The sequence below is a fragment of the Chiloscyllium plagiosum genome, unplaced genomic scaffold (assembly GCF_037043375.1).
Source record: "Chiloscyllium plagiosum isolate Xiang-an unplaced genomic scaffold, Cpla_swu_hap1 HiC_scaffold_12, whole genome shotgun sequence".
In the NCBI taxonomy this organism is placed as follows: Eukaryota; Metazoa; Chordata; class Chondrichthyes; order Orectolobiformes; family Hemiscylliidae; genus Chiloscyllium; species Chiloscyllium plagiosum.
The window spans coordinates 47639920-47712008 of record NW_028270150.1 but is presented as its reverse complement, the minus strand read 5'-3'; the positions used below and the strand labels follow the sequence as shown (position 1 = coordinate 47712008).

At 40.9% G+C, this 72089-nt stretch overlaps 1 protein-coding gene across 10 annotated transcripts; it reads right to left on the bottom strand.

Moving 5' to 3' along the window:
- Positions 1–21097: 21097 nt before the first annotated feature.
- tent5c (terminal nucleotidyltransferase 5C) lies at positions 21098–53498 on the bottom strand. 10 transcript variants are annotated; one of them, XM_087992782.1, is made up of 4 exons: positions 53312–53465; positions 40722–40817; positions 36731–36853; positions 21098–25860 (listed from the first exon to the last, which is right to left on the bottom strand). In XM_087992782.1, the coding sequence occupies exons 3-4, from the start codon at positions 36770–36772 to the stop codon at positions 24682–24684; spliced, it is 1221 nt and encodes a 406-aa protein (XP_087848908.1). In that variant the 5' UTR covers positions 36773–36853; positions 40722–40817; positions 53312–53465; the 3' UTR covers positions 21098–24681. The 10 variants fall into 10 exon arrangements, with proteins under 10 accessions (XP_087848908.1, XP_043556878.2, XP_043556880.2 ...); XM_043700943.2 differs by lacking the exon at positions 36731–36853; XM_043700945.2 differs by lacking the exons at positions 36731–36853; positions 40722–40817 and having other exon boundaries at positions 53312–53498.
- Between the last annotated feature and the right edge of the window lie 18591 nt (positions 53499–72089).

The window sequence follows — 72089 nt, the reverse complement described above, 5'->3', positions numbered from 1 at the left end:
ACACAAATACAAGTGGTTGTCATTCATCCATCCTGAAGTGCACATACATTCATATTCTGTCTTTAACTAAATGGGTGGGAATCCTGACTGTTTTTCTTCCTCTCTATTCAAGAAATACCCATTCTAAATGTAGAGACTCTCAACATTTCCATTTGATTTCAATTGTTTAACTTGGGAATTATGTTCTACAGTCCCATTTATTCCAAAAGCTAATATGGAATTTGTAAATGGAATTTTGATCATACTGAACCTGAATTCAGATCCATTAACTATTATTCATATGTCCTTTTACATAATCATTCCAATCTCTGATACGCTGTTTTAAATAGATCATTAATAGCATCAAAAGGTAACTTTTGTATTGCACTTGTATTATTTTTAAAAATCCTTATTAAGAAGATGTATCTTTTCTCTGCCATTTTAGAAAAATGTCATTGAAGTAATAACAATAAGCTCCCATTTGAGTAATTGAACATTTCAGACAGTAGGATTAAAACTGTTCAGTTCTGATACTACGTTGTCAACTCCAAACATTAGCCCAGTTTCTCTCTCTGTATAACCTGCTGAGCAGGTCCACTATCTTTAGAAGGCTGAAGGTTATTTTCATCTTTTCATGGGAATTGGGTACCATTGGATACACCAGCATTTATTGCACATCCCTCATTGCCCTTGAGAAGCTGGTAATTAGCTGCTAACTTGAACTGCTGGGGTCCATGTGGGGAGGTCCACCCACAGTGCTGTTAAAGATAGCATTCCAGGAATGTGACTAGTGACACTGAAGAAATTTTCCAAGTCTTCCAAGGGGAGGGTTTGGCCTAGACTTTTATCACGACTTTAATTCAGAGACCCAAGTGATGTTCTGGTGACTCAGGTTTGAATCCTGCCATGGCAAATGATGGAATTTTAACTCAATTAAAAACATCTGGAATTAGGAGTGTAATGATGACCATGGGATCCATTGACGTTGTCAGGAAAAGTTAATCTGTTTTACTAATGTGCCTATAGGGAAGGAAACTGACATCCTTACCTGGTCTTGCCTGGCCTACATGTAATTCATAATTTCTCCCTGGCAGCATTTATTGCCCCTCTGGGCAATTATAGATGAACAATCACTGCTGGCCTCGTCTATGATGTCCTCATTCTGTGAATGAATTAACAAAAAGTCAAGCTGATGAATGGCTTGGAGGGAAAGTTGGAGGTAATGGTGCTTCCATGTATGTGCCGCCCTCGTTATTTCTGAGTGGTGGAGGTTATGACCTTGAAAGATCCTGTTGAAGGAGCCTGGTGAGTTACTGTAGTACATCTTTTAGATGGTGCACACTGCAGTCACTATGTGTCAGTGATAAAGGAAACAAATGTTGAGCTGGTGGATAGGGTGACAATCAGACAGGCCACTTTGAATCTGGATGCTGTCAATGTGTTCTTGTGTGGTGTTGTTCAGACAAGTGGAGAGTATTCCATCGCATTCCTGACTGTTCCCTGCATTATTGGTGAGACAGGAGGTGAGTTACTCGCTGCAGATTTGTGACCCACATTTGGAGCCATAGTAATTATGACTGATTCAATTAAGATTCTGGTCAATTATTTGATCAACTTTGAGGAGAAAGTGAGGTCTGCAGATGCTGGAGATCAGAGATGGAAATGTGTTGCTGGAAAAGCGCAGCAGGTCAGGCAGCATCTAGGGAACAGGAGAATCGACGTTTCGGGCATTAGCCCTTCTTCAGGAATGAAGAAGGGCTAATGCCCGAAACGTCGATTCTCCTGTTCCCTAGATGCTGCCTGACCTGCTGCGCTTTTCCAGCAACACATTTCCATATTTGATCAACTTATCAACCCAAGCTCAGATGTTGTCCAAGTCTTTCTGCATGTGGACACTGACTGCTTCAGTCTCTGAGGAACAGCTGAATATCCAACAGTGAGCGTCCAACATCTGATCTTCTGAATAATGAAGCAGCTGAAGATGGTTGGATTGAGAACACAACTTGGACAAACCCCTGCACTAAGGTGATTCATTGCAGGGTCCTGACCCAAATATCCCAATTTATGCCAACCTCTCCAAAGCAAAAACTGGAAAATTCATAACTATTCACAAGGACCGTGAGATACTCCTCTTCACACTAGACCTCCAGTGGACAGAACTTTGATCAGCGCTGACCCATTATCCATATTTATGGTGGGTTCCCAATAGAATTACCAATAGTAAGGAGGGGCTCAGCAATATGAGAAGAAGGAAAAGATTAGAGGAAGAAAATCTAGTTGGATTGGTAAATATCATGTACCCATCTGCCTGCTATTTCAGTTTTACAGTCTTTAAGTAAAGAAACATGTCCTGTAAGTAACTCCTGGTCTCCTTCTGCCAGAACTATACAAATTAATTAGTACTGTGATTTTGTATAATGTCAGCCTCCATGAATTTTAACAGATAGATGTCCAATCCACTTTTGCCAATGCATCAAAGCTCCAGGAATTGTGGGGCTGCATTTTATTGGTTCTTTCCACTGACCATCTTATAAGTGACTAAAAAGATGGTAGAAACAGGTTAAGTATCAAAAACCATAAGCCAAATCTTTTATTGTTGTCAGGGAATGCCTTCAACTCGCACAGATACTTGCATTTTTAAATTACCATTAATCAAGTTTAAAACCATTATGAAGAACCTCTAAAGGTTACTAGGCAACAGAATTTGCATTAATTGATACTGAGTTTACACATCCTGTTTGCTGAGAGTATCAGAAGTAATTCAAAGCCCATTTCTGATGCCTAAGCTATTACCCCATATCATTTTATGATATGGGCTCTCTGCACTCAATTAAAATATAACTGATGAAGTTGATATGACTTAATGATATTGTTAATGTACATATGAGTCAAAGGTTGCACAGCAGAAAGACACAAGGTATTTACAAGTGTTTTCAGTTTGCAAAGATAATTTCTGTGTTTTTTTTGTGTTCCAGGTAATGCAATTCACTGCTGAGAAAGCCATCAGTCCTTACTAAAGAATAGAATGCAAACAAATATGATTATCATGAGATGAGTTCCCATTCTCTGGTCTGACTTTTAATATGAAAAATCAGTGTAAATTGAAAACAGTGCACAGCTTGGTAAACTCTGCAAATGTGCATTTGAATGACCATTTCTGTACTGTTTTGTCTCACTGTACTAATTCCTAATCACAATGTGAATTCCCCCCCTCCCCCTCAGGTTTACAATGTAATCTGCTTTTTGCTGTCTCTCACAGTTTTATTGCCAACATCATTCATTCAGCAAATAGTATCGCAGTTCCAGAAACCTGTCATTGTCGACATCCGTTTCAGATATGACTGGCTCAAGAATGTTCTGTCTGATACTGCTTTTTATTTTCTTTTAAAATTTTTTTTACGGAGGCCCTTAAAGGTTCACTGCTATTTTTTCAGAGGATAGTTCTGGTGCAAAGAGAACAAGTGCACACAAAATTGCAGGAAAATACCAAGTGGTCCACAGAGCCTGACCAACATCATTATGCAATTTAAAATTTTTCATGGGATGTGGGCATCCTAGATAGGCCAGCACTTATCACCCATCCCTAACAGTTCTTGATGGTGAGCCACCTTCTTGAGGTCTATATACAGTCACAGCAACCTGAGAAAGGGATGTCCAGAATTTTGACCCAGCCCTGTAATGGAATGGAAATATAGTTTCATGTCAGGATGGCATACAACTTCAAGGGCAATTTGGAGGTGGTGATATTAGGGGTCATTGTGGTTTTGGAGACATTGTTAGAGTCTTGATGAGTTGCTACAGTACATCTGGGACATGGTACAGACCACTGGCATTGTTCACCTGTGGTAGATGGATTGATGGTTTGTGATGGTATTTAGATATCCAATCAGGAGAATGTTGAGATTCTTATGTCCTTGGCATTGCACCCATCCATGAAACACTCCTGACTTGTGTATTGTGGAAGGCTTTGCATAGTCAGAAGGTGAGTTACACACCATAGCATTCACAGCCTCTGACCCGTTCAGAAGTTTTTATATAGCTGATCCAGTTGTTTCTGGACAATGATAACACTAGAATGTTGATGGTTGGGGGCGCGGGGAGGGGGGAGGGAGGTATCAGTTGTGGCAATGTTGTTAAATGTCAAGGGGAGATGGTTGTCTTATCTCTTATTGGGTTTGGTCATTGCTTGGCACTCAGGAGACACAACTGTTGCTTATCTTTGTCAATCTAAGACTGAATATTTCCTATGTTTTTCTGCACACTGGAATGAGGTGCTTCATTAGTTGAAGAGTTGCAAATGATACTGAGCATGGAAATCTCCCACAATCTTCATTGAACATTGCCACTTAAGACCTTACAATAACGGAATGGTTTATCAGGTGGTTAGGTCTAGACCTACCCTTTGCAGAAATATACAGGGAATGACTAGATTAAATTCGATCAACCAAAACCACCTTCCTTCCGATCAGAGGAAAGTGTTTCCCTGATTCCCATTTACTTCCATTTTGTTAGGGGTCTTCCTTGCCACAGTTGGTCAAATACTGAAATCAAGAGCCATGATGTATACTTTAACACCGGAAATCAGCTCATTAGCTCATGTTTTTTGATGGCTGCAATGATGTTTGGACCGGAGCTGCCATAGAGCCTATTGGCATTATAAAGACATGTGGAGGAGTCCAGCCTTTTCAAAGGCATTAGAACTTAAAACCCAAGTAACCAGCATGAAAATGTTGGCGAACAGCAATGACAGTTCTTGTGAACCCATCCAATAAATAGCAAGTAGTAGCCAGTATCTTTGGCAGCACAAGTAGATGTCCCCCAGTGTCTCAGTTCTGCAGGAGAGCTCAGACTGACATTATGAGAACCTTTCCAGTTGCTTATAACGAACTGGCCCCACCCTCGCTTCACTTAGAATTGCAGGAAATCAATTCTTCCAGTTAGCCAGTCAGTTCTGATACCATCGAGAGTGTGGTGCTGGAAAAGCACAGCAGGTCAGGCAGCATCTAAGGAGCAGGAAAATCAATGTTTCAGGCATAAACCCTTCATCAGGAATGAGGCTTGTGGGTCGGGGCTGAGAGATAAATGGGAGGGGTGTGTGGGGTTGGGGGAAGGTAGCTGGGAAAGCGATAGATGGTTGAAGGTGAGGGAGAAGATGATAGGTAAGAGGGGGCAGTGATGGCTGGGTCCTAAGGGAGGTGCCAAGTTGGAGGCTTGTGATTGGGATAATGTTGGGGGGGGGGGGGGGGAGAAAATGAGGAAGCTGTTGAAATCCACATTTATCCCGTGTGGTTGTAGGGTTCCAAGGCAGAACGTGAGGCATTCCTCCTCCAAGTGTCAGGTGGTAACGTTATTATTACCTGCAACTTCTTCCCTCAATCGCTGAAACCTACCGCACTCTCTGACACTACTAACCCTACATCCCTCTCCACTGTCTACTCATTCGCATGGGACAAACGCAGCATTTGGATCAGCACTAACAGCTGCATCTCCTGCTTTCTTTCTTAATACCTCTCTCTTTTTTTTAATTCAGCAAGAAAAAAACCCACAATTGGGCAGAAACAGTTAAGGTAGGGGGAGGTGGACTGTTTGACAATTGACTCTTCTCCATTATGTATCTAAGTCCATGGACTGGTAACAAATCTGCCCTTGACTTACTGTACTGGGACCCTCTGAGCAAAGGCTTTGACTCGACTAAGGACTGCTGACAAACTTGACGAGATTCCTAGCTTAGTGTCTGCACTAATGGGCATAGCAGTATAGCAGTAATATGAGCCTGGTACCGCTTACTGAGGAGAAAATGAGGACTGCAGATGCTGGAGATCAGAGCTGAAAATGTGTTGCTGGAAAAGCGCAGCAGGTCAGGCAGCATCCAAGGAACTGGATTCCTGAAGAAGGGCTTATGCCCGAAACATCGATTCTCCTGTTTCTTGGATGCTGCCTGACCTGCTGCGCTTTTCCAGCAACACATTTTCACCTCTTACTGAGGGGCAAGGTGGTAAAAAGCAAGGCAAATCAAGACAAGGAAAGATAGAGATGTTGTAACAATAGGCTCAAAGTTCTCAAAGCTCTAAGCGAACAGCCTGAAGAGACAGTGTACTTTAATCTATTAGCTGAATGCAAATCCCTGGGCGCACACTATCCTTGCTGCACCATTGTAATGTGGGTTGCCATTTTGTCCCAAGGTGCAGCATTACAATGCAGAAGGGTACTGTAAGTGGATCAGAGGAGTGCCATGCAGGTTTCTAGAGGGTGCACATGCTGAATGTCAAAGCTCTGTAATCCACAAGGAGAGGTGTCTCCTTCCGAATGTCTTCATCCTCCACCTCCCTGACTGCTTCTGCTTCTCGGCTCCTCAACAGCCAATACACCGCCTCATTAAACCTGACTTGCTGCAGTTCTATCATCTCCCCCACTAAGGCTGCAGCCTTTGCACCAATCAGGTGAAGGTGCCACACAGACTAAGTGAACAATGCAGCTGCCAAAAAGGTAATGCCCACTGCACTCTGACCGCAAGCGTAAAATCTGAATACCTGCTGAGTGGCAAGGTGCTGTGGGATTAGATATGATTTGGAGATGCGGGTGTTGGACTGGGGTGTACAAAGTTAAAAATCACACAACACCAGGTTATAGTCCAACAGTTTTAGTTGGAATCACTAGCTTTTGGAGCACTGCTCCTTCATCAAGTGGTAGAAGGAGCCTGATGAAGGAGCGTCGCTCCGAAAGCTAGTGTGTTTCCAATTAGACCTGTTTGACTATAACCTGGTGTTGTGTGATTTTTAACTTTGTGATTAGGTAGGGAGACATTAGAAGTGAGAGATGCCATTGAGGCATGGTAGAGAATTAAAGGGGTATGTTTAGCAAGATACGGTGAGAGAATATGCGAGGCCTTATTCCATAAATTTCTCCATAAAACCCAATGCAACTCAACCTTAGTCAAAAACAAGTGAATTTCAGCCCACTAATACTTCCTCTCTTCCAAATATTAGCAATGTTCATGCTCTCTTGATGCCATCTGATGTAAGTTACGCATGAGTAAAGAAAAGATCAAAAAGCAGGCATATGGATTTTACATTCTAAAGCAAGTCTTTTTTGAATGGCTATTAATAATAAAAATGCTGCTTATGATTAACATTTCAGGTTGATCAATAAATCAAACTGTAACATAATTAATGGGTAGATACTGAAATTTATATTGATTGGCTGGGTCATTTTTTTATAAAGTATTTCTGGGAGAAATGCAAACGGTTCAAAGAAAAATTGCCAATAGTTATACAGCATAGAAACAGGACATTCGTTCCAAAAGTTTCAACCCAACTTTTAGGTTCCATTTGAGCTCTCATCTTCCCTCATTTGCCTGCATCAGCTTAATTTCTTTCTCCCTCATATGCTTATTTAGTCTCCTCTTGAATGTACTTATATTGTTTGCCATTTAGAATTTAAAGACCTTGATTAGATCTTACCTCAGCCTTCTTTTTTGCAAGAGAAAAGAAATTCAACCGGTTGTTCCTCTCCAGTTAAGTATGCTTCCACATTTCCGGCACGTGTACCATTTTTAATCCTCTTGAATACAACTGCATCTTCTTTTATTATGTGTCGAAAGTGTGGTGTAACCAAAGAACTGTACAGATTTAGCACCAATTCTTGCCACTTCAATTCTATCTGTCTCAAAATAAACCCGAGTGCTTGGTTTACTTTGTTTTTATGGTTTGTTAAACCATTGTTACGATTGAGTGATTTATGTATTATACTTCCAGGTCCTTTTGGTTTTCTCCTCACTTAGAGTCAGAGATGTACAGCATGGAAACAAGCCCTTCAGTCCAACTCATCCATGCTGACCAGTTATCCCAACCCAATCTAGTCCCACCTGCCAGCACCCGGCCCATATCCCTCCAAACCCTTCCTATTCACATACAACATTTAAGAGGCATTTGGATGGGTAATTGTACCAGCCTCCACCACTTCCTCTGGCAGCTCATTCCATACACTTACCACCCTCTGTGGAAAAAGTTGCCCCGTAGGTCTCTTTTATATCTTTCCCCTCCCACCCTAAACCCATGCCCTCTAGTTCTGGACCCCCAACCCCAGGGAAAAGACTTTGCCTATTTATCCTATCCATGCTCCTCATAATTTTGCAAACCTCTAAGGCCACCCCTCATCCTCCAACGCTCTAGAGAAAACAGCCCCAGCCTGTTCAGCCTCTCCCTATAGCTCAAATCCTCCAACCCTGGCATCATCCTTATAAATCTTTTCTGACCCTTTCAAGTTTCACACATCTTTCTGAGAGGAAGGAGACCAGAATTGCACACAATATTTCAACAGTGGCCTAACCAATGTCCTGTACAGCCGCAATATGACCTCCCAACTCCTGTACTCAGTACTCTGACCAATAAAGGAAAGCATACCAAACGCCTTCTTCACTATCCTATCTACCTGTGACTCCACTTTCAAGGAGCTATGAAACTGCATTGCAAGGTCTCTTTGTTCAGCAACACTCCCTAGGACCTTACCATTAAGTGTATAAGCCCTGCAAAGATTTGCTTTCCCAAAATGCCACTTCTCAACCCATTGGCCCAGCTGGTCAAGATCCTGTTGTAATCTGAGGTAACCCTCTTCGCTGTCCATGACACCTCCAATTTTGGTGTCATCCGCAAACTAACTGTACCTCTTATGTTCACATCCAAATCATTTATGTAAATGACAAAACGTAGAGGACCCAGCACCGATCCTTGTGGCACTCCACTGGTCACAGGCCTCCAGTCTGAAAAACAACCCTCCACTACCACCCTCTGTCTTCTACCTTTGAGACAGTTCTGTATCCAAATGGCTAGTCGTCCCTGAATTCCTTGAGATCTAACCTTGCTAATTAGTCTCCCATGAGGAACCTTGTCGAACGCCTTACTGAAGTCCAGATAGATTACATCTACCGCTCTGGCCTCATCAATCCTCCTTGTTACTTCCTAAAAAAACTCAATCAAGTTTGTGAGACATGATATCCCACGCACAAAGCCATGTTGACTATCCCAAATCAGTCCTTGCCTTTCCAAATTCATGTACATCCTGTCCCTCAGGATTCCCACCAACAAATTGCCCACCACCGACATCAGGCTCACTGGTCTATAGTTCCCTGGCTTATCCTTACTGCACTTCTTAAGCAGTGGTACCACGATTGTCAACCCCCGATCTTCTGGCACCTCACCTGTGACTATCAAATGATACAAATATCTCAACAAGAGGCCCAGCAATCACTTCTCTAGCTTCCCAGAGTTCTGGAGTACACCTCAGAGTCATAGAGACGTACAGCATGGAAACAGACCCTTATGTCCAACCTGTCCATGCCGACCAGATATCCCAACCCAATCTAATCCCACCTGCCAGCACCCGGCCCATTTCCCTCCAAACCCTTCCTATTCATATACCCATCCAAATGCCTCTTAAATGTTGCAATTGTACCAGCCTCCACCATATCCTCTGGCAACTCCTTCCGTACACGTACACCCTCTGCGTGAAAAAGTTGCCCTGTAGGTCTCTTTTATATCTTTCCCCTCTCATCCTAACGCTATGCCCTCTAGTTCTGGACTCCCCAACCCCAGGGAAAAGACTTTGCCTAGTTACCCTATCCATGCCCCTCATAATTTTGTAAACCTCTATAAAGGTCACCCCTCAGCTTCCGACGCTCCAGGGAAAACAGCTCCAGCCTGTTCAGCCTCTCCCTAGAGCTCAGATCCTCCAACCCTGGCAACATCCTTGTAAATCTTTTCTAAACTCTTTCAAGTTTCACAATATCTTTCTGAAAGGAAGATCAGAATTGCATGCAATATTCCAACAGTGGCCTAACCAATGTCCTGTACAGCCGCAACATGATCTCCAAACTCCTGTACTCAATACTCTGACCAATAAAGAAAAGCATACCAAACGCCTTCTTCATTATCCTACCGACCTGCGACTCCACTTTCAAGGAGCTAAAACCTGCACTCCAAGGTCTCTTTGTTCAGCAACACTCCCTAGGACCTTACCATTAAGTGTAGAAGTCCTACTAAGATTTACTTTCCCAAAATGCAGCACCTCGCATTTATCTGAATTAAACTCCATCTGCCACTTCTCAGCCCATTGGCTCATCTGGTCCAGATCCTGTTATAATCTGAGGTAATCTTCTTTGCTGTCCACTACACCTCCAATTTTGGTGTCATCTGCAAACTTACTAACTGTACCTCTTATGCTCACATCCAAATCATTTTTATAAATGACAAAAAGTAGAGGACCCAGCACTGATCCTTGTGGCACTCCACTGGTCACAGGCCTCCAGTCTGAAAAACAACCCTCCACCACCACCCTCTGAGCCAGTTCTGTATCCAAATGGCTAGTTCTCCCTGTATTCCATGAGATCTAACCTTGCTAATCAGTCTCCCATGAGGAACCTTGTCGAACGCCTTACTAAAGTCCATATAGATCACATCTACTGCTCTGCCCTTATCAATCTTCTTTGTTACTTCTTCAAAAAACTCAATCAAGTTTGTGAGACATGATTTCCCACACACAAAGCCATGTTGACTATCCTAAATCAGTCCTTGCCTTTCCAAAATACGTGTACATCCTGTCCCTCAGGATTCCCTCCAACAACTTGCCCACCGAGGTCAGGCTCACCAGTCTATAGTTCCCGGGTTTGTCTTTACCACCCTTCTTAAACAGTGGCACCACGTTTGCCAACCTCCAGTCTTCCGTCACCTCACCTGTGACTATCGATGATACAAATATCTCAGCAAGAGGCCCAGCAATCACTTCTCTAGCTTCCCACAGAGTTCTCGGGTACACCTGATCAGGTCCTGGGGATTTATCCACCTTTAACCGTTAAGACATCCAGCACTTCCTCCTCTGTAATCTGGACATTTTGCAAGATGTCACCATCTATTTCCCTACAGTCTATATCTTCCATATCCTTTTCCACAGTAAATACTGATGCAAAATATTCATTTAGTATCTCCCCCATTTTCAGTGGCTCCACACAAAGGCCTCCTTGCTGATCCTTGAGGGGCCCTATTCTCTCCCTAGTTGCCCTTTTGTCCTTAATATATTTGTAAAAACCCTTTGGATTCTCCTTAATTCTATTTGCCAAAGCTATCTCATGTACTCTTTTTGCCCTCCTGATTTCCCTCTTAAGTATACTCCTACTTCCTTTATACTCTAAGGATTCACTCGATCCATCCTATCTATACCTTACATAGGCTTCCTTCTTTTTCTTAAACAAACCCTCAAATTTCTTTAGTCATCCAGCATTCCCTACACCTACCAGCTTTCCTTTCACCCTAACAGGAATATACTTTCTCTGTATTCTCGTTAGCTCATTTCTGAAGGCTTCCCATTTTCCAGCCGTCCCTTTACCTGCAAACATCTGCCCCCAATCAGCTTTCAAAAGTTCTTGCCTGATAAATTAAACTGCATTTATTTCTATGCAAGGGGCCTAACAGGGAAGGCAGATGAACTCAGGGCATGGTTTATGAACATGGGACTGGAATATCATAGCAATTACAGAAACATGGCTTTACCACCCTTAAACAGTGGCACCACATTTGCCAACCTCCAGTCTTCCAGCACCTCACCTGTGACTATTGATGATACATATATCTCAAAATTGGCCTTTCTCCAATTTAGAACTTCAACTTTTAGATCTGGTCTATCCTTTTCCATCATTATTTTAAATCTAATAGAATTATGGTCGCTGACCCCAAAGTGCTCCCCCACTGACATCTCAGTCACCCGCCCTGCCTTATTTCCCAAGAGTAGGTCAAGTTTTGCACATTTTCTAGTAGGTACGTCCACATACTGAATCAGAAAATTGTCTTGTACGCACGTAACATGATGGCAGTCCCAGTCTATGTTTGAAAGTTAAACTCCCCTACCATAACCACCCTATTATTCTTACAGATAACTGAGATCTCCTTACAAGTTTGTTTCTCAATTTCCCTCTCTGACTATTAGGGGGTCTATAATACAATCCCAATAATGTTGTGGTTCTGTTCGCCGAGCTGGGAATTTGTGTTGCAGACGTTTTGTCCCCTGTCTAGGTGACATCCTCAGTGCTTGGGCGCCTCCTGTGAAGCACTTCTGTGATGTTTCCTCCAGCATTTATATTAGTGATTTGTATCTGCTACTTCCGGTTGTCAGTTCCAGCTGTCCCACTGTATGGTAGTGTGGCTAGCCCTTTGGGTTGTGGCATGTCCACAACCAACTCCCATCCCTAGATGAGATGGTACAGAGAACACCAAACAGAGAATTCACCACAAGGGTATACAGGAAAACCACACACACAGACCAAGTCCTAAACTACGAAAGCAACCACCCCAATACACACAAAAGAAGTTGCATCAAGACACTGTTCAAAAAGGGCCACAATACACTGCAGTACACCAGAACTGCAAAAAGAGGAAGAAGAACACCTATACAATGTATTCGCCAAAAACGGATACCCGCGCAATTTCATCAACAGATGCCTAAGGGAAAGGCAACGGAACGAGGACATGCCACAACCCAAAGGACTAGCCGCACTACCATACATCAAAAACATTTCTGAACTGGCAGCCAGACTACTGCGACCACTAGGACTCGTAACAGCACACAAACCAACAGCCACTCTCAGACAACAACTCACTAGGACGAAGGACCCGATACCCAGCATGAGCAAAACCAATGTAGTGTACAAATTCCCATGCAAGGACTGCACAAAACACTACATAGGACAAACAGGAAGACAGCTAACGATCCTCATCCATGAACACCATCTAGTCACGAAACGACACGACCAGCTATCCTTAGTAGCCACACACTCAGATGACAAGCAACATGAGTTTGACTGGGACAACACTACTATTATAGGACAAGCCAAACACAGAACAGCCAGGGAATTCCTAGAGGTATGGCATTCATCCACAGATTCAATCAATCAATAAGCACATCGACCTGGACCCAATATACCAACCACTACAGCGGACAGCTGGAACTGACAACCGGAAGCGGCAGATACAAATCACTACAAATGCCAGAGGAAACATCACAGAAGCGCTTCACAGGAGGCTCCCAAGCACTGAGGATGTCACCTAGACAGGGGACGAAACGTCTGCAACACAAATTCCCAGCTCGGCGAACAGAACCACAACAATGAGCACCCGAGCTACAAATCTCCCAAACTTTGAACAATCCCAATAAGGTGATCATCCCTTTCTTATTTCTCAATTCCACCCAAATAACTTCCCTGGATGTATTTCTAGGAATATCCTCCCTCTGCACAGCTGTAATGCTATCCATTATCAAAAATGCTACTCCCCTCCTCTCTTGCCTCCCTTTCTATCCTTCCTGTAGCATTTGTATCCTGGAACATTAAGCTACCAGTCCTGTCCATCCCTGAGATAAAAACAAGGACTGCAGATGCTGGAAACCAGAGTCTAGATTAGAGTGGTGCTGGAAAAGCACAGCAGGTCAGGCAGCATCCGAGGAACAGGAGCCCATCCCTGAGCCATGTTTCTGTAATTGCTATGATATCCCAGTCCCATGTTCCTAACCATGCCCTGAGTTCATCTGCCTTCCTTGTTAGGCCTCTTGCAAAGAAATAAATGCAGTTTAATTTATTTGTCCTACCTCGTCCCTGCCTGCCCTGACTGTTTGACTCGCTTCTGTTCTCAACTGTACCAGCCTCAGATTGATCTCTATCTCCCTGGGTCCCACCCCCCCCACCTTACTATTTTAAATCTTCCCGAGCAGCTCTAGCAAATTTCCGTGCCAGTATATTAGTCCCCTTCCAATTTAGGTACAATCCGTCCTTCTTGTACAGGTCACTTCTACCCCAAAAGAGATTCCAATGATCCAAAATGTGATTCCTTCTCCCATACACCTGCTCCTCAGCTATGCATTCATCTTCTCTATCCTCCTATTCCTGCCCTCACTAGCTCGTAGCACTGGAAGTAATCCAGATATTACTACTCGAGGACCTCCTTTTTAAATTTCTGCCTGACTCTCTAATCTCCCTTCAGAATTTTAGCCTTTTCCCTTCCTATGTTGTTGGTTCCAATGTGGACAATGACCTCCTGCTGGCCCCTCTCCCCTGTGAGGATATTGTGCACCCTCTCGGAGACTTCCTTGATCCTGGCACAGGGGAAGTAACACCATTCTGCTTTTTCGCTGCTGGCCACAGAAACGTCTGTCTATACCTCAGACTAGAGAATCCCCTAACACAATTGATCTCTTGGAACCAGACATACCTCTCGTTGCATTAGAGCCAGTCTCAATACCAGAAACTTGGCTGTTCGTGCTACGTTCCCCTGAGAATCCATTACCCCCTACATTTTCCAAAACAACATACCTGTTTGAAATGGGTAGATCCACAAAAGACTCCTGCACTAGCTGCCTGCCTCTCCTACCTTTCCTGGAGTTAACCCATCTATGTGACTGTATCTGAGACTTCTTCCCCCTTACTATAACTGCCAACCATCACACACTGTTGCTGTCGCAAATTCCTCATTGCTTCTAACTGTCTCTCCAACCATTCAATCTGATAAGATTCGCAGCCAGCAGCATTTATGGCAGGTATAATCCGCAGTAACCCTTAAATTCTCTTTAAACTCGCACATCTGACAAGTAGTACATATCACTCTATTAAAGGCCATTTTTGCACCTTCACAAACTACAGACCCAGAAAATAACACAGTCTTATTCCTCTACAAACACTGCCCCAGGTTAAGTTAATGGTTATGGCTTATATTTGAGAATATAAATTGAACTTAAAAGTAATTTACAATCTTCTAATTTCTCTTGCCAAAGTGCCATCCCTCATATTTATCCATGTTGAAATATGCCAGGCAGCAAGGGGGCACTACAGTGGCTCAATGGATACCACTGCTGTCTCACAGCTCCAGGGACTGTGAAGTTTGCACATTGTGTTGGTACAGGTTTCCACCACGTGCTCTAATTTCCTACCACAGTCCAAGAACATGCAGATTAGGTGGACTGGTCATGCTAAATTGCCCATAGTTGTGCAGGCTAGGTGGATTAGCCATGGTAAATGTGGGATATAGTTGGGGTGGGGAGGGGGGAGAGAAAAAAAAGAGAGGTGGTGTGGACAGGTTTTACACCTCTTGCAGTGGCAAGGGAAGATGCCAGGAGTGGAGGGTGGGCTAGTGGGGGGTGCAAGGACCTAGCAAGGGAGTTGCGGAGGGAATGGTCTCTGCGGAACGCAGATAGGGGTGGGAAGAAAAAATATATTTCTGGTGGCGAGGTAAGTTTGTAGGTGGTGGAAATGGTAGAGGATGATGTATTGGATCCAGAGGTTGGTGGGGTGGAAGGTGAGGACTGGGGGGGTTCTGTCCTTGTTGAGATTGGAGGGGTGGAGGTGTGGGAAGTGGAGGGAATGCACTGGAGGGCATTGTTGACCATGTGGGAGGGGAAATTGGGTTCCTTGAGAAACGAGGCTACTTGGGAGGCTCTGGAGTGGAATTGGTCCTCCTGGGAGCAGATCCAGTGGAGGTGGAGGAATTGGGAGTAAAGGGATAGCATTTTTACAGGGGTGGGGGGTAGGGATGAGAGTCAGTGGGTTTGAAGTAGATGCCTGTGTTGAGTTGGTTGCAGGAAATGGAGATGGAGGGGTTCAGGAAGGGGAGGGACATATCCAAGGTCAGGGTGGAAGGTGATCACAAGGTGGCACCAATACAGTCATTGATGTAGCGAAGGAAAAGGTGGGGAGTGGTGGTGGTGTAGCTGTGGAAGATGGACTGTCCCACATACCCAAAGAGACAGGCATAGCTGGGCCCGTATGTGTGCCCACAGCTACCCTTTTGATCTGAAGGAATTGGGAGGATTCGGAGGGGAAATTGTCAAGGGTGAAGACGGGTTCTGCCAAACAAATGAGTGTGTCAGTGGAGGGGTACTGTTTGGGTCAGCAGGAAAGGGAAAAATGGAAGGCTTGGAGGCCTTCTCCATGGTGGATTGATGTGTACAGGGACTGGATGTCCATGGTGAAGCTGAGGCTTTGAGAGCGGGGGAACTGAAAGTCATGGAGGAGGAGTCCCGAATGTATGTGGGGAGTTTCTGTACCAATGAGGACAGTCCATGGCATCAAAAGGTAAAATGATGGATTAAATCCAAAACTGGCCGAGTGGTAGGAAGCAGAGGGTGAAAGCATGTTTCTATGATTGAAAGTCTATCTCTAGTAGAGTTCTGCAGGGCTCAGTGCTGGGGCTCTTGCTTTGTGGTGTACATTAATAATTTGGTATGATCAAGAAGTTAATAGAAAATACAAAATTGATAGAGTGGTGAATAATGAGGAAGAGACCCAAAAAAATGTGGGAGGATACCAGTGGACTGGTTAGGTGAACAGAGCAGTGTGAATGGAATTCAAATCAGAAAGACTGGAGGTGATGTAATTGGAGAAAGCTAACAAGGCAAGGGAATACACAATGAAGTGTCGAGTCCAGGGAAGTCTTTAAGATCATTGGGATCTTATTTGTGCATATTCACAGACCCCTAAAGACAGCAGGCAGGTGGATAAAGCGATTAAGAAGGTAAACAAAATACTTGCCAAGGCTCAATACTAGATTCCAGTAGGTTATACCGGAATTGTACAAAATACTGGTTAGGCCATACTGCATGCATCGCTGGCTACCACATTATAGGAAGGATGGGATTACACTAGAGAGGTTACAGAGGAGACTTATCAGGATGCTGTCTAAGCTGATTGGCCTGAGAAATGAAGAACATTTGAATTGTTTTCCTTCGAGCTGTGAAGGTTGAGAGGGAACCTCATAAAAAAGGTGTATAAGATCATGAGGGACATCGATAGAATGGACAGGAAAACACCTCTTCCATGAGTAGAGGAGTCAATACCCAGGCACAGATTAAAAAGTAATAGGCTAAAAGAATTGAAACTTTTTTTAAAACCAAAGAGTGGTGGGAATCTGGAAGTCAATGCCCGAAAGGCTAATTGTCAGAAACTTATCCAACATTTAAATGGCATTTAGATAATCACTGGCATTGCTATTGCCTCAAGGATTATGGCCAAAGAGATGAAAAATGGAACAGTACAATCAGATCTTTATTGACCAGCATGAATATGATGGGCTGAATGCCCTTCTGTTGTGTTGTAAACACCTGTAACTCTACAAGGAAGTCAGGGAGGCAACAAGGAGATCCAGCATGCCCCTTACCCTCTATCTTGGATGGTATGTTCTATGGGCAGTGACTACAATGACTCTCTATCCACTAGCACCTCCAAGTTACTGCCAAGGGGTATTTCATAGCTAACCCATAACTACACTTAATAGATCCAATGCTCCTTTATAAAAAAAGTCTAAACAAACCTCTCATCATTCATCGATAGGACAACCTGCCACTTGTCTGAGCAGCAAATCCATCCTGCCCAATCCTCCATTCATTACTGACTTTCTAACCTACCATATCATTGGGTGCACATCTCAGAAACCATCTTTCTGTCCCATTCACCAATTCTGAAATGTGACCTAGGTGGCAAATCCAGTCTTAAAGTAACATAGGAAGACAGTAACAGGAAAAGGTCACTGAGCTATACAGACTACTTCACCATTACCCCATTAGATCATGTTTCATGATCTGTTTCTAACTTATTGTATTCCATTTCGATTCACGATTTCTGTTGCATAACAGCCTTGCTACTTGATCATCTGTTGAAATCCTCAATTAACCTAATTTGGTGCCACTTTCCAAAATCTGAATTGTCCAAACTACCAGCAGGACCCTCATCACCAGCTTACATATCAAACCTGATCCTGTTCATCAGCAATGTTTTCTTCTTCAATGACTTCATCCTCTTCGATTTTTTTTAAACACCTCTCCATTAAAGATCAATCTGCAACTTAACCAATATGCATTAAAAGAAACAGCACAAGAATTTACAAGCAAGGAATGGCCAGGCTCTACATTCACGCCCAGTGGGCCACTGTTGGCCACCATACCCTTTCCCCTGATGGGCCCTGACATCACCCTCAGTTGCCAGCAACACCTCACTACTGGCCTCCACTTACCAATCTGGTAACTGCTACCCATTCTCCTACTTACCTCTTGGTAATCCGTTAATGAATTACCCACACATCAATGCTGGTAACAGTGGCCTGAACTTCTTCACTTTCTCTGATGGGCTGCCTATTGATTAGCAGTAGGCATCTACACCTTGCTGGATCAATAATAATGAGGCCTGAAGCTCAACAATGCTTGAACTTTGTACCTTGCCACTTAGGGATACTGCAAGCCTTGGACCTATTTATATTTGTGCTCAATTCTCTTGGCCAAACAAACATCAACTTCAGAACATGGGAATTTCCATTTTTACACTTTCGTTCAATGCTCATGTTGAAAGACTCAGGTATGAGAGAGCCCAGCTCCATTTTTTTTTTTTAAATTCAGGCTGAAGGAAATGATTGAAACTCCCTCTTTCTAATGTTGTTATACTCCATTATCTTTGAAATTATCCACTGAACAAATATATTAACTTTGTCATTCGTGCAGGAGAACCCCCAAATCTATGTTGCAGCATTTTGTAGTAATTCTGCATTTGAATAATATTCAACTCATCTCATATGGACAGACATGAATAGGAAAGGTTTAGAGGGATACGGGTTATATGCAGGCATGAGGGAATGGTTTACTTTGGGAAACGTGGTCAGCATGGATGACACTAAGTCTGTCAACCGATCTATGCTAATCCCATTTCCCAGCGCTTGGCCCATTGTCTTGAATATTGATATTTCAAGTGCTCACCCACTTTTTTTTAAAAAAAAGCTTGTGAAGTTTGCCACCTCTACAATTATCCAAGCAGTGCATTCAAAATTCCCACCACCTCCTAGATGGGAAAAGTGTTTTCCTCAAATTCCCCTCTAAGCTTCCTGCCCTACACCTTATTGACTCTTCAAGGGAACTGCTGCTTCCTATCTACCTTGTCCATGTCCCTCATGATCTTAGAAACTTCAATCAGGTTCCTCCCCTCAGTTCTCTCTGCTTGAAAGAAAATAACCTGTGCCTCTCTTCATAGGGGAAATGCCCTATCCCAGGCAACAACCTGTTGAATCTCATCTTCCAATGCATCTTAACCTTACTATATGGAGGTAACCAGAACTGCTCATAGAACTCCACCAGTAGCCTAACCAAATTTTTGTACAGCTCCAACATATATCTTTTATGATAACCTACACCACCGCTGATATGCCTTCTTCACCACCCTATTAACCTGTCCTGATTCCTGATCACAAAAGCAGAAGTTGCCAGAAAAGCTCAGCAGGTCAAGCAACATTGGTGAAATCAGAGATCCTGGCAGAGAGGAATAGAACTTCAAGGTGGGCATGCCTAGAAGAGGAGATGTGGCAGTAAGTTAAATACTAAACTAAAAACTGAAAGAACTGCAAATGCTGTAAATCAAACAAAAACAAGTTGGTGAAAAAAACTCAGCAGTTTTGACAGCATCTGTGAAGAGAAATCAGCATTCTGATTCATATTTAACCTGTCACTCTGTTCACTTGATCCCATGTTTTTACCTTCTTTGTTAACTCCCATGATGATAGCTTGGAAGATCCCAAAACGGAGCATCAACAAACAGACTACTGCTAAGTAGTGCTGCGCTGTTGATCACCTTAGTAATGATTGAGAGTAGACTGATAGGGCAGCAATTAGCTGGATGATATTTACCCTGTGTTGTGTACAGGTCTCAGCAATTTTCTTCATGGCTAAAGGTTGCATCTAGCTCTGGATCAAGTCTTCAGTGTTATTGCTGAAATGTTGTAAGGATCCCTGGCTGAAGGCAGTAGATACTGCGTAGGCTATTTCTCACTCCATTTTGTGCAGTGAATCAAATTGATTGAAGCATCGACAATACTGGTGACCACTCCAAAACCGGATATACCAGAATTGCAGAGTTTAGATCTAATCCATTGGTTGTTGAAATGCTTATCTTTGGTGTTGGTGCTGTTTGACATGCACAGTCCTATACTGTCACTTTATAAGGCTAACATCAGAGTGGACATTTGATTTGCTAATAATGGTAAATTATGGGATAGGCCAAAGCACAAGGACACAAATTGTTTTGTTAAACAACCTGTTGTAGCAATCACTGCAACATCATCAAGTATATCCCTTCACATGAAGATCTAGTTTCATCATGAAGTCCATGCGATGTTCATTTTACCAGTACAGTCATTTACAGCTGCAGGCAGATTGGTGAGGTGGTGGAGGAGTAACGTTTGCCTTTTTGTTTACTCTCAGCAACAGCTAGAGTCGAACTCTAGCTGCTAAGTGCTATGGGATCCAACCATCTCAGTCAGTAAAAGGTGTTGCCAACCACTTGGGCTTGGACTTGGGTCCCTCACTCATTAGCCCAACATTCAAACTATGGACATCACCTCTAACACATTTGCCTGCTGATCTTAATCTTGCCTTCTGTACATCCTGCATGGTTTAACCTGCATGCCTCACTCTGACCAAGTTTTTTCCCACGCTATGTCCATGCCTACTGTAATCTGCCAATATTGCTTGCAAAGAAAGTTTGTCACTGTACTTAAGTACACATGACACTAATCAAATCAAAAGTCTCAAATCCCAATGACTTGGCATTATACCATCATGAATTTTGACTTAATTCATCTATAACCCTTCAGGTTGAAAGTGGAAGTAGAACCTAGGTTGCTGGATTGTTTCACACACAAGCAACTGTAATGCAGGATTATTGCTGCTGGTGTGGACCATACTCCAAGCTGGTGGGTTACAAAAGGATAAGCCTCAACTGAGTCTCTCATTGTATTTAGATATTTGTGCAAACATTGAAAAGGGAATCCATTCAGTTGTTCAAAAGGAAAAGTAGACATTGAAATTTTTCCTAAATATTTTAAGTTAGGAAACACCATAGAGTTGGAAGATTAGTTTTCAGACTTGACAGGGAATGCTGAATTGATCTGTCAAGGCCAACATAATTGATCTCAGTTTGGTATTAGAAGGACCTTATCAGGTTACAATAATCTTAGTTTACTTTAATAATGACCTATATATAGATTGCTCCACACACCAGTAGGTGAAAGAACATAATACTACACTTATTAGAAAAACACCAAGCTTAAAACATAACTTCAAGTTCACTATCCATGTATTAAATGCCAATTTACATTTATACAATGCCTATAAAGTAGTAAAAAAAGTTTATACAGTAATTAGATTTTAAAAAGACACCCCACTAAACAAAGATAGCATAGGATAATCAATCAGAAAGGCAGGCTTTTAAAGTAATGTCAAAGCAGCATGCTGAAGGTTTAGCGATTTAAGACAAAGTCTATGTGGTGTAAAAACTCAGTCTTTTAAAATTACAAAAATTGGAACTAAAGCAAAAAAACAAAAAAGCGATGAAGGTAGAATTCTATACGATGGCTGAAATTTGTAACTGACGTATACAGCAATTCAATGATTCTTTCTACATGTCATGCAGTGGTTTGACCTAGCACAAACATCTAGTTTCTCGATTTGTCAGACAAATGAAAAAAAGGACAATCAGCAAATTTGTTTAAAAAATAAATTCAATTGAGTTGACCTTTTATTGGTTAGTCTTTATTGTCAAATAGGGACCAAAGGTCTACATATTTGTACAAAGCATGTACAGCAGCACAATCTGGAAACTTTAAATACACAAGTATTGCTAGTAATAGCTGAGTTAATCTTAAAATAAAAATACAATTTTAAATTCTCACAGGAATAGAAGTCTCAGCCCCAATCATCTCTATACTTATTATTCAAACCCAACAAAAAAAATTTGAATAAGAATAGTTGTTTCCTCCTTTTGATGCCTGTCCCTAGTTACAGGAAAATAACTGAAATCAGGGTACAAAAATCAAACAAAAACATACACCAGCAAGAGAATTCCAATGCCTCATACACTCACCCAGTATTTACACAATCCTGAACTAAGCATTGAGTATCTGATTTAGCTACATTTTGCAACATTAAGTGTAGTAGCAAGCACTCAAGACTATAGCATGCTTAGATGCCCAAAAAATAATAAACATATCCTTTTCAGACTTTCTTGCTGGGTGGGTAAATTCACCAGGTGATAAGGCAACAAATCATACAGATCAAGATTATCCCAGATTTAATTGACTGTCTGTACTTAGCACCTTTTCCCTCCCCACTGTTTGGGAAATTCCCATTTCGTGTCACTACCTTGTGACTCTCCCAGAAAAATGAATATTTAGGTATCTATTTGAGAACAGAACCAAATGCAACTTTGATGCCCCACGCAATGGCTGAACAGTTTAATATCATCCAGATTAGAAACAAATCTCACCAATTGTGCAACTATGCAGAAATTTGCCACTGTCTATAGAAGACAATCACATTGCAATAGAAATCGACACTAGAGAGAGAGTTCCCTGTGCAATACAAAGGTTTAATGTACATCTTTACAACTTATTTCTCCATTTCCCTTAATGAAATAGCTTCAGGACATACTGGGCAACAGACTTCCTTTCATGCACAATTCTGATCAAAATTCATTGAACTTGACTGAATCTGACTGCGACTGCAGCAAGAATTTGTTCAATTCAGAACTTAGAACCCACCTCACTAACCAGCTTTTAAAAAGTATACCCAAGTTCTAGTCCTCTCAGCCGCTCCCAATATTCTTTATTGAAACTATACACAAGTGTTCAAAAGGACATAAGTGTCAAAAATAAAGCCTTTACATTTGCAAAGTTATACTCTGCTATTTTCTGTTCTATGTAATTCTGAGCTGGTGTTTTGAAATTCAGTATACAATTTATTAAAGTTGCAATTTTCAATTGTCCCCTGCACTTAAGTACAGCAATACTATGTTCACACTGAACTGGAATGTGTGCTGGACCATCCTAGATTGACTGCATTCATTAACACTTTGCATAATTAAATCTCAAACAAAAAAGGCCTCACCAATAGTACACTGTGTTCTTGTTTATTTAATGGCAGGAGTTGCTGCATAATTTTTCCTGGTGTTAGCATTAATTCAAAAATGTTAATGGAAGTAATTTGATGTACTTTGTTACTGTCAGTCCACTGGTTATATTCAATTTAAGCTGTTCCCACCCACTTTCTTTTGAGAGAAAAAGATATTAACAAATCAGCTCACAAATATCAACTTTGACATTTCCAGGCCTGAGGTGTTTCAGGAAATATTCGTTATATTTAAATCGAGGATTCTATTTATTCACAAACTCCATTCAAATTGAAGGACAAAACAATCTGGTCCAGAGCAGAACGTGAATAAAAAGTTTCATGTCACATTACCTCAGTGTGGTTTAGTATCTAACGTCATCTATATTTTAGCTCAAAAGAAAGATCACTCAGTTTACTAAATTCAGGCAAAGCTCAGTGTTACTGCACACTAGTTTCTGCACCTGGAACTTAGCAAAATTTGTACTTCTTTCACACCATGAACCATGCATTTGAAAGCCAGCCTGCCACACATTGGCAGACTTAGAGTTCAGAAAGTTCAAATTACACTTCTCTATCCCTATTCCAGGGCACTTACTGGAGTGGTAAGGACAATTTAAAAATTGACACTTGTTAGATTTGGACTTTCCTCCAACCCAGTAAAGCTGCATTAAGAATACACTAACTTCAGCCCAAACTTCCATTACCTGGGAATGGGATTTAGATTAAAAGGCTGATGCAAGCAGCCATGAAAAAAAGTGTATTTATACACCATGATGCAGAAGCATAGCTATTTTCTGCACCAAAATAATTCAACATTGCAACTCACTCTGCAGAAGGCTTTACTGTATTCATTAACACAGCTAACTTAGGGATAGTGTGCAACTAACCTTTTAAGATCGCTCAGCTCATTTTCCTGAGTAGCAGAGCTTATACAAAAATAACAGGAAAATTTAGTTTGAATTTTATCTTCTAAAATGTTTTTGCAAATGCAAGATTTTATCTTCAAATACCAATTGTCATTTATTCAAGAGGTAGAAATTTCCAGATTACACATTCTCCTTTCTTGGTATGGCGATGGTCCATCATTGTCACCCAAGCCAACTATAATATGGCCTGCTTATCTGTAAACTTGTTTTGCAGTTGTGCAGCGAATCTTTGCAGCTTTATACACAAGCACACCAATTCTTTCTTCACACCCACCACCTTTCCCTACTAAGTCACTACAGGAATGACTTAGAATTCTAACCGAAGTGTGAACTGTAGGTTTCTAACATTGTGCCTCATGTTCAAAAAAAAAAGCAAAATCACTGAAACCCCTACATTTTTATTTGCAAACTTACCTAATGGGTTACTTTAAAAAAAAAAGTGCTGAATTATCGTGAATTCTTATTTGCATTTTTGCCCTAAAATTAACAAATTTGTTGCTAGTACACAGTGTGAGAATAGATAACCCTTTACAGAAATTTACATTGCCAGAACACTATGACACAGTGTACTATCAGGACTCTTGATAGCATAGAGTTATAGTCCTAAAAATTTATGTACCATTGATCAGTGACTTTTTTGGATTTTCCTACAGCAAAAATTAATGTGTGCATATTATCCTTGTATTCTCATTGCAGTTTAATACGTGCAACATATACAACAGCCACAGGGTTTGCTCCCTTCTCAGCTAAGGTGAATGAAAGAAGCCACAATGGTGAGCTGAGCTGCATCAATCTGCACACAAGTCAACTGTGAACATAGCATTACTTATTAGTTGCAGGGAAGCCAGGTAGGATACGATTGTTGGTATGAAGTGGCAGTGTGCGCTACATAGTAGTTGCTAAAGTTTGCATCACTGACATATGGAGCAGGCTGGTAATAACAAGTGACATTGGTGACATTAGGGATGATGTTTTGCTCTGCCAGCACCTTGAGTGCCAAAAGGCTGATTAAGTTGAGAGTTTGGCGTCTTTCGTGTCCCATCAAACAAACAGTGCTCTCATTCACAACATTCCTCAAGATCATCAGGTAATCATATTTGCTTTTCTCCTCCCCGATGAAGTGATTCTGGAGGTAGACTTCTAGCTTTCTCTGTTGTTCAGTGATGTCTGGGAAATCAATAAAGAAACGAGAGCACATGTACCGCTCTAAGGATTTAATTACTTCTTCACTGGCTGGTTTGAATTCTCTTACCAGAAGGTTGCAGTATTTAAGCAGTCCTCCTCCTCTGATTTCCTCTGGCGTTTTGGTTGCAATCAGTGTATTCCTGAGGTGATCTAATGCTTCCTCAAAGTCCCCATATACACTTTCCCCAATTACTGTTGGATGGAAATGCTCACTCATTGGGTTCTCCGAGTAATCATAATAAAATAAGAGAGAATCCAAGATGATCTGGAAGGAATCAACACTAAACTCAAACTGTCGGCGGAGAGAGTCCACAAATTTTAACTCCACGTTTTTTCCATTATTGTTGGAGAGGGAGATCAAGCTCCAACGATCTGTATCCGTACAGACCTTCACCATTTTTTGCACATAGACCTCTTTGAGTGTAAGGGGGGTGATTTTTTCTTTGTTAACTCCTTCTGGAAGGAACTCCAACAGACAACCCAGCACCACATCTTTTACCAACTGGAATTCAGTTTCCCCTGGTAGATCAACCCCAAAAATTAAGTCCAAATCTTTGTAATTCAAGCCATTATTCTTTACTAGGACATGGCTGGCTGCTGACCCATTAAGACGGACATCCCGTACTAGAACTCCACTTTCAAACAGCCTGGTCCTTACAGTCTTAACCACATCTTTGAGTCTGACCTCTAATGTTGGAAAGTTTCCACGGCCGTGAATGAGGACCACCTCAGTGAGGACATCATTCAAACTGCTCACTTGATCCCAGCTCAGCACACTAGTGGCTTTACTTTCAGCCATATTGGGTCTTTGGACTTTAATCCACTGGAAAAAAAAACAAACAAAAAAGTATATTAAATACATGTACTCAAAAATAAGAGGCTCTTCAGGGAAAAAGAGCTTGCAGTTAAACACACAGGACAAAGTGCCCCAAATATTTAAATATAATGATAATTGAGGACCAGTCGAGTTCAAAAGCTGTTTGTTCAGCATCAAGTCTAGAATTACAATTTAAGAGGAATGAAAAATTTCACCTTTGTACTTACTATCCATTAGGAAAACTGCAACATACAACAGTTGAAAAATTTCACTTCAGGGATATGACCACAGTTGAACAAAATAACTGAGTTAAAGAAAAACATCTCTGCTTTGTAGCACGATGACACCAAGATAACCAAATAGCAAAATGTTTAGTAGGTGCCAGCTCAGCTGTTTCACTTGTTTACAAAGCAAGTTAGTTTATTACATGGCACAATATGGACACAGCAAATAACTAATAAGGTCAGTCAAGCTCATGTCAGGGTATCTTGACAATAGTTCTTTAACAACCACAGGTCAAAGAAACTCAACTGATTGCTGCAACTGTTCTTCCCATGCTTAAAAATAAACGAAGTGGCCAAAGTGTAAGCATTATTTTGTTGAATGGATACTAAAGAACCTCAATACAGCTCTAAAAAAAAAGGTTCGTCAGCAGGATAGGCCATTTGTAGAGTTTTGCAAACACAGACCAAGTTGTCAAAAGAGGGTCACATGCTAGCAAGCTCAACAACCTCAGTGTCCTGCTATGCCCTACAGGTAATAAATTGCCTTTTAAAGAGTGATCACTATTATAATGTCAACAGTGTGCTAATTTAAACAATCACCCACAAAACAACCACAAGGTAAAAATGAAAAAAGGTTGAGCACTTTGAATGAGACATGAACTTCTGAGGTTAAGGCTTTATAGAAACCCATTTCCTGGACATTGTGAAACCTTATATACTGAGCAGTATAGTTGGATTAAATTTTGAACTGCTCCAGTTGTTAAGAGCCACCAAGTCAAATGGCTTTTTGGCACTATTAGCACAAAACTACAGATACATATTCTGCATGTCAACTTATTGACTTTGAGTAAATGATTTACTGTATTTAGTTCATTGAATTCAAGAAGGTTTCCTTAAAAATAACTGAAAAGTTTAAGTATTAGTTAATACATCCTGTAGATTTTGTTAGAGCTTTTCCAGACTAGTTACACTGTTTTCTATATTTCACATTTAAGAGTTTCCTTTAAAAAGATGGATCAAACAGTTCTATCATCAAATAGTTCTGGGAAACCATGCATTGTTCTAAGCCAAATGTCTAACTCCACTGCATACAGGATTATAAATGTATGAGTGTTTCAGAGTGACTTCCCCTCGGTTTGCAATAACTACTTTATTGAAAAGTCTCCCGTTTGCATTATCGGCTTTAGTGAAACCAGTTCATGGCAAGTTTTTCATCACAACCTTTTCCAACCCTAGTATCATCCTATTCTTGTTACCATTTTTTGAAATTAATGACATTTATTACTTTATGATACTTACACCTCATTTGTATGCTCCAAAGTGTGTTTTCTTATAATAAAAATGCTTAAATTTGGTCACAGCACTGATTACATTCAATTCTTTATTTGGGCTACTTACTGACATATTACTCATGTGCATCATTTAGTATTTTACCATTAATGGTTTAGTTCCATTCTTTATTTCCATCCAAATAAAATTAACTTGTGATATGCACGCTCAACATATCCATCATCTATCTGTTGTCCTTTTGAAGTATCTTACAGCTTTTTCACTGTCAGTCAAACCCCTTATTGTATGGCCAGCTAATTTAGATGCTACTCCTAATTGATTTCCACCATACAAGAATGAAACAAGTTTGAAATACAGGAAAACACTATCAATATGCATCTCCAATCTAAAAACATTCCCCTTTAACTATGCAGATTCATTCCATTCACAAACTTGAACTGCTTACCAGGTTTTTGGTTTATTACTGAACAACCTCCTGAAAATTCATTAACAAACATTTTACCTGTCTTGTAACTTTTTGTCAAATATTATACATTAAGATATTTTAGATTTGATTACCTCATGTATTTCTAAATGCTTACTAGCTGATCTTGAATCTTGGACTATAGGTAGTCCACAAGAAAATGGAAAATAGTCATACTGGTAATATAAGACTGCTCTCAGAGACGACTGGTAGTGGTTTTGCCAGAGGTCACCATGCCTCAGATGACGAGAAGTGACTGAAGGACCTTCATGGTAACTTCAACTGATCTGGGAATTGATCCCATACTGTATCATTGGTTTACAAACCAACCATCCAGCACCCTAGTCCATAATAAATATTAGACTAATGAATTTCTTTTTGAGCGGGGTCTTGTTAACTACCCTCCAGTTCCACAATTAATATCTAAGAAGAATCCACAAGGAAAAAAAGTGTATAATGAAGCTCTGAGTTAAACTAAACCCCCAATTAGTTTTCCAAAAGCATATTTAGTCACACCTAATACAACTCTACCACATTGATGGACTTCTCAAACATAAAATCAAAATTTATAGATCTGACAACTTAAATATTTGACTTTCACATTCTCACACTCGCTTAAAACAAGATTTGCCAACAAGTACATTCTTCTAAAACAATACTGAAAACATTTAAGTAGCCAAAAAATGATTCATAAGCATGTTCTTGTTGAATAAAATAAAATATTCATAACAGCTGCTATCATTAAGAAAGCAACTGAAGTGAATTTGGAAAATTCAAATTACAAGTAGATTTAAAAATTCTGTTTTACATAGATGTAAAATCTTAAAAACTATTAGAGATGGTCATTACTATCAAATCTACTCAAGTCAACAGGACTATTTTAGTGCCTGGAATTCACTAGAAAGCTGGGGAGTACAAAATAACAGTCACGCAACAAATATCTATCATGCTGCTTCATGAGAGTATAAATAGTTAATTCTGGTCTTCAAATGAAAGAATTGAGAACACCTGCTCTTTCCTGAAAGAATTAAAAAATATTGCTTGTAATATTGTTAGTGAAACTGCCAAAAATATTTGAATTAGGATTAAGTGAAGCATAAGGTGTTTAATACCAATTAACTTAAAAAAAAAGAAGTTTTATTTTGATGGGCTCAGGGCAAAGTTGTAAGTAAAACTTCATTTTATCACTCATTCAACAATTCAATCACCTAGGGACTAAACTAATAAAACAAACTAACCTTGAAGAACGCATCGTCATGGTTAAAAGATGGGTTACTTTACAATCTAATTAGCTTCTGAAATTAACACTTATCAACTAGCAAGACAACAAAGTACAGAAGGCATTGCGCACAAAACAGAAATACAAAATGCAGCTTATCTTACAAAGATGCATTTAACGCGAACCATAGAAAATCATAACTGTTACTAGCACCACCCACATTTCCACAAAATCTTTACAGCCAAATGAATGCTTTGCTGCCTTCGTTGCCGCAATTTATAGATTTCACACCCCTTCACAGTCTAAACATTTTGGAGATGCCGGTGTTGGACTAGGGTGTACAAAGTTAAAAAAAAAAAATCACACAACACCAGGTTATAGTCCAACAGGTTTAATTCGAAGCACACCAAACATTTTCTGTACCTCTCCACCGCACAAACACACCTGCAGCACACACTAGCAAAAGCCGAACCCCATCCACACCAGAAAGCCGTTCGACTTTGGTTACGTTGCGCTTTTCCTGATCTGAACACAACATTATTAATGCAGATTTAGTTCTGTGTCTGCACTATTTCATCGCGAAAGGTTCCGGCTAATTGGGATTAACCCGAGTGGCCCCTCTGATTGGATGTCAGTTCACGTGCACCTGGGAGATGCTGCAATGATAGGGGATGTTTTGAGTTTGTCCTTTTTGGAAAGTATATAGACACGCTTAGGTATTTGGCTCGAATGCAACTTCACCTCGTTATTGGTGACTACATTAGCAACATGGGAGGCACATTGCTCAACCAACTACAATATGCAATAAATGGCATTATTCACTCGGGGGTTTAAAAGTCAGATTTGGAAACGACATTATGAGTCTGAGATAATGTAGATCAGCCATTTCTGTGTCCAAGTTGTACCGCTTTTTCATAAGTTTTATCTTTATTAATCAAAAATAAACTTTATGTCTAAAAAGTTTTCTGAATTCTTCTTAAAAAAACAGATTCATGATCCCACAACAGCCCAATGTGTTTTATACAGAAATTGGAAGTTTTTGAAATTATTTTGAAAGACTTGACCAGATGGATGTTGAAACGATGGCTTCTGTTGTAGGCGAATCTAGATTTAAGAGTTCCAGCTTAAAAATAAGGGGCTAACTCTATTTTGATTTAGTCCCTACCCTCCCCTTCACTGTTTTGATCACACAGCACTGCCCTTTGATGTGAAGGGCAGTGTTTGTCACTGGCCACCCCGGTGTTTTCCTATCTTCCTGGTGGTGGAAATTGAATAAAGATTCATGCACTTTGTGTCTTTCACTGTATCTCACACCTACACACACACCATGGGTGCGGGGGAAAAAATAAGCACTACCGCAGTTAGGCGGTAGTGTGGGGGTTTTAAAAAAAAAATAAAATGGTGTCTCTACCTCAGTTAGGCAGTAGTGTGGGAGAAACAAAAAGAAAAAAAAACAAAAGTTTGGGTGTCTTTGGAAAAGGAGCAAGAGAAAAAAAAATAAGGGGCTGCCCAGTTAAAACAGAAAGGGTTGTGAGTCTTTGGAATTCCATTCCTCAAAAGGGCAGTGAATGCAGAGTCTATAAATAGTTTTAAGGCAAAGCTAAAAAGATATTTAATTACCATGGGGATGAAAGGGATGGGGGCTTGTGGGAATATAGAGTTGAGGGTAAAATCAGATCATCTACGATTTTCTTGCAATGCGGAACAGGCTTTGAAGGGCTAAGTGGTCTACTCTTGCTCCTTATTTATACGTTCATACAACCAATGGAAATGTTTGAAGTGTAACTATTTTTGTAATGTAGAGAGAGATATAAAGCAGCATGATTTGCTTGAGATTAAAAAAACGTCTTGGCTAGGACACCAGGAGAACTTCTCAATTCTTCTTGGAATAATGCCACGGGATTTTATATGCATCTGGTTGGTTCATCGTCCAACTACCCGTATATGGGTGACACTATGGACACTCCCTCACTACCTCAATGCCGAGTGAGCATGGATCATGTGCTCAAATCCTGGATTGGGATTTGCATTGACCAGCTTTGGCCAGATCACTATTATCTCTATTGACAGCTAATAACACTGATGAGAAAAAAAACAAAAGATTGATTCTGACAGAAATTTAATCATAAATAGGCAACATCTTCAATTTAAAAGGAAAATTGCTTTACTTAATATATGATAAATTAATTAGAATATCGGCAACTTTTATAATTGGACAGATGGAGTTTTATGAAAGCTCCTTCTAATGTGAATTGTAGATAGACAGTGAGAAGTTAAATTAATATGTCACAAATAAAGAGACGTAAGTTCTGGGACTCGCTTGGATTAGATTTGTTCTAGACTGAAACGTCTTGAATTTCAGTAAGGTTCATCAATAAGAACTTTATGTGATAGCATACTTGGAACATTCCAGTCCAAGAATGATACCTCCACAGCTACTTAACATACATACCAACAAGAACGAAGGAAACTGCATTTATATAAACACATTTTACATTCTCAAAATGTCCCAAAGCATTTTTCAATCAATTAGATATTTAAAGTCTATTCATTTCCTTAACATAAAATGCAAATATCAATTTGCACACGTCAATTTTTCATAACCACAATGGGATAAAGTGACAAGAAGGTCTGTGGTTGGTGGGATTGGTTTGAGGGTTAAATTTCAGAAAAAAAGACTAAGACATGTTTAATTCACCTGCATAAGAAGAAAATACCTCAATTTTATATTTCCTTAAAAAGATAGCACTTCTTGTGAAATATTTCATCAGCACAGTAGTGAAGTAACAGCTTAGATTTCTTTGCTCAAGTACCCAGGGTGGGGCTTGAGTCCATGACTTTCTGACTGAAAGGTTATAGGTTACCACTGAAGCAAGCAAACACACAAATCCAAATACGAAGGTTAAGTGTTGTATTATTGAGTGAAAAAATGGCATGATATCAATCAACCTCAGTATATGGACAGTGAGAAATTATATAAAGTAAAAGCAATTTAAATTTTACTTTTCCAAGACTCCTAAAGATGTTGACTCCTTGGTGGAGAACAATTTCACTGTAATTAGAAATTCTCCAGTACACTACTGAAGTAGCTTTTCTTTATCTTTGAACTTATGCAAGGTCAACTGTCTATTTGGCTATGATACCTAAATCAATTTTATTTTCAATCAACATGCATGTACAACTGGAATCCTTGGATGGTGATCGGGAGCAGAATGTCAAGCAAGATTACAAATTATGGCACTCCTTATTCTCATTCCAATGTAATCAGCTGATTAAGCAAAGACTGGCAATTAAACCCCTTCCTGCATTATGTATTGGCTTCAGCTAAAGAAAGTTATTGGTGTGGAGAGAGGCTATTTTGGCATGCCGAGTCCAAGCTACTTCTCTGCAGAGCAATCCAGTCAGTCTCATTTACCAATTATATCTACACAACCCGTCCAACTGCCCAGCCATTGCTCCAGGGTGGTGAGTGTATGGAACGAGCTGCCAGAAGAAGTGATGGAGGCTGGTACAACATTTAAAAGGCATCTTGACAGGTACACGAAGGGTTTAGAGGAATATGGGCCAAATGCTGGCAAATGGGACTAGATCAGCTTAGGACATCTGGTTGGCATGGACAAGTTGGACTGAAAGGTCCATTCCTGTTCTGTGTAACTCTATGACTCTATACTGCATCAATCGCGAATCTCCTTTTGCAGTCATTGATCATAGACAGCAAGTTCCAGTTCATTATCATTGCTGCATAAAACAGTTCTTCCTTAAATTCCTCCTTTTTATCTTGCCCAAAACAACACAAGGGTCCAGAGGAGATTTATGAGAATGTTTTTGGGAAGTTAAGTGCAAGGTTAAGTTGGAGAGGTTGCTACAGCCACCTTGAAACAAAGAGGTTGAGTTGAGAGTTATACAGTTATAGACTTATACAGCACAGAAGCAGACCTTTTGATACAACTTGTCTATGTCAACCAGATTAGAAGCGCAAGTCGGCCATATGGTCCTGACAGCCTCCTCTGATTTGGTCTCAGCTCCACTTTCCTGTCTGCTCTCCCACCCCACCTCACACTCTGCCTGACTCTTGACTCTTTTGTAAATCAAACATGTACTTAATTCAGTGTTCAAGACATTCAGTGGCCCTGCCTCCACTGCTGTTTGGGAAGAAGAATTTGACAGACTGATGACCCTCTGACAAAAAAGAAAAGCTTAAACCTGTGTCCACTTCTCTTGTACCATCAGCTAAATGGGAACAGTTTTTCTTTATCTGTCTTATCTAAAACTGTAAACTTAAGGACATTGCCGGGATTTGAGGGTTTGAGATATAGGGAGAGGCTGAATAGGCTTGGACTTTTTTTTTCCCTGGAGGCTGAGGGGTGACCTTATAGAGGTTTATAAAATCATGAGGGACATGGATAGGCTGACTAGTCAAGGTCTTTTCCCCAGGTTAGGGGAGTACAAAACGAGAGGGCATAGATTTAAGGTGAGAGGGGAAAGATTTAAAAGGGACCTAAGGGGCCTAACCTTTTCACCCAGAGGGTGGTGAGTGTATGGAATGAGCTGCCAGAGGAAATAGTGGACGCTGGTACAATTACAATATTTAAAAGTCACCTGGACAGGTACATGAATAGGAATATGGGCCAAATGATGGCAAATGGGACCACATTAGTTTAGGACATCTGGTTGGCATGAATGAGTTGGACCAACAGGTCTGTTTCTGTGCTGTATAATTCAATGACTCTATAACTGTATACATCTCAACTCAATCTCTTTGTCCCAAGTTGACTGCCCCAACTTCTCCAACTTAACCTTGTACTTGATTTCCTAAAAACATTCTGGTAGATCTTGTCTGGACTCTTTCAAGGACTTTCACATTCTTCTCAAAGTCTGGTGACCAAAACTGGACACAAAACTCCAAATGCAGCTTAAATCAAGCTTTATAAAGATTCAGGATAAATTCCCCTATTTTGTACTCAATAACTCTATTAATGATGTCCAATATCCCATTTACTTTTTCCTGCCATCTTGAAAGTTCCATGCTCACGGATACAAAAAGTCCTCTGTCCCAACATCTTCCTTAAAGATGTGTCATCAAATTTACATTGTCTGTCACCAGCTATTCTTCTACACTGTATCATATCATTACTTCTCTGTATTAAACTTCATCTGCCCCTTTATTGTAATTCTGCAAACCTCTTTATGCTATATTGCAGTTCAGTGATATTATACTCATTGTCACAGCTCCAAGTTTGGTATTATCAACAAATTTTGAAATTTTACACTGTATTCCAAAATACAACTCATTTTATATTAAAGAGGCAGTGGCCCTAGCTCTGACCCTTGACAACCACCATTATACGCCATTCTCCAGCCTGAAAACATATCATTTACCACTCCTAGATGTTTTCTATCCTTAAACTAATTTTTCATCCTGAAACATGAGCCTCAATGTTGAAATCAGCCTTTTATATGTTACTTTGTAAAAACTTCATTTAGGTAACATCCACTATATTCCCTTGAATAATACTCCCTATTACTTTATCAAAACATTCAATTAAATTATTCGAACATGGTCCGCCATTACAAATTGAGGTTGGCTGTCCTTAATTAATTCAAAACTCTCCAAGTACCATTAATGCTAAACTGACTAGCTGGCTGTTCTTACATCCCTTCTCAGGTAAGGATGTCAGATTTAGTACGCACCAATCCTCTAGCATGTTCCTCATATCTACTGAAGTCAGGAAGAATGGAAGATTATAACAAGGCCTTCTGCTATCTCCCGCCACAGTTTTCTTGCAAGTTGGGAGTGCTAGCCATCTGGATGAGACAACTTATCCCCTCTGAGCATAATCAGCCTTTGCAGTACACCCTGGTCTATCAATCTGGCGACATCCACTACCTTCAGCATCTCTGCTTCCAACAACATTTTGTCAGTTACCATTTGCCTCAAAATCCAACGCAAAGTGCCCTTTAAATATTCTAGCATTGTCCTTTGTCTCTGGCAGATATCACCCTCTTTCTCCACAACAGACTGCAATCTATCTCTTACTAGCCACTTTTTACATGCTGGTAATGCTTTGTGAACAATATTATGAATTACTTAGGTTCTGCACTTCAGAATGTTATATATTTTATATTATATAAAGAAATGTACCAGTAAAATGCAAAAAATTTATTTCCAAGATTGCTGTCTCATATTTGCAATAAGATACTTCAAATAGTTTTTTTTTAAATTACACTGGCTAATCTTTAGTAACTACTGGGGAAGAATAGATCTCAAACTGACCTGTTTCAATAAATGGTTACATTACTGCTTGAAAAGTGAGAATTGGAGCCATTGAGGCACTGTTTAGTTTTCACACATCTTAAAAAGATGGAAACTCCATACCCTGGATGGTTAAAGTTACCCTGGTTATGACACTTAAAAAGAAAGGTAACAGGAGGAATAAAAATATTTCCATAGCAATGACATCACAGTGACATCATAAACCAGCTTCAACTGATTTCATCAGCTACAAAATTATTGATTATATTTTTTCACTTTTCGTAAGATACTGGCAGGTATTAGAGATGGAATATGTCAGAGATCTTAATGTAATGTAAATTACTGACGTTCATGAGAGTGACTATGATTCATACTTGACTTTAAATTCGTATGTTGGTCTCACTCATGAAGCCATTTATTAAGTAATACTGTCCTTAAGATTATTTACTAAGCACATTTTGGATTGTTTTTGATTGATTTTTCAGTGACTTCGCTCATTAAGAAACGGAAGAAAACAATTTTATGTCTCCATTTCTGCAACATTATCTTCAATTCTTCCTGTCTCCCTTACGTAGTCTTACTTTTCATTGCCTTCTTAACATGCATCTTTTTCCTTTATCTCTTCAGTTCTTAAATGCTTTATTTCAATGGTTTCTTTAACTGTCTCCTATAAATAGAATACATGTCACGAAACATTGACATGTCACTCATAAAAAATACACTATAACTCATTTGTGTGAAGAACCAATGAACATTCTGATTTATTTCAGGGTAAAGTACTCCAATTGAATAAATATTCTCTCTAATTCTAGTTAAGTTCATGGTATGAAAATACTGCAATTTCTGCACACAACTGAATACCTTTCTATGAAAATTATATTCTGAAAATGTACATTTTTTCATTTTACATGGGTTTTACACAAAGCTAAATATTACAGGGTGTCATTAGTAATATTTTGAATAGGGCCAGATGTTTGCAGAGTCATACAGTCATAGAGATGTACAGCAGGGAAATAGACCCTTTGGTCCAAATCGTCCATGCCGACCAGATATCCTAACCTAATCTATTCCCACCTGCCAGCACCCGGCCTATATCCCTCCAAACCCTTCCAATTCATATATCTATCCAGATGCCCTTTAAATATTGCAATTGTACCAGACTCCACCACTTCCTCTGGCAGCTCATTCAACACATGTACCACCCTCTGCGTGAAAACATTGCCCCTTAGGTCTCTTTTATATCTTTCCCCTCTCACCCTAAACCTGCGCCCTCTAGTTCTGGATTCCCCCACCCCAGGGAAAAGACTTTGTCTATTTATCCTATCCATGCCCCTCATGATTTTATAAATCTCCATAAGGTCACCCCTCAGCCTCTGACGCTCCTAGAGACTCATCTGACCTCACTACAGAGAATAAACAGACCTAACCTTTATTCCAGCAGCATTCTCATTCTGTGGTATATGCTCCATGACACAATGGCAGAACTGTTCTTGAAGTATGGTTGAAGAGTGTAAACCTGTCAAACTGTCAGGTTATTTAAATCCTCTGTCCTTTAAAAAATAAAGGATAAAACTGCATGAATGTGTTCACAAGAGTTAAAAAAATTCTTTACCATCAATTTCAATAGGTATTTGTTAACTCAGTCCTAAGTGCTATAATTTTTGCATTATTATTGCTTCATTGCTTTCCACAGCTTTTCATCATTACAGAAGAAGCTATATGTTTCCAGTTTGATATTCATCTCAAAGAGGTTATTGAAGCATTTAAAGTTGGATTAAGAATACCAATGTTCATTCTTATAACGGATTAAGTATGTCAGAGAATTTAGATGTATGTAATGGACTTTCACGAATGAGATCATTTTATACAATGAAGTTTATAATAGATATTTAGAACTTTATTTTCTTTTGTCTCTGCAAGGTTCCTATAGCCAATCTACGGTGTTTACTGGGTGTGTTGGCATGGATATGTAGGAAACATAGATTGGCATCAAATAGCATTAAGTTACATAAGAGCTGTAAAGGACCTTTGGAATGGGGGAGGGGCGGTTCATGAATTGATATAGAATATATGACAGATGATTGGAGATGGGTTAGGGCATAGGTTGGCATGAGTTCATAAGGATAGGATATGGAGAGTGGATGGCAATGAGAATCTAATATTTAACAAAATAACTCGACTAATGTCCAAGAGATCTGAGAAGAACGCTTTCAGTAGCCTGTAAGTTTGATCTAAGGTAGACAAGCAGGAAGCTGGATAAACACAGCAAGCCAGGCTGCATCAGGTGGAAACGTTGACGTTTCGGGTGTAACCTTTCTTCAGGACTGGGGGTGGGCAGGGGGCAGAGTGGTGATGTGGGGATAGGTGGAGACAGGCAGAGGGTACAACCTGGTTGGTATATGGGAGGGATGAATCTGGTTGGTGGCAGGGAATAGTGGCAGGGAGTGGGAGAGGTGAAGGGAGTCGGGGAAAGGGAAGGGAGGTTATTTGAAATTGGAGACCTCAATTTTGAATCCTCCGGGCTTAGGCTGCCCAAGAGGAAAATGAAGTGCTGTTCCTCCAATTTGCAGTTTGATTCGTTGTGGCAATGGAGGAGGCCAAAGATGGTCATGTCAGAAAGGGAGTGGAAAGGGGAATTAAAATGGCGGTGACTGGAAAGTCCTGCAGGCCCAGCTGAGATGCTCGGCAAAACATTCCCTTAGTTTACGTTTGGTCTCCCCGATGTAGAGAAGACCACATCGGGAGCACTGAAATGCAGTAAAATAAGTTGAAGGAGAGGCAGATGAACTTCTGTCTCACCTGGAAGGACTGTTTGGGGCCCTGGATGCAGGTAAGGAGGGTGGTGTGCTGGCAGGTTTCGCATCTCTAACCAGGTAAGTTTGATATAGCACTCAGCAGCTCGTATGGTCACCACCAGAGGCAGCAGTTCAACTTTAGCCTGCACACCTCCCCATCCAAACAACACCACCACTATCTTACCCTGAATAAATATTGCACAATTCAGAGTAAAGTTTTCTCAAGGCAGGTGCACTGAGCTGGGAAATTGTCTGACGTACAATGGATTATCTACCATCTGGTCTTTAAAATCTGTTTTGACCCAGACTTGCAAAATGTGACAATAAACTGGTGAGATAAATCATAGATAATGTACGCAGGTATGGCAATGAAGTGGCTGTGGTTTTGGACCAGTACCCTCGAAAGGCATAAATTCAAATCCCAACAAAGTTTACGAAACCAATTTCAACATCTCTGACATTCGTAAGCTGCATCTGAAAATGAAATGCTTAATACTCACTAGAATAATAGTAAAACACAACTGTCTGACTAATATCCTTCAGGAAAAGGAATTTCCCATTCCTAACTGTGGGCTAAATCTTGCTCTGGCATTGGGTGTCTCACCTGTTGGCTGTAGAGTTGCCAAAAGGCCCATGGTACATCCCTTCAGGAAGGATTACCATGGATCCACAAGTGAATCAGGTTGGGGGGGGGAAGGGGGGTTACTGGAGAAGTCCTTCCCCTGGAATCAAGGTAATGGGGGCAGGAGTCCTGTCTACTAAGACTTTCCAATCAGAGTCCTAGCATCACTGAGGTATCGGGAAGGAGTAGGGAGTGTGGGGGCTATTGCACAGGATGCAGGAGGAATTGTGGGTGGGGGTGCTGCTCAGAAGCAAGGGCAGTCGTGGCTCTCAGCAGGCATCTTCCTGCCAGTGATAGCCACTCTTTTACCATTCTCTAACCCCTCCATCAGTCACTGATAGCCTTTGGCCAAGATACCCTCCCCAGAGTTGACAGAGTCTGTATTCTTTCCCCGTTATACATGCTGCTTACTGTTGCCTTAATACCAACAAGTCTGCAATGAGCTCTTTAAGGGTCATGAATTGGCAAATTAAGGGGCCAGAATTGACAGCCAGATAGGAAGGTTAACCATAGGCCCTCTCATTTAGAACTTGAATTCTGTTGGAAATGGAAAGGCAACAGGATTCACAGATGCCTCCAGTCTAAATAAACTCTCTTTCTGTCTTCAAAACTCGCCATCAGCAAGACCAGAAGGTTCTGTTCTGAGTCTCTAGACTACTATTGTAGGCTGGTTCTTAAAGCTCAATAAACGGCCCAGCTATACAAGGCACTTAAATAAACCATCGCTAGTAGAACAATCACCATCCCTCAGCCAGTATCCGTCACAACATGAAAGCAATTTATTTAACGTCCTTGGCAATACATTTTCTGAGAAGCTTTTGTTTTTCTCCGGCATAATGACGATTGGAAATATTAAATTCACAGAAGACTCATCTTTCCAAAACCACTTTTTAGGGAAACACAGCCAGTTTTTGATCACAAAAAAAAAGCTGGCATGTAGTTGTTGACCTGCCAGGAACTGATGTACAGAAGCACCAACTGTAAAGTGCCTATAGATAAACAAACTCACTCAGAAGTAATGGCTCTTGGAAAAGGCTTCCACCAGAAAGGCAAAGGCGTTAGGATAAAAGGTGAAGAAAAGAATTTGGAAGGGAATTTATAATTGACAAGCAACACCCTGATATTGTGAGTGGTTGGTCTAAAGTTTAACAGTTTGGTGTGTTTTTATATTATTTTATATGTATTTCATATTGTTCTTCACACTCATTCTGAATATGCAAGTCCATTGTAACAGTGTAACGCTGCCCTAAACCTATTGAATTGGCAGTACAGAAGACGCATGTTTATTGGTACTTACTGGTACTTGTTTACTTGGTTCCAGTAACAATGCAGTCCCCACTGCAATGTAAATCCTTTGTCATAGTCTTGTAATGCCACATTGTACAACTATATATGTGTGTGTAATCCTAATGACTGCAACCATTTGTGTGGCCATTTAAATGCACTGCATGCTGGAGTCCATTTTCAGCAGCTCCTTGAAAACTGATTCATCTTCTGAGACCTCACCAGCAATTTAAAAGTAGATTTATTATCCAGTATACAAGTAGTCACAAATAAAGAAGAAAAATAAACTTGCATTTCTATGGTGCCTTTCATGCCTTCTGGGCATCGCAAACTGCTTCAAAGCCAAGGAAATATTTATTAAGTAATTCACTGGCGCAAAGTAGGAAACTCATTAAAAATACTCTGCAATCAATTTTTGCAAAGTCAAGTCCCACAGCCTGAAATGAAATAAATGACCATATCATCTGCTGGGTGTAAGGTGAGGGGTAGATGTTGACGAAGCCATTTAGATGATAACCCAATTCTTCTATGAATAGTATCATGTGATCTTTACATTTCTCTGAGCAGATTTGGGATATCTGGTAGGCATGGGCAGGTTGGACCGAACAGTTGGTTTCCATTCTGTACATCTCTATGACTCTATAAGTAGATGGAGCTTCAGATTAACAAGTCATTTGAAAGATGGCTGCTTACATATGCATATGCCCGGTAACATACCTTTAGGTGAGTGTGTGCTTATAACTTGTTACTTCTTATATTTCAACCCTGGAATCAATCCTTAGATCTCCACTTCCTACAATCCACCAAAATGACCTAAATGAAGGATTGAAAGCAGAAATTCTAGCTTTGCTGATGACACAAAATGAGTTAACAAATGAGTATCCGGATGAAAGCTATAAAAACTAAGCAGGTATGAAAGAATGAGTGTATTCATAGATGGTGCCTATCAATTCACAGGACATCTCAAAGCACTTTGCAACGAATCATTTACTTCTGACTTGCAGTCACATTAGCCAGTTAATCATTTTCTTTTGATGGGATTGATTGACGTGAGTTTGACAGCATGGAAACTCTCGAGCTGTCCTTGAATAGGGCTACAAAATCCTCAATGTCCACTAGGATGTAATAAGTTTTATTTCACATGCCAGTTACACTTTCATGCCTAATGAAATATAACTAAAGATGTATCAACAAATTATGTGTACTTTTACTTTGTGGTCAACACCCAAAATGAAATGAATTATCGTTAAAGGATCATAGCTATTCTAGTTAAGGTTGTTTCCATAAGGAAAATAAAGTGAGAAACAGTTGTAATGTTTGCTGTCACACATCTAATACACAATAGTAAAATCAATTTTAATAATAGTTCCATTGGCAAACCAGATCTGTAGATAATAAATTCTTGCTATACAAAACCTCCTCTCCATTTCAATTCTTTGAAGCAAATATTGGACCCCTGAAATTTAATACAAATATCTGAATATGTTAAAAGTGTCTATATTGTAGGACAATTAGCAGCCAGAGGATTGTATTAGTCTCAAAATTATCACTGAATTGATTCCAACCCCAATTCCTCAATTTGCCATTCTACCTGCCATCTTGCTGCCAAAATCCATTCAGTTTTTAACTGTATATTTAACTACTTTCCATAATACTCTCCCTAACTTCCTTTCAAGGTGATCAGGGACTATGGGAATAGGGTAGAAAAGTGGACTTGAGGCAAAAGTTAATCCATAAACCTATTAAATGGTAAAGCTGTATAGTCCGTAATTTCTTATGTCCTTATTTTCCTTGTCTACGGGAGACTGATGCATAAGGTGAGGGCCCATAGTGTTCGAGGTGAGCTACTGGCATGAATTGAGGATTGGCTATCTGACAGAAGGCAGAGAGTGGGGATAAAAGGTTCTTTTTTGCAATGGCAGCCAGTGACAAGTGGTGTCCTGCACGGTTCAGTGTTGGGGCCGCAGCTGTTCACTTTATATATTAATGATTTGGATGAAGGAATTGGGGGCATTCCGGTGGAGTTTGCCGATGATACGGAGTTAGATGGACAGGCAGGTAGTTCTGAGGAGGTGGGGAGGCTGCAGAATGATTTAGACAGTTTAGGAGAGTGGTCCAGGAAATGGCTGATGAAATTCAAAGTGAGCAAATGCGAGGTCTTGCACTTTGTAAAAAAGAGTACAGGCATGGATTATTTTGTAAATGGTGAGAAAATTCATAAAGCTGAAGTACAGGATTCTCTAAAGGTTGACTTGCAAGTTGAATCCATGATCAAGAAAGTGAATGTAATGTTGTCATTTATCTCAAGGGTGTTGGAATATAAAAGCAGTGATGTGCTTCTGAGACTTTATGCAGCTCTGGTTAGGCCCAATTTAGAATACTGTGTCCAATTTTGGGCCCCGCACTTCAGGAAGGACATACTGGCACTGGAGAATGTCCAGCGGAGACTCATACGGATGATCCCTGGAATGGTAGGCCTAACATAAGATGAACGGCTGAGAATCCTGGGATTGTATTCATTAGAGTTTAGAAGGTTGAGGGGAGATCTAATAGAAACTTATAAGATAATGCATGGCTTAGAAAGGGTGCATGCTGGGAAGTTGTTTCCGTTAGGTGGGGAGACTAGGACCAGCAATTAGGGCACAGCCTTAGAATTAGAGGGGGTCAATTTAGAACAGAAATGAGGAGACATTTCTTCAACCAGAGAAGGTGGGCCTGTGGAATTATTGCCTCGGAGCGCAGTGGAGGCCAGGACATTAAATGTCTTCAAGGCAGATACTAATAAATTCTTGATCTCGCAAGGAATTAAGGGATACGGGGAGAGTGTGGGTAAGTGGAGTTGAAATGCCCATCAGCCATGATTAAATGGCGGACTGGACTCAATGGACTGAATGGCCTTACTTCCACTCATATGTCTTACGTTCTTATAGACATGCAACTTATAGTTGCCAGTAAACCACTTTGAGAGTCAGGCCAAACCTGAGGGGAGCTGTCAGATTTCCTGCCCTCAGTGACCTCAAGATTCATATACCCCGGCATGTGGAGACCAATTCCAGCGAATGTGCTGATCAGATTATTCTAGGTCCAACAGTCTTGATGACGGATCAGCATTGTGTTGTGGAATGCACACCGTTTAAAAAATACAGGAGTTGCCTTTGTCACTCAATACATCTGGATCTATCTTCAGCACTTAGACTCAGCATCTAACCAAGATATGTTTAAAGAGTGAGGCTGATGTTGCATAACTGCCCCTCAATATAACCTAAGTAACATGCAAGATATGGTCGTTATCTATCTGTCATCTTGTCATCCATCTGTCGCAAGTCCTGTTGAGATGAGCGAGTGATGTAGCAGCAGGTGAAGATTCATTGGCAGCTGTAGGTGTGAAACTGTACAGGGGCAGCTCAGGCCAGACGGTTGTTTCTTCACTGGAAGGAATTAAGATTCATTGACACCCCCCAACCCTGCAAGAGACTAAGCAGCCTTTTTCAGGACCAAACTGCTCATCTCCCTAGTTTGATTGAAACACACAAGATTCTAAGTAGCCTTGACATGGTGGAATGTGGAAAGGATGTAGGAGACTCTAGAATAAGTGGTCACTGTTTGAAAATAAGGGGAGAAATAAGGAAAACTTTATTTTCTTGTGCAGTTGACTCTTAACTACCCTCTGAAAGAACCTACCAAACCATTCAGTTCAAGGGGAATTGGTGACAGAAAGTGAATGTGGTTGTATCAACGTGCATGAAATATATGATACATATATAAAACTCATACACATATACAGGTGCCAGTCTAGTGATTCAACAGTTATTCCCCAGTGCCAGCTGGTCAACAATGCTCAGAGAAAAGCTCAAATTCTAGAAAGATGGGCTGAGCATTTTGACCAGTGTGTCAATCAGCCTTTATCTTCAAAGAAGAAGCAATGAAAAGGATGCCAACAACTGCTCTCTTAATGTTGCACCCACGTTGATAGAAATGGCAATACAATATCATCAAACTTTTAACCCTGAGCCAACAGATTGTCCAAATAAATTTGTCTGTGGTTTCCTGTTGGTTTGGAGCAGAATCCTCTGGGCACAAATCAGCCTTTTAGCAATTATTTATATACCCATTGGAAATCTACCAATTATTCCTGATGATGAACATAATGATTCTCTCCTTGAGGGACAAACAACATGCACCACAAACTCAAACCTATTCAAAATATTACATAATAGTGCTGGTACATATTTCATTCCAGTTTCTATCTGCCCATTTCACCACACTGACACCACCAATGGAATTATATCTCCCACATGTCATCCTTTGTAATTTTCTTTCTATGGCTTTATCCCATATTTCTGCAATTTCCTTCAGTCATACATTCTATTGTATAAACGCTACTTCTCTTCTCTAACATCCTGTGCATCCCTCTCTTTGCTTTCTCATTTGGCCAACCTTTAGCCACCTTGATACAATAGCAATATTTCTTCTGATTGTCCACCTCCTTCTTCAGCCACAGTTAATCTGAGAGTCTACTTGAAAGCTTAGATGGATGTGAAAGGTTTTATGGCACTATTTCAAGAAAGGGTACGGGTAAGATCTGTGGTATCCTGGACAATATTTATCCCTCATTCAACATTATTCACTGAACAACTCACTCAGTAAATATGCAAATGATCTGGTCATTACTATATTGCTGTTTGTGGAAGTTTGCTGAGCACAAATTAGCTGCTGTGTTTCCAGCAATACAACAATGATTACAAGGCAAAAATATTTCATTGCAGCACCCAAGCAGAAGAAAAATATCTATACAACGTTTTCAAGAAAAACAGGTACCCAATAAACACAATCCGCTGATTCCTCAGAAACAAACCCAAACAAGTAGACACAACACAACCAAAAACTATAGCCACATTACCTTACATCAAAGACATATCAGAAATGACTTCCAGACTACTCAGACCCCTTGGCATTATGGTAGCCCACAAACCTACCAACACAGTTAAACAGCGACGAATGAACCTAAAGGATCCATTAGATACTACCAGCAAAACTAACGTCATTTATGATATCATGCAAGAACTGTAAAAAACACTACATCGGATAAACTAGCAGGAAACTTGCCACTAGGGTACACGAACATCAACTGACCACTAAAAGACATGACCCACTATCACTAGTTTCTATACATACAGACAAAGAAGAACACCACTTTGATTGGGACAACACACACATCCTAGGACAGGAGAAACAAAGACATGCATGAATGCAAGTCTTTTTCTTTAAAAAAATTCACAAAATCTCGCTCTCTCTCTCTGGGTACAGTATGCATTTTCATATTTATTTATGAAGTAGCTCAATTTATGTTTGATGTCAAAGATAGTACATAGTTATACATGATTCGTGATTTATTAAAATATAACAAATTTAAAGTGGACAAAGCTGCGGGACCAAATGAGATACCCCAAGGATTTTAAAGGAAGTGAGAGTGGAATTTGCAGAGGCACTGGTCATAGTTTTTCCTAGACTCAGTTGGTACCAGAAGACAGGAACATTGCAAACAATACAATCTTGTTCAAGTAAGCTTGTGAGGATAAGCACAGCAATTACATATCAATCAGTTTAAGTTCAGTGGTGGACACTTCTAGAGATAATTATTAGGGATAGAATTAATAGTTACTTGGTAATAGGAAGAGTCAGCATGGATTTCTAAAGGGGATATCACCTGTAACTAAGTTTCTGGAGTTTTTTGAGGAGTAACAGAAATGCTTGATGAGGGTAATACTGCTAATGTGGTGTACACAGACTTTCGTAAGACATTTGGAACGGTGCCACCCAGAAGATTTGCAAGGAAAGTTATAAAAACAAAAGGATCACTAATAAATTGGCTTGGTGACAGGAAACAGAGAGTAATAGTCAATGAATACTTTTTGTGCCAATGGAAAATTTGTAATGGATTTCCACAAGGTTCAGTATTTGCTTTTCCTGATATATATTATTGGTCGTGCAGGGGGCAATTTGAAATGTTTCAGATGTCACAAAATGTTGATGAATAGTCAACTGTGAGGAGGACACTGTCAAACTCCAGAAGGGAATTGATAAGTTGGTGGAGTGGGCAGATAGGTGACAGATGGATTTCAGTGCAGAGAAGAGCGAGGTGATATGTTTTGGGTAGGAAGAACATTGAAAGACAATATAAAACAGGGGGTACAATTCTAAGGGAGCAACGTTGCAGGAGCAGAGAGACCTGGGTGTGGATGTGCACAGATCATTTAAAGTGACAGGACAGGGTAACGTGAGCAATAAGTAAAGCATATAATGTCCTCGGCTTTCTTAAATAAGGGCATAGAGTAGAAGAGTAGGGATGTAATGTTGAACTTGTATAAGTCACTTTTTGGACATCGGCTTCAGCATTGTCTACAGTTCTGGATGCGACAAATGAAAGATGTTAACTGGAGTGAATGCAAAAGCAGTTCAAGAATGGTTCAAGGAATGAAGAGTTTCACTAACGCGGGAGGATTGAAGAGAGAAGAAGGCTTACAGGGGGCCTGATAAAGATTTTCAAAATCATGAACAAGACTGGACAGAAGAGGTAGGGGGAAATTGTTCTCTCTTGCAAATGGCATAGATTAAAGTGATCTGCAAAAGAGACAAAGGTAAAGTGAAGAAAAACATTTTCATGTGAAAGTAGTTAGGGTATGGGATGTACTGCATGTAAATGTAGCGGTAGCAGGTTCAGTCAAGGTCTTCAAGAGAAGCACTGGATGATTATTTGGATAAAAATAATGGGCAAAGATATTGGGAAAAAACAGGAGTTTGGCATTAGGTAATGATATGTATTTAATGAGCCAATGCAGGTATGATGGACCAAATGGCCTCCTTCTACACCATAACAAATCTGTGCTCCTGTAATTGGTAATTACTTATAGTAGATTAACTGCCTAAAAATGCCATTGTTACAATTAAGAGTGGAGAAACATAACTGAACACTTAAAGTAAATTGAAATAATTAGGTTTACTGCACGTTATTAGTAAGATTCAAGATATGATGAAAGGAACAGACGATGGCTATTATTTCAGCTTAAAAATATAATAAAATATATTTAACAGTTAAAGTCATAACAATAAATAGTTAAAATCAAATGAATAAATAGGGATTTAAAAGCAAGTTATTGTATAGCTGTTAATTTGTGGAAAGCAAACAAATGAATTTTATTGAGATTGCTGGTCAATCCTGCTTGTAGTCTACTTCTGGTTCTCTATTTTACTAACTATCGCATTTCTACCCAGTGCCTCTCCCACAGAAAGTCTGTAACTAAGAACTCACCATCGAAAGAAATCATTAACTAGTCCTGTTTCGGATATAGTGTGGCTAAATTCCACCACAGATTTTATATATTTAGATTGTTTATGTCTTAATAAAATTATTATAATATGAATAGTTTCATAGCGCAATGTGTCTATGTCCTTGCCTCAACTCTGATAGATGGTAAAGAGCAAAGATACAGAAATGATAATACAAACTATAAACCCTATAACATCGTTTTTACTTTCACGCAGATATACCTCCAATTCTGTGTGTGTATAAGTGTGTAGTAAATGCTACGGTTTCCCACTCTGGATGTATTATGTGAATATCTTCACATGACATTTACCTCCCTCCCGTTTTGCACTGCCATTGGCATCCTTGCAGTGTCCCGCCCGAGTAAACCACTTGGAAAGTCAACAGTTTCTCTTACCAACTTGGATGATTCTTGAAACTTTTCAAGCTCCAAAATATATACGAGGAACAGAAGTACTTAAAACAAAACCACATCTTTAAACGTTTCAGATCTCTGGACATTCCAAGGTCGTCTTGCAATGTTGGCAAACCCTGGTTACCCAGAATAATTTAGTTCTTTTTAGCCAACCTGCTCGTCCGTGTAAACATCTTTAGGACAGATGGGACTCGAACCCAGATAAAGGGACAGTACCATTGCACCACAAAACGTTCTATCAAGGCATAGCACCGTGGTTAGCCCTCCTACCTCACAGCGCCAGAGACTCGGGTTCAATTCCCACCTCAGGCAACTATCTGTGCGCAGTTTGCACCTCCCCCCGTGTCTGCGTGGGTTTCCTCCCACAGCCCAAACATAATGTGCAGGTTAGGTGAATTGCTGGGCTGGAGGGCCTGTTTTCACACAATAAGTAATCTAAAAAAATTGCTTTGAACTGATCAGAAAGAATATTTTATATTCTTTATACATATTTACATTTCTTTAGTGGTCACTTCCAAGTAATAATTAAACCTAATTACATTTTCATTAGCTTATGCAGATAATGAGCACAGACTGTCGGAGTGGCTTTAGCTTTTATTTTCTTTGAATGAAACTTTGGTTCCACTTGATGACGCACAAAACTCCGCTCGGATTAAAATGCCAATTGTCACAATACTCATTCTCAAAACTTTAATGACCTTGCCCGGATATCCGGGGACCTGGAGATAACAGCTTTTGCGCACCTGGGCTGTTGGAGTACTGTCTCCGCGACAGGTTTTAAATGAGAGGGTTGTGCAATAAAACAAATTGTCCGCTTTGCAGTGGGGGCTAATAGGTAGAGGGCGACACAACAGGTTTGAATCTAGATTCCCCTCGCAGAATGCTGTTAGAATTGAAAAAAAATTATTTGTTTCAGTGCTTGGCAGATTTCTTTTAAAGTGTAGAAGACTTTCAACATTCTTGAGTTTCAAAATAACATTAGAGAACTTGTCGAATAGCTCCTGATTTGGAAAAGCGAACAAGAAGGTAGAGCTAAAGAGAAACCACAAAGCGGAGCCCAGAGAGTGGTTGAAACTAAAGCGGTTAGTCTTTATTTCTACACCCCCTCCGATTTTGGACAAAAAAAAAGCCGATAGATCTTTTTTTCCCCAGAATTGCGGTTAACATTTGCCTCCCCAAGTACCCCAATGTTGAATCATATTATAGGGATGGAGCGAGAATGCAATCTCTCTGCAGTACTGGATTCTAAATACCAACAAATCAGTTCCAGCGCCTCAGTTAGTCAGACTCAACGTGCGCATCCAGCCAATTCACAACATTAAGGAATTATTATGGAGGTGAGGGAGGCCATTCGGCACGTCTAGTCTCTACCAGCTCGTGTAAGTTGCAATATGCAACCAGTTCATTTGTTTAAGGAACATGCTCTTTATCAATCATGTCCCCGATGCTTTCTGCCAGTTTTAGGTTGAACTTTGAAAAGTTACTTGGAAATGGAAACTAAAGGGATGGCTTGAATGTAAGATAGGTTTGGAGGGGAAATTCTGTTATTTTGCTCCGTTTGAGGAAATGGTAACCCATACTGTCAGTGGTAAGCATTATGATCCGCCTTGCAAAGAGCTTTTACTCAGTTTCTACGTAGAGGGTTACATTAAACTCGGAGCTGTGGGGATGGGCGAGCTGGGTGAACCCTTCCAATGGGTAAGGAACTTACTGAAAAATAAGGTCTAAACTGCTCAATCTCTCTACATAAGATAAATTCCTCATCTCTGGAATCAATCTAGTGAATCTTCTCTGAACTGCCTCCAAAGCAATTATACCCTCCCCCCCCCCCCCGCCCCTTACGTAAAGAGGCCGCAACTGTGTGCAATACTCCAGGTACTGTCTCATTAATGCCATGTATGATTGCAGTAACACTCGCAAACTTGTATGTTCTGTTCCTTGAGCAATACATACCAAAATTCCATTTGCTTTCCTTAATATATGTTGTTACCTGCACAGTAGTTTTCTGCCATTCATGCAGAGGACACCAGTATTCCTTTACACTGAAACAGGTGGAGGTATCTCGTTATTTAGTTAACATGCTGTGCTTCCATTCTTCTGACCAAACTAGATTGCCTCACACTTATCCACAGTAAGCTCTATCTACCAAATTTTGGTCCATTCACCTAAACTAGCCATATCGATTTGTAAATTTCTTATTTCTACAGTCATAGAGATGTACAGCATGGAAACAGACTCTTCAGTCCAACCCGTCCATGCCGACCAGATATCCCAACCCAATCTAGTCCCACCTGCCTGCACCCGGCCCATATTCCTCCAAACCCTTCCTATTCATATACCCATCCAAATGCCTCTTAAATATTGCAATTGTACCAGCCTCCACCACTTCCTCCGGCAGCTCATTCCATACTCGTACCACCCTCTGTGTGAAAAAGTTGCTCCTCAGGTCTCTTTTATATTTTTCCCCTCTCACCATAAACCTATGCCCTCTAGTTCTGGAGTCCCTGACCCCAGGGAAAAGACTTTGCCTATTTACCCTATCCATGCCCCTCATAAATAGTTACAACTCACTTTCCCACTTGTTTTAGTGTCATCTGTAAATTTGGCTGTAGTACTTTCTATCCCCGCATCCAAGTGAATGGATTGTAAATAGTTGGAGTCCAAGGACCAAGCTCCCCACTAGTTATGGCTTGCCAACCAGAACAAGACATTTATCCTTCTGTTGGTTAGCCAATCCTCGATCCAAGTGAATAAAATTACCCCAACCCCATGTGACTTACCTTGTGTACTAACCTTCTGTGACACCTTATCAAATGCTTTCTGGAATTGTAGCCTGGGTTCAAGTTCCACCTGCTCCAGAGGTGTGTAATAATAATATTTCTGATCATAGATTCCTGTTTTGAAAGGTGCCCACCAACTCAGGGTGAAGTTGAAAGAGACCTCTTAATAAGTTCCACTTTATACAACTCTAATCAATGCAGGACAACCATCATCCTCTTGTGGGACATAGGTTTGAGGATCAAATTGTGATCAATTGAGAATCAACTGCTCTATTTCAATCCCCATCTTTATGCTGCATTCAGATCTGATCGACAAATAAGAAAAATAATCAGGCTCAAAAGACAGTGTCAAAAGCAGAAAGTACTGCAAAGGTGTAGCTGGTCTGGCAGATCTGTGGAGAGAAATCAGAGTTAACATTTTGGGTTCAGGGACCCTTCCTCAGAGGAAAGGTCCCTGAACCTGAAACAGGGTTAACTCCAATTTCTTTCCACCGATGCTACTAGACCTGCTGTGCCTTTTCAGCAATTTCTGTTTTTGTTTCTAATTTACAGCATCTGCAGTTCTTTCAGTTTCCATAGACAGTGTATCTGTGCGACTTGCCTAAACTCCAGTGCCAGGGATCCAAGTTCTCAAAGAAATATCAGCTTTTCAGACAAAAATGGAGATCTTAAAGGTGATTATAATGTGTTCTGAAAAAGTGTTAAGGTTACTAAAAAAAAAGTAACCTTTCACATTAAACTGTGGGAGTAGAACCAAGGTAAGCACGTCTTATACCTTGGCATGTGCTGTCATTTATAAGTTAATGCTCGACCTGCTTGGCTGTGCTATGAATGCACCTTCCTTTCTAGCAGCTCCTGGCCTAGGTTTTAAACCCAAAGCGCTGGTTCAAAGGCACAGACACGACCAAATGTGCCACAAGACCTCTTGGGTATCTATGAAAATATGAAAGTAGATGTCATATCAGGAAATTCCTCTTCATAAAAAGGATCAAATTTTTGTCATTGATTTAACGACCAAAAGAGTAATAGGTTGAATAATTCAAAGTATGTTACAATTTGGAGGCGCTAAAATATCTTCTTTGTATGCATTATAATCGTCCAAGAGAACTTTGTGGGTTGTTATCTCGCCATCCTTTGAAGCAGTAAACAAGAATTTACAATAAAATAGCGTTTCTCTAAGACAGAAACGTTGCAAGGCGCATCATGGGAACAGTGTAAGGCAACGTTTTGTATTATACTTGTTGCTTCCTCTAGTATGGGAGACTATCTTCTCAAACATACAAATGTTTCGAGACAGATATCTCTTTACTACCGTAAACACTTTAGCGGGGTTTCCCGTGTCAGTTTTTAAATTACTTGTTGATGTAGATTTGAGGTTAGCTGACGAATTAAGTTAAAAAGTAACATTCACCCCTATCGCTCGTGTACTGCTACTCCTTTACAGTGCGAACTTCATAATAACCCCTATGCCTTGTATTACCCTTTGTTCCCACCAGGCTGCGCTCAGCCTTCTCGGTTTCAAAATTTAAAGTTTTAGTCGTTCAAGTCCATCTGCTGTTACAAAGTGTTCTTGTCTTGCTAATCAGATTTGTAAAGGACCTTGCCTTTTTTAAATATCTTTTTTTACATGTAATACTGTACACACAGATCTCACCAAAGTACATGCAGTTCGTATTTTTCACAGAATTGCCAAGACTACAGAACGTCTTTGATATGATTAAAGATTTCAGTTTTTCTCGTTTTGTTTTACAGTTTGACGTAAATGTACATGGACTTTTGTAAAGAATCGTTTTTAAGAATCGTTTATGATGGGGAGTGGTGGGGGGAAGGAAGGTAACTGACAATTCATATGCATCGTTCCCAATCAGCTGTGTCAGGTCCAACGGTTCGCTAGTTCCAGTCCCATAGCTGCCCACGTTTTACACTATTTTAAAATAAGGACCTTTCTCACAGTCCAGAGTATAGATTCAGGAACAGATCCAGACGTGCTGTTTTTATTTCGCTGTTAATATAGTCATAGATGTGCAGAACGACGTGTTCTTTTTAAGTAAATCTGTCACCAGACAGCAATTTGCACATCATAAAATTTTGAAAGCGGCTTTTACTTGAAGTGCTCGCGTTTCGTCTCATAATCTAGGCATGTGTGTATCCATACAAAAATAAAGCTTGACAGATATAATCGGCTTAGATTCTTGTTAAAGAGCCTGCTGCTTCACATCTTTATAAAATTTGCAAACATATTTCGGATCAAAGTGAAGTGACAATTTAGTATTCGCTTTACATTTTTCGGTTTAATAAACCAGTCTTGCAGGAGAAATAAAACTTTCTGTTGGATTAAGGGTCAGTGGCTAATGCACCAGTAAGGTTTACTATTCACAAAACTCTTTTTTTCTAAGAAAGACAGTGACAGCGCTTGCAAATGCATCAGAGTTCCGTCTTACCTGCTCCTTCGAATGCCATAACTTAGACACTTATAAGATGATTCTATTCTTCTTACCTTCATACATTTTATTGTAATTCTTTCAAGTTGAAGTAGGTATGTGCTTGACGCTTTTTAGGAAAAAAGACACATGCTTTTCAAAGTACAACGCAGAAGTTGTTAATTAACGTTACCTTATTTAAGCATTTCCATTATATATAGATACATGCTGTCTATGTATAAATTAGGTGTTCGTATCCTTGTCTGACACTGTTTAAAAATAGTATTTGCTGATTCAGGACATTAATGGTGGCGCTGTCTGCGGTGAAATGTGACAGAGATTACAGCAAGCTCTGCGGTCTTACTCACCCCTGCAAATAGAGCAATGGAATTGCTGACCAAACTTTCTTTGCTGCTCAGAAAGTCACTGGCAACGCTTCGTAAGTGGAATGTAACATGATTTTTGTTATTTAAAAAAAAATCGTGTCCCGGGCTAAGTTCCACGTGAAGTCCTTGTCGGGCAACTTTGTGAGGCTCCTCAGTCTGGGCGCTTGTATGGTCCACCTATAAATATGATCGGTGTGTCCGCATCAGCCTGTATAAATGGGATCCCAGCTGCAGCACCCGCCGTGCTCCGTACGTAAACATATCTCCATGGAGATAGATTCGTCAGACCTGTGGGGTGAAAGCCAACCTGTCAGCCTGTAGCTGGTGACAACACACCCTCTGCTGTCGGTACAGGCAAACAGCAGCAACTCCCGACCCACTGTCAACTCCGCCACAAAGCATTCGGGTCCGGCTTCTGCCTGCAGTAGTTTGGATTCCTCGTGTGCCTTTCTCCTCACCTTCGCACCGGAATTATCACACTTCGAACGGGATTTTGGAAACTTCCTGTTGAATCCAGTAGAGTTGGAAAGGGGCGAGAAGTGTAAATAGTAGACTGTGGCTATCAATCTCGTAGAGCTGACATTTTTCTTCTTTTCCACGATTGTGTCGTACAAATTGGGAAAACTATAAATAGGGGACACACTTTAAGAATGAGACTTTAAAATGAGATTATTTTCTTACAGTCAGAGGGTTGTTGTCAGCGGGCATCTCTTTGAAAGTAGTGGAGGCTGTGCCATTGAACTGACACTATGCAGAGTCAGATTTTTTTTGATAGACATGGAAGTCAAGGGTTATGAAAAGCAAACAGGAAAATACAATGGGATCAGCATTATCTTATTGAGTGGCGGAGAGCAGACTTGGACGCTGAATGGCCCGCTCCTGGTCGTAAGTCTGACACTGCTATTCATTTTTGAGTTTGTTGTACATTTTCAGCAATTTTCTTTTTACCATTTCCTGCCACTTCAGCATCTTTAAACTCAACAATAAAGTTGACATTTTTTTTCCAGTGTTAGTAAATCAATGGTGGACATATAGCGGTTTTGATAAAGATGACAGCTGTTAGAAATTGGTTTACTTAGCTAAGAAAAATATGCTTTTTCAAATCAGCTGCACAGGAAGTGTAAAACTAATTATAAATGAAAAAAATATATTTTTTAACCCAGACAACTATGTGACAGAGAATCTGTAAGACAACTGGATATAGCACTCACAAATACTGACATTCACATGGAAATTGAATTACTTAAATCTGAAGATTCATTCACTTTTAACATGAAAACTACCAAATTAAGAACATGGGAATAAACAAGTCAACATCAGTCTCTGTGCATAAGTTTCATTGTATTAGGTCAAATAAAAGGAAAAAATTATTCTGCTGATTGCAAGCAGCAACTCAAATGAGTCATTACCTCCTTGTTGAACACCACTTAGAAGAGGCACTGAGGGAAACAGAACATAGAATGTATTCTGCATGGAGGCCTTCACTGCATTATATCAATTGTGGCTTGGTAGCTCCATGATTGAGCATGACTGCAGTAGGTGATTAGAAAAGCAGAAGAGAGAAACCAATTTGTTTTCATCCTGACCAAGCTGTCAGTTGAAGGTGCATCAGTCCATGACAGTATTGCTAGAACAGATTACATAGATCTATAGACAGAGCAACATGATCATACAACCAGCAAAACAGAGCGATGCTCTGCAGTCCTACCATATCCAGTCATGAATGATGGCCCTTCATTGCTTATTTCATTATTTTTCTCATTTTTGGTTTGAATAATGAACTGAAGTTGAGAGTTGGATTTTGGATAAACAGCTTGATTTTGAAAAAAACGAAATGAACAAAAAACCTAATGTGGGAATCGGCTTTGAAAGTTCATTGCAGATTAGTTATCGTTCTAAGTACACTGCAGATGTTGGCACCTGAGATGTATTATGGTGTTAAAAGGGGCAATCACAGGGAGGCCAGTGCCAGTTAGTCAAACAAAGAAAATGCTGGGAAAAAAAGAGAAACCATATATTTAACTGGTTTTGACTGGGTTTGCATAGAAAGCAGTATGGTTCTGAAAACTGCTGCACAGTTTTGGTTGCTGTCAAGTCATCCTTTAATAGAATTATTGAAAGTCCTGAGAAAATAACCCCACTTATAAATAAACATCTTCAGCAGTTTGTGGAAATTGTTTACATTGGCTGGTGACTTGATAATTCAAGCAAGTGAGTAACTCATTATCCAAGGTCTGCAAAAAAGCTTTAGCAACCATTGTTATAAACTGCTTAAGTGAACTGGCCAGTTACAACTCTTTTATTTTCTTTCTAATTTATCCTTGAACTGTATGTTTGTCTGTCTATATGTGTGACTGGGGATATGATCAAAGAAGACTGGGCTTAAATTGTAGACATTAGTTAGATTGTTTTGTTGTTTAACTTTGCTAAATTTACAGTAATAATAAACTGCTAATCTTTGTTTAAATTAGAAACTTGGTGTCTGATATCTATTATTCATCTGTTTAGGAACAATTGGGTGATTTTGAGGGTCACTGAATATTTTAGTTTCACAGCATTGCCATATCCAGTGTTATTGAGTCTGATTTGTTCTGGCTTGCTATTCCTGTGTCTTTACAGTGAACAATTTATTAACTCCATGGAAAAGGAGGCTCCGCAGTTTCCCCCTTCCTCGGTTATTGGGAAGCTCAGCACAGATCAGTGCAAAATATAAGTCTGAAGCATTTGTTTCCATCTCCATCAAAAAGTGCAGAGTGCTTATTCCAACTCAGCCTCCTGTTGAGTTTTCCAAGATCCTAATGGCAGTCCTCAATCAATTTGATTCAGTCCATATGATGTAAAGAACTAATTGAAAGCATTGAATATTACAAAGGTTATGGGTCCTGACCAGAATCTGGCATTAGTATTGAAAACCTATGCTCCAAAACTAGCTGTGTCCCTTGCCAAGTTGTTCCAATACATGACTGCAGTTGTTCAAAAAGGCAGCTCACCACCGCCTCCTGAAGGGTGACTAAAGATGAGCAATAAGTGCTGGCCAGCTAGTGACTCCTATGTCCCATGTGTGAATAAAAAATAAATACATTGCTCAGCAATGTGAGAGATTGTCTCTGGTTAAGACTTGCCCACAACAAAAAGGATGAATCCAAATCAGCCAATTACTGTCCATTAATCTACTCAATCATTAGTGAAGTAATGGAAGCTATCATCAAAATGCAATGAAGAAACATTTCCATAGCAATAATATGCTCAGTGGTGCTCTTTTACATTCAGTAAAGCCCTTTGCAAATATCTCCAGATTGTATTCTATTCTAAGTCTAAACATGGACAAAACAGTTGAAGTCCCGAAATGAAATGTGAGTGACTGCCCTTGACACCAACATTTAACCAAATATGGTATTAAGGAGCACTTGTACAGTTAGGTAATGGCAATCAGGGGAAAACTCTGTATTAGCTTGACTCATGCTTAACACGAAGGAAGATGGTGTGATTGTTGGATGTTAACCAGGAAATGGCTGCAGGATCCCCATAGCATAGTTTCCTACATTTAAGCATCTTCAATGACCTTGCTTCCAAAATACTGTCAAAAATTGAGATATTTGCTGATGATAGCAATGTTTAGTATCAGATGAAACTTGTCAAGTATTGAGCAATCTATGCCATATGCAACAAGATTTTGTCTCGATCTGATAAGTAGGAAGTAATATTCATTCTGTACAAATGCCAAGTAATGACCATCCAACAAAAGATGATCGAATAATCTCTCTTTGGCATTACCATTGTAGAACAACCATCAATTGTGCCACCCTTCCATTATTTTGTGTGGAATTGTCATTGTTTAAATGGGCTAGACTCAGGACAGAGATTAGGCACCCAGTTGGTGCTGTAACTATCAGCAGCAACAAAATTATATTATAACACAATCTGAAATGTTAGAGCCCACTATTTTCCTCACTCCACCATTACCACAAGCAAGGAATCAGCCTCAGTTCAATGAAGAGTGTAAAAGACCACACCAAGAGGAGTACTAGGCCAACCAGAATATGAATAGCCAGACTGGTAAAGCTACAAGCCGTGGAAGCAGCAAGCTGTAAACAATGCCATGCAATCTAAATCAATGCTGGTCAAAACAAATAAACATGAAGGACAGATTCTGTGAAGGAATAAGGCCAAAGGATCTGCAACCATCTTCAGACAGAAGTGCTGAATAGCTGATCCATTGAAAGTGTTCAGCTGAATTCTCAGCATCACAGATGTCAGGCTTCATTGAATTTGACTTACTCCACGTGGTATCACAGAATGACTGAATGTACTGTAGACAGCAAAGACTTTAGACTCCAACAATATTTCTGTTGCAGTGTTGAAGGGAAGTGCTCTGGCTGGCATATGCCTATCTCCAAGCTATTCCAGTACAGGTACAACACTTGCATCCACCCAGAAAGTGAACACTTGTTCAGGTATGTCCTGTCCACAAAAGCTAATTATCACCCCATCATTCTGCTCTCAATCATACGAACATACAAGCAGGGATAGGCTATTTAGTTCCTGGAGTCAATTTCAGCATCAAGACCATGGTTGATCTGCAATCTAATTTCATATAACCATCTTCAACCCTAATTTCTGAATATATCTGACGAACAAAAATTTATCAATCCATTTTAAAACTAACACTTGATGCAACATGAATTGTCAATTGCAGAAGAAAGTTTCAAACTTTTACCACCCCTTTTTTTGGCAATACCCTCTAAGTGCTAGACTCTGCAACTAGCAGTACTTCCTCCCTTACCATTTGCCATTAACGTCTTGGAAACCTTGATCACATCACCACTCACCTTTTGAACGTCAGAGGAAACCATGTTAAAGTTAAGACGACTGGCAGGGGCATTTGTCTTTGGTTTATTCCTTCATGAAATGCTTAGAGACCATTGGTCTATAGGATTAATGATGTAACCATGCAAACCTGTAGCTGAAGTCCAACCAAACAGGCACTACAACTGACTTTATCATTGAAAAATGCGACAAGTGGAGCATATGAGTTGCAGTATATTCCTATGGAAGTGGACACCCTTAGTAATGCCAGTGCTAGACCCAAGTCTCTGCCAAGCGAGAAAGACAGTTTGATACAGGGGATGAAGTTTGGTGTAGGAACCACAGAAATGGCCCCATATGGGTAGGGGGCATGGTCGACACAAGGTCAGGGCCAGTGATGTCTAAGGTTCAAGTTGATGCAACGGTGCTGAACAGCACGTGGACCATATGAAAGCTGCAAACGACGCAGGAGCAAAATGTATGCTGCTCTTCGGAATAGTTGGAAAGGCTGCCAGAACCCATGGGTTCACAGTCTCCATCAAGTGTCGGTGAGACTTCTGAATCAGACCTGGACATGACAGATGTAGCTGCATTTGATGCCTTTGCTGCCAGAAGAAGAGAATGAATTTGTACCAAGGCACTCTTGGTGTAAGTGGCAAGCCTTCGTGCATTACATGCTGCCCATACTGGAAGCAGAATTGGAGGAACCTGACCTGGTGCTAAAATGCCTCAGGAAGCTCTCTGAGAAAAAGGATGGGCCTACATCCTCAGGCTCAGAGGAGGAAGGATGTCGTGATCGTAACAAGGTCAGCTCTGATTGGGGCTGTTAAGCTAATCCAAGCAGGGACCCCTGCTGGCTGACAGATATAAACAGGAGTATCAGAGATTCTACTGACACTCAGGGTCCAATGAGGCTGTGCAGAGTCAAGGACTTCCCAAGTGTAAATAAAGGGTGACTTGGTTATGGGATACCAGCCTTAAGATTGCTTCACTTTTAAACAAGCTACTGTTCAAAACTCAACTTCTTAACTTCAATTCACAGTTCCAAACCAAAAGACAAGAAAGAGTAGTGAGGGCCTCAATGTTATGCCTAAAAGACGAGACAATAAACTGAGTATTCTGTGATGAGTAACTCACCTCCTGACCCTCATAACCTGTCTACCATGAGCTGGGCAAAAGTTGGGAGGGAGATGATTTCTCTTCATGGTCTGGATGAGCCAGCTTTCCAACAGATCTGAGGGTAACTCAACACTTTGTCTCTAACACTATTCAGAGCAAAGTGGCCCATTCAATTTGCAACCTGCTGTTATAAATATTGACTTTCTGTACTGCTGTCTACAAGCAAATGGGCAAGGCTTCTTTCAGCTGAATTTCCAAACTCTCAAATTAATTTAAGATTAAATCCATTTAGATTACAGTCATAGAGTCATTAAGGCACAGAAGGTGGCCATTTAGCACATTAAGTCGATGTCAGTTTTCTGAACAGAAACTCAATTAATATTTATTTTCATGCTCTCTTCTAGCCATGTAAGTTTATTCCCCTCTCGCACCCATTCAATTTTCTTTTAAAATCATTAATTGTTCCCACTTCTGCCAATTTCAAAGGCAACAAATTCTCGATCAGTGCCATTTGCAGTGTAAAAATATTCTTCCTTACATACCTACTTGCCTAAAACTTTGTCTTGCTATAATACTTAACAAAGAATTTCTATTTTCCATTCAGCTCAATCTATAGAACAAAGTTTAATTTTTGAAGCAATGGTCCTTATATCAATTACACATCAGATGCATTTTCAGCAAGTATGACACAGGTACGGAGCCATTTTACTTTGTGCTGACTTTACCCTTGCCATATAAATCCAGAGTTGGATTCCAATTCAATGAAGTTGAGAAAAACGTGTTAGGTACCACAGGGTTATTTTCACATTTCCTTTCAGCATAGTTACAAGAAATAACATAGTGGTGGTACCATAAGTGCTTTGGATACTTCTCAAACATCAACTGCTATAAAATGATCTAACACTATTTAAAAAGTTAAATGGAGACTTTGCCTCCCAACTTCCATATATGAATGTTTCGAAGCTTGTGCAAGACAAATCTACAATGTGCATCTCCAAACATGTGCAGAACTTTCTCTCTGAAGGACATTTACGAGTTCCTGGCCAACAGAAATAAACAATATAAATAAGGCTCTGCCTAAAAGAGACAAGCTTCAGATATCGACAGTATAAATATGCATTCAAACTGGACTAACATAAATACAGGAAACTGTAACAGTTTCTCATGTCCTAAAGTGAAACACCAAATCGGACCATAGTACAGATAGACCAAATCTTGTTAGTGATTCTTAGGTGAAGCTTCTGCCTTATGTAGAACTCAGAAATTATTCTTCCAATTAATTTCAATCTTTCATCATTGCTAGTCATTTTGGAAAGAATCAATTTCAAATGTTTAGCTAATTTCCTTCCTCATTCTGATAAGGTGCCATTATAGGCTTGATGGGTTAAATGTGTTGCATCATAAATTATTCTAGAGTTTCCTGCTGTATGTCACTGGGATTCATCTAATGAGCAGCAATTTTAATTGCCCCATCCTATTCTGCCGTAGGTAAAGGCTACGTGATGATGTCAGTGCTTAGAGCAAAGCATTCCCTAATGAGCGCGCATGCGTAATTGCCTGCAGTTGCCAGTTTCGGCAAATATTGCCTTACAAAAAATGGTGCAAAAACCAGAAAGGAAAGCAAGGGAATATCAGAGATTTCTCACTTCTCACCATGGGTATTGACACCACTGAGATTACGCTGCCCGTGATACAGCGGCAAAGCTCAGTGAAAGTTATATTACTAGAAAGGCCTCAGAACTTATTTAAACTGAAAAACACCAAAGTTAGAGAAATATAGTGAAAGAGTCTAACAGAAGGAAAGTCAGAAGAAATTAAAGATTTAAATAGACTGGATCTCAAATTAAGATGAAATGTCATTGGAGAGATTTATAAAGGCCACAGGCAGATAAATCTTTTTAAAAATGTGCAGAAGTATTCTATCGTGGCCGTGAAAGGTGAAACGTTTCTAATTTACCTTGGAAGAAATGGGAAGACTTCACCTTTGCTACTGAATATGCAAAAATGCTAACAGAGGTTTGTGCCATAATTTTCCTAAATATAAGTATGAGCAAGCCCTGAAAAAGGGAAAACCCATTAAACAGTACAGCAGTATTACAAGTAAACAGATTTTTAAAAAGTTTTAAAGCAATAAATGAGTGTACAAGTAGTAATACAATTTAAAGTTTTATTGAATAATTTAACAAACTCAGTAATATGGGGTTTCAAAAATCTGGTAAAGGGAATGCTGCACAGAGAACAGTAGACTTCACATTTCAAATTTTTAAAAAATTGGTAAATACAACAGTACAGGTGTAAGAAACAGTGGAATTTAAGCAATTATAGATTTAAAATGCTTTGTGGTAATAAAATTAATCAGAAAATTGAGGAAAAAATGGAAATATACATATTCCTAGCTCATTCAAGGTCAGAGAAGGACTACGCAAACTGAACTTCAAGGAAGCAACAGTTCTTAAGATACAGCAATAACTCCAAAACAAACAAGACATAGAAGTTATCAAACACTAAATACACAGAGTTACTAAGCTGCAGAAAAGGGTAAGGTTACATATGGAAAAACTTAAAATGGTACACCACTTTTAGAAAAGATAACAATGTCTTAATAGGGGGAATTGGTGATCCAAATGGGTTCTCTCCACCTGTTTACATCAATGGATGTCCTCCTGAATTTAAGCTTGATACTGGTGCAAGCACCATTATCTTTTTAGACCAGTAACTCTGGCTGGAGAAGCAGATGCTCCAGCAATGATATTGCATCAGGTACGTGGAATAACTATCAGGAGTATAGGAATGCTGCAACACAAGAAACACAAGACAGGTGAAAACGAGTGTATAGTTTGCAATCAACATGCCTCGTTTTTGAGTCAGCATGTACTTTTGGCCCTCAACTTCCTTAAGATGTCAGGAGTCTCATTAGTTCCAAAAGAATGACAGATTCAGAATCATACATTTGTCAGAACCACTAGTCCAGAAGAAATCAGTTATCAAAACACTAGTCCAACAACAAACCATGGCCAACTGCCTAATCAAGGGGCAACCAGAAGAAAGTTTACTTGGGCTGCCTACACTCATGGCAGAACTCAAAAAGAAGAAATGATCTGTTGATATTGTTAAAATAAATGTTTCAAAAGGCAGTGAATAAATAATGGCAACAGAGCCAAAAATGACTCAATCACATTTGATAACAATGAAAGAGTGACCAGGACTGTGCTACAATTCACCAGTATTGAGTTGAAGGATAATCAGACTGAAAATTCAGCACATTAGCTGAGATCAAATACTTTGAGCGCCAACAACATTTAAGAATCACAATCAATGTCAAACAACCCTCACTGTGTATCATAAAAATATAAAGTACTGGAAATAGTCATCTAAAAATCTTTAATTGTCGAGTTGTACTTTCTACCATTTGCACAATATAGCAGTCCAGCAGTATTACAAATAAACACATTTTAAAATGCTTGAAACCAAGTCTGCTGTGCCAGCCATGTACTTGGAATGCCTGAATTCCAACTACCAAATAAAATCTCTTCACTCAGCTCAAAGAAGGTACTTGAATGAGAGGATAACAATGGAAGTGTTTCAAAGACCCCCTGAAGGTTTCCCTAAGGAAATGTACCTTTGAGGTCAATGCATGGGAGACCCTTATTCAGAAGAAACTGACTTGGAGGAAATTCCTGTATGAAAAGACACAATTCCTTGAGAACACCCATCAGCATGAAGTAGTATGGAAAAGGAACCGGAGAAATGATTGCTAACGATTAAGGTCAAGGACCACTTCCATCTCCCAGAAACACTTGCCAAATGTCTAGCTGAAGGTGCAGCACTCTGATTGGTCTCCTCAGTCAAACTATGATTCACAATGACCAGTTGTACAGAATTTCCTGGGTGGACAATTATACTTGTCAACGAGTGAATGCTGTCAACAGTTACAATTCTGCACCCTCTTTCTCTATCTAACTTTGTTTTACCCTCATTACCATTAAAAGTATATTCCACACCCTCAGTATTAACTTCTTTACTCACATCTCTACTCCGGTAAGTCGAATGGATCGAGATTTCAATGTTTTTGGTGGATGACTGATTTAAACATCCATTGCCAGATCTCCTATTGGGCGCACTTTCCCATGAAAGAGGTTTCAAAAGACTTATTGTAAGAAATGTTTATTTAAATATTAACTATATACATTATGGGTAAGCACAAGGTTCGAGTTGTTGCTCCTTCTTTCAGAGTCTCAATACTGTGTTCATGACATTGTTGATATAACTTCCTTTGTATATCAGGAGTTAACCTTTACTACTTGGATTTGAGTGAACTACATAGATTTTTTGTATTCTATCACTGCTTCAAGAGATTGCTTCAGAATGCAATGATTAGCACAACTTCTCTTCACTCTAACCTGTTTCATGGCTGCCCAGCTGTACTCTTTATTGGCTTAATAGTCAGGATAGAGCAGGCAAAGTGCCAAGCCATGAGATTACAAACTATGGCTAAATGCAATTCTGGTGCAGCTGGTGGCAGACAGAATCTCATGAAATGCTTACTTTGGATTTACTAGAACAGTTTCAAATGCAATCCATTTAGCACAGTGGTTTGCCACACAATTTCTTCAACAGGAAGATGGGATTTTGTCTCTCCAAAAACTGCACAGTGGTCACCCCTACCGGTTATTTCATGGACAAATGCTTCTGTAACAACTCTGAAGAGGGGAAAGATATATAAGAGACCAAAGGGCCAACATTTTCATGCAGAGGGTGATGCGTGTAGAACATACAGAGCAAAGAACATGACAGTGCAGTACAGGCCCTTTGGCCCTTGACGTTGCGCCAACCTGTGAAAATAATCTGATGCCCATCTAACCTACACCATTCCATTATCATCCATATGTCTTTCCAATAACCATTTGAGTGCCCTTAATGTTGGCGTGTCTACTACTGTTGCAGGCAGGTCATTCCACACTCTACTACTTTGAATGAAGAAACTACCCCTAATATCTGTCCTAAATCTATCACCTCTCAATTTGAAGCTATGTCCCCTCGTGTTAGCCTTCACCATCCAAGGAAAAAAGCTCTCACTGTTCACCCTATCAAACCCTATGATTATCTTATACATTTCAAATAAGTCACCTCTCAACCTTCTTCTTTCCAACGAAAACAGCCTCGGTTCCTTCAGCCTTTCCTTGTAAGGCCACCCCTCCATACCAGGCAACATTCTAGTAAATCTCCTCTGCACCCTTTCCAAAGCTACCACATCCTTCCTATAATGCTGAGACCAGAACTGCACGCAATACACCAGGTGCGGCCTTACCAGTGTCTTGTACAGCTGAAGCATGACCTCATGGCTCTGAAACTCAATCCTCCTACCAATAAACGCCAACACACCATATGCCTTCTTAACAACCCTATTAACCTGGGTGTCAACCTGCAGGATTTATGCAACTGGACACCGAGATCTCTCTGTTCATCTACACTGCCAAGAATTTTATCATTAGCCCAGTACTCTGCATTCCTGTTACTTCTTCCGAAGTGAACTACCTTGCACTGTTCCGCATTAAACTCCATTTACCACTTCTCAGCCCAGCTCTAGATCTTATCTATGTCCCTCTGTAACCCACAACATCCTTCAACACTATCCACAACTCTGCCTATCTTAGTGTCACCCACAAATTTATTAATCCATCCTTCTATGCCCGCATCCTGATCATTTATAAAAATGACAAACAGCATGTGGCCCCAAAACAGATCCTTGCGGCACACTACTGGTAACTGATCGCCAGGATGAACATTTTCCATCAACCAACACCCTCTGCCTTCTTTCAGCTAGCCAATTTCTGATCCAAACCACTAAATCACCCTCAATCCCATGCTTCCACATTTTGTGCAATAGCCTACAATGTGGAACCTTATCAAATGCCTTACTGAAGTCCAAATACACCACATCAGCCACTTTACCTTCATCCACCTGTTTTGTCACCTTCTCAAAGAACTCAATAAAGGTTATTGAGGCATGACCTCCCTTTCACAAAACAGTGTTGACTATCCCTTATCAGATTATTCCTTTCCAGATGATTATAAATCCTATCTCTTATAACCATTTCCAACATCTTACCCACAACCAAAGTAAGGCTCACTGGCCTATAATTACCATGGTTGTCCCAACTCCTTTCTTAAACAAGGAACAACATTTGCTATTCTCCAGTCTTCTGGCACTACTCCTGTCGACAGTGATGACATAAAGATCAAAGCCAAAGGCCCTGTAATCTCCGCCTTGGCTTCTCATGAATCCAAGGATAGGGGTCTTATCAATTTTCAGATCTTCCAAAATTGCTAAAACCTCTTCTTTGTCAACCTCAATCCCATCTAATCGTGTAACCTTTTTCTCCATATTCTCACTAACATTGCCCTTTTCCAATGTGAATTCTGATGAAAAGTATTCATTAAGTACTTCCTCATGTCCTTAGATTCCACACAACTTTGCACTATTATCTTTGATTGGCCCTAATCTTATTCTATATTCAAGTATTCTTTTATCCCAGATGTACCAATAGAAGGCTTTAAGGTTTTCCTTGATCCTATTCACCAACAGCTTCTCATGTTCCCTCCTGGCTCTTCTTAGCCCTCTCTTTAGATCTTTCTGGCTAATTTATAACACTCAAGCCCCCTAACTGAGCCTTCATATCTCATCCTCACATAAGCCTTCTTCGTCCTCTTGACAAGAGCTTCAAATTCTTTAATAAACCATGGCTCCTTCTCTCAACAACTACCTCCCTGCCTGATAGGTATATACTTTTCAAGGACCCACAGTATCTTTTCCTTGAATGAGCTCCACATTTCAAGAGTGTCCATCTGCTGCAGTTTCCCTCCTTATCCTATGCATCCTAAATCTTGCCTAATTGCATCAAAATTGCCTTTTCCCCAGTTATACCTCTTCCCCTGCGGTATATACCTATCCCTGCCTATTAGCTATTGTAAACAAAATCAAATTATGGTCACTATTGTCTCCCTCCAAATCTAACATCTGGTCGTGTTCATTCCCTAGTATCAAATCCCTAGTTGGCGGTCTATGTACTTTGTCAGAAAATACTCCTGCACACATTGAAAAACTGACACATCTCAACTACTTATAGTATTCCCAGTCAATATTGGGGAAGTTAAAGTCCCCCATAACAACTACCCTGTTACTCTTGCTCCTATCAAGAATCATCTTTGCTATCTTTTCCTCTACATCACTAGAACAATTTGGAGGCCTAAAGAAAAATCTCAACAAGGTGACCTCTCCTTTCCTGTTTCTAACCTCAGCCCAAACTAACTCAGTAGATGAGTCCTCAAATGTTCTCTCAGCTGCTGTAATACTACTTGATTAACAAGGAGAAAGTGAGGTCTGCAGATGCTGGAGATCAGAGCTGGAAATGTGTTGCTGGAAAAGCGCAGCAGGTCAGGCAGCATCCAGGGAACAGGAGAATCGACGTTTCGGGCATAAGTCCTTCTTCAGGAATGGGGAAAGTTTGTCCAGCAGGCTAAGATAAAAGGTAGGGAGGAGGGACTTGGGGGAGGGGCGTCGGAAATGTGATAGGTGGAAAGAGGTCAAGGTGAGGGTGATAGGTCAGACTGGGGTGGGGGCGGAGAGGTCGGGAAGAAGATCTCAGGTTAGGAAGGCGGTGCTGAATTTGATGGATTTGACTGAGACAGGGTGGGGGGAGGGGAAATGAGGAAACTGGTGAAATCCGAGTTCATCCCTTGTGGTTGGAGGGTTCCTAGCCGGAAGATGAGGCGTTCTTCCTCCAACCGTCGTTTTGTTGTGGTCTGACGATGGAGGAGTCCAAAGACCTGCATATCCTTGGTGGAGTGGGAGGGGGAATTGAAATGTTGAGCTACAGGGTGGTTGGGTTGGTTGGTCCGGGTGTCCCAGAGGTGTTCTCTGAAACGCTCCGCAAGTAGCTGGCCTGTCTCCCCGATATAGAGGAGGCCACATCGGGTGCAGAGGATGCAATAGATGATATGTGTGGAGGTGCAGGTGAATCTGTGGCGGATATGGAAGTTTCCTTTGGGGCCTTGGAGGGAGGTGAGGGGGGAGGTGTGGGCGCAAGTCTTGCACCTCCTGCGGTTGCAGGGGAAGGTGCCGGGAGTGGAGGTTGGGTTGGTGGGGGGTGTGGATCTGACGAGGGAGTCACGGAGGGAGTGGTCTTTACGGAATGCTGATAGGGGAGGGGAGGGAAATATATCCTTGGTGGTGGGGTCCGTTTGGAGGTAGCGGAAATGACGGCGGATGATGCGCTGTACATGGAGATTTGTGGGGTGGTAGGTAAGGACCAGTGGGGTTCTGTCCTGGTGGCGGTTGGAGGGGCGGGGTTCAAGGGCGGAGGAGCGGGAAGTGGAAGAGATGTGGTGGAGGGCATCGTCGACCACGTCGGGGGGGAAATTGCGGTCCTTGAAGAAGGAGGCCATCTGGGTTGTGCGTTTTTGGAACTGGTCCTCCTGGGAGCAGATGCGGCGGAGTTGAAGGAATTGGGAGAATGGGATGGCGTTTTTACAGGGGGCAGGATGGGAGGAGGTGTAGTCCAGGTAGCTGTGGGAGTCGGTCGGTTTGTAGTAGATGTCCGTGTTGATTCGGTCGCCTGAGATGGAAATAGAAAGGTCGAGGAAGGGGAGGGAGGAATCTGAGACTGTCCAGGTGAATTTGAGGTCGGGGTGGAAGGTGTTGGTGAAGTGGATGAACTGTTCAACTTCCTCGTGGGAGCACGAGGCGGCGCCGATACAGTCATCGATGTAACGGAGGAAAAGGTGGGGGGTGGGGCCAGTGTAGTTGCGGAAGATGGTTTGTTCCACATATCCTACGAAGAGGCAGGCATAGCTGGGGCCCATGCGGGTGCCCATGGCTACTCCTTTCGTTTGGAGGAAGTGGGAGGATTGGAAGGAGAAGTTGTTCAGGGTGAGGACCAGTTCAGTCAGTCGAAGGAGGGTGTCAGTGGAAGGGTACTGGTCGGTACGGCGGGAAAGAAAGAAGCGGAGGGCTTTGAGTCCTTCGTGATGGGGGATGGAGGTGTACAGGGACTGGATGTCCATGGTGAAAATAAGGTGTTGGGGACCGGGGAAGCGAAAATCATGGAGCAGGTGGAGGGCATGGGTGGTGTCCCGAACGTAGGTGGGGAGTTCTTGGACTAAGGGGGACAGGACGGTGTCAAGGTACGCAGAGATGAGTTCGGTGGGGCAGGAGCAGGCGGAGACAATGGGTCGGCCGGGGCAGTCAGGTTTGTGGATTTTGGGCAGGAGGTAGAAGCGGAAGGTGCGGGGTTGTGGGACTATGAGGTTGGAGGCGGTGGATGGGAGATCCCCCGAGGTGATGAGGTTATGGACGGTCTGGGAGATGATGGTGTGGTGGTGGGGGGTGGGGTCCTGGTCAAGGGGGCAGTAGGAGGAGGTATCTGCGAGCTGGCGTTTGGCCTCAGCGGTGTAGAGGTCGGTGCGCCAAACTACTACCGCGCCTCCCTTGTCTGCTAGTTTGATAGTGAGGTTGGGGTTGCAACGGAGTGAGTGGAGGGCTGCGCGTTCCGAGGGTGAGAGGTTGGAGTGGGTGAGTGGGGTGGGGGAGTTCAGGTGGCGGTTAATATCGCGGCGGCAGTTGGCTATGAAGAGGTCGAGGGCAGGTAGGAGGCCAGCACGGGGTGTCCAGGTGGATGGGGTGTTGGAGGCGGGAGAAGGGGTCGTCAGAGGGTGGGCGGGAGTCTTGGTTAAAGAAGTAGGCACGAAGGCGAAGGCGGCGGAAGAATTGTTCTTGATTAACAATTGTACTTGATTAACAATGCCACCATCCCCCACCCCTTTTACCATCATCTCAGTTCTTGCTGACATATTTAAATCGCAGAATCTGCAACAACCATTCCTGTCCCTCCTCTAGCCATGTCTCTGAAATGGCCACAACGTCAAATTCCCAGGTACCAACCCATGCTGTAAGTTCACCCACCTTATTCCAGATGCTCCTGGCATTGAAGAACACACATTTCAAACCAACATCCTGATTACCAGTGCCCTCTCACAACCTTGTAAACCTATCCCTGACCTCACTACCCTCAACCTCCTGTACACTGGAACTACAATTCAGGTTCCCATCCCCCCTCCCTCCCTGCAAAGAGCATTAACGATTTTCCTTCCCAGGCTATTGGTAACCCTCTGGTTCAGGTGAAGACCATCCCGTTTGTAGAGGTCCCACCTTCCCCAGAAAGAGCTCCAATTATCCAAGAAACCAAAACCCTCCCTCCTGCACCATCCCTGCAGCCACATGTTCAGCTCCACTCTCTCCACTAGCACGTAGCTTGGGCAACAAACCAGAGATAACGACTGATTGTTCTAGCTCTAAGCTTCCAACCTAACTCTGTGAATTTCTTCCTTAGATCCCCACTGTCTTCCTATCTATGTTGTTGGTGTCTAAGTGGACCACAAACTAGGGTTGCTCCCCCTCCCCCTCAAGGATCCCAAAAACACAATCGAAGACAAATCATGAACCCTGGCACCTGGGAGGCAACAAACCAATCATGAGTCTCTCTCATTCCTACAAAAACCTCCTATCTGTTCCCCTAACTACAGAGTCCCCAATGACTAAAGCTTTGCTCCTCTTCCCCTTCCCCTCTCAGCAACAAGAACAGAGTCTGTGCAAGAGACCTGTGCCCCATTGCTTACCCCTGGTAGGTCATCCCCCCAACAGTATCCAAAATGGTATACTTGTTGTTGAGAGATCCCTGCACTGCTTGCCGGTTCCCTTTCCTATCCCTGACAGTAATCCATCTACCTTCTTCACGTGGCTGTGGAGTAACTACCTACCTGTAACGCCTCTCATCAACCTGCTCTGCTGCCTGAATGATCCAAAGTTCATCCAGCTCCAGTTCCCTAATGCGGTTCTCGAGGAGCTGGAGTTGGCTGCACTTCCCACAAATGCAGTCAGCAGGGATAGTAGAGGTGAACTTTACCTCCCACATATTGGAGAAGGAACATTCAACTGCCCAAAACATCCATTCCCACTATTCTAAATTCCTAAACAGACCACTGAGAAAATGAAACACAAAAGAAAACAATTACCATCTTACCAACTAATGCTCAGAATATTCTTTTGTTTAAGAGGATGAGTGGGAGACACCACCAAGTAGTGCTTCGGGTAAAGTAACCACCCAAATATGTAACCTCATCACCTCTCTGACAGCGTCCTGCTAGATGCACCTGCACTTCCTGCTGCTGGAACAACAATGGCCCCAATGGTGTGTGGTATGAGCTGCCAGAGGAAGTGGTGGAGGCTGGTACAATCACACCATTTAAAAGGCATCTGGATGGGTATATGAATACGAAGGGTTTGGAGGGATATAGGCCAGGTGTTGGCAAGTGGGATGAGATTAGGTTGGGATTGATAAGATGGACCGAAGGGTCTGTTTCCATGCTGTCCGTCGCTATGACAGGCAGATTGGAGAGATTGTGATCGAGTAACTTTAGTTCTCTTTTGGTTCCCTCACCACCTGCCATACTCTTTCAGGCTGCTGTATCCTCAAATTAAAGTTCTGTAGTCTGGCACATTCAATTGTTAATGGCAGCAGGGAACAATTAAATAATAAATCTTCTCGAAACTCGCTAATTAAATAACAAACGGAAGAAGAAATCTTCACAAATATCCCCATCCTCAAACCACGGAGGAGCCTTGCACATCAGTGCAAAAGACAAGGTTAGAGCATTTCCAATTACCTTCAGGCTAGAGATGCCTGATAAATGATCCACCTCAGTATCTTTCAGATGTCCCCAAAATCTCAGATACCAGTCTTCTGCCAATTAGGTTCCATGCGATTTAAACTATTTGAATCAATTTGGCACAATTAAAGGTGATGCCATTTGAATCAAATAAATATCACGCTTTAAACAGATCTTGTGATTTTGTCTCATGGAATTAACAAACATTATTACACATACAGATGATTTTGAATTGAGTACGGATTTACACTTCTTTTTGAGAGAAATTTTGGCAACAAACTCACAGCCCACTTTCTATGTTAACACCTCAATGTAACTTTTCTTAGGTGGCACGGTGGCTCAGTGGTTAGCACTACTGCCTCACAGCACCAGGGACCTGGATTTGATTCCAGCCTCAGGAGACTATCTGTGTGGACTTTGCACAGTCTCCCAGTATGGGTGTGGGGAGAATGTGCATCCTCTGGGTGCTCTGGTTTCCTCCCACAATCCAAAGATGTGCAGGTTAGGTGAATTGGCTATGCTAAATTGCCCAGAGTGTTCAGGGATGTGTAGGTTAGGTGCATTAGTCAGGGTTAAATGTAGGGTAATAGGGGAATGGGTCTGGGCAGGATACTCTTCAAAGGGTCAGTGTGGACTTGCTGGGCCGAAGGGTCTGTTTCCACACTAAGGATTCTAAAATTCTAGATGGAAGTGGCCATGGGTTTGCAAGTTTCTCCAGATCTTTGCTCTAGTCCCTGGAGCGTCAGAGGCTGAGGTAACCTTATATAGGTTTATAAAATCACAAGGGGCATGGATAGGATAAATAGACAAAGTCTCTTCCCTGGGATGGGCGAGTCCAGAACTAGAGGGCATAGGTTTAGGGTGAGAGGGGAAAGATATAAAAGAGATCTAAGGGGCAACTTTCTCACACAGAGGGTGATGCATGTATGGAATGAGCTGCCAGAAGCAGTGGTGGAGGCTGGTACAATTGCGACATTCAAAAAGGTATCTGGATGGGTATATGAATAGGAGGGGTTTGGAGGGATATGGGCTGGGTGCTGGCAGGTGGGACTAAGATTGGGTTGGGATATCTGGTCGATTTGGACAAATGGACCATACATCTCTATGACTC

Coding starts and splice junctions, on each gene's coding strand:
- tent5c (XM_087992782.1), bottom strand. CDS start 36,772: ATGGAGCATATACCACAGAATGAGAATGCTGCTGGAATAAAG. Junction 25,861..36,730: donor AGAATGCTGCTGGAATAAAG/GTTAGGTCTGTT, acceptor TTTTTTTTCCAG/TGGATTAAAGTCCAAAGACC.